This window comes from Dendrobates tinctorius, unplaced genomic scaffold (assembly GCF_039654945.1).
Source record: "Dendrobates tinctorius isolate UK_male_01 unplaced genomic scaffold, ASM3965494v1 ptg000071l, whole genome shotgun sequence".
Taxonomy (NCBI): domain Eukaryota; kingdom Metazoa; phylum Chordata; class Amphibia; order Anura; family Dendrobatidae; genus Dendrobates; species Dendrobates tinctorius.
In genome coordinates, this window is record NW_027361739.1 from 14,414,246 (window position 1) to 14,475,193 (window position 60,948).

General features: G+C 41.9%; 1 protein-coding gene across 1 annotated transcript; it reads left to right on the forward strand.

The window, feature by feature from the left end:
• The first annotated feature begins 20,962 nt into the window (after positions 1–20,962).
• Positions 20,963–58,607, forward strand: R3HDML (R3H domain containing like). Its single transcript, XM_073582421.1, has 5 exons — positions 20,963–21,237; positions 26,407–26,525; positions 27,781–27,913; positions 52,348–52,463; positions 54,546–58,607. The coding sequence occupies exons 1-5, from the start codon at positions 20,977–20,979 to the stop codon at positions 54,676–54,678; spliced, it is 762 nt and encodes a 253-aa protein (XP_073438522.1). The 5' UTR covers positions 20,963–20,976; the 3' UTR covers positions 54,679–58,607.
• The last annotated feature ends 2,341 nt before the right edge of the window (positions 58,608–60,948 follow it).

The following is a 60,948-nucleotide window of genomic DNA, read 5'->3' on the forward strand; positions in this document are numbered from 1 at the left end:
GTCCGATGGGTGTCATGGTCCGGTGCCTCCCATCTGAATACGATGCCGTTCTCTTCTTTCCTTCCTGTCGTGGCTCCGGCGCAGGCGCACTGCTCTGTCCTGTAACTATATTCATTATTAACTCATTTTTTTGTCAGGTGCAGGCCTTTTTTTGCCATTAACATGGATGCCATTGTATAGTAACTATATTTATTACTAACTCTTGCATGTTGCCCTGTGTTCACATTATCATTCTTATACAGGCTTTTCTGTGTGGAGGGGTTTTTGATGTGGGAGAGTCATTACATCATTATTTCATGACATGACTTGTTTGCTTTTCTTGCAATTTTAATTGTTTTTAACTTGGATACTGTGTTTGTTCTATATATGTGTCAGCATTTAGTAATAAAGTTTGTACAATTTGTCTTATCTGATCGTGTGTTCCCAATTTATAGACATGTTGCTTTCCCCTACTTTCTTGCATTTTCATTAACATGTCTCTGGTGAACCCCTTTGTTGTCTAATATAGTGGTGCCCTCCATTTGTTTTTTTCTCTGGTCCCTATTACGAAGGAGGGAGTACAATAAGCACAGTGCTAGGGGATCTATAGGCCGGTGAGTCTGACTTCTATACCAGGAAAGATCTTTGAACAGATTATTAAACAACATGTATGTCAGTACCTGGATAAGAATGAAGTGATTAAACAGAGTCAGCATGGGTTTGTAACTAATAAGTCATGTCAGACTAACTTAATTTCCTTCTATGACGGAATCACTGATTGGGTGGATCAAGGAAATGCTGTAGTTATAGTATATCTTGACTTCAGCAAAGCATTTGACAAAGTATCTCATACAATCCTTATTGAAAAAATTACTAAGTATGGAATGGAAAAGGCAACTGTTAGGTGGATTCATAACTGGCTTAGTGATCGGACCCAAAGAGTGGTCGTAAATGGCTGCACATCCAGTTGGAAGAATGTCTCAAGTGGGGTACCACAGGGCTCTGTCCTGGGCCCTGTATTGTTCAACATCTTTATCAATGATTTAGATGAAGGAATGGAGGGTAAACTGATTAAATTTGCTGATGACACAAAGCTAGGAGGGATAGCTAATACTAGAGAAGAGAGAGAGAGGATTCAAAAAGATATAAATAAACTGGAGAAGTGGGCAGCAACTAACAGAATGGTTTTTAACAGGGAAAAATGCAAAGTACTACATCTGGGCAATAAAAATGAAAAAAGCATATACAGAATGGGAGGAAGAGGGCTAAGCAACAGCACATGTGAAAAAGACTTGGGTATACTAATAGATCACAGACTGAATATGAGTCAACAGTGTGATGCAGCAGCAAAAAAGGCAAATGCAATTCTAGGATGTATTAACAGAAGCATACAGTCTAGATCACGTGAAGTCATTATTTCCCTCTACTCCTCTTTGGTCAGACCTCATCTGGAATATTGTGTCCAGTTTTGGGCACCACATTTTAAAAAAGACATCAACAAACTGGAGCAAGTTCAGAAAAGAGCGACCAGAATGGTGACCGCTCTGCAAACCCTGTCTTATGAGGAAAGGTTGCAGGATTTGGGAATGTTTAGTTTGAAAAAGAGAAGACTGAGAGGAGACTTAATAGCTGTCTACAAATATCTAAAGGGCTGTCACATTGTAGAAGGATCAACTTTACTCTCATTTGCACAAGGAAAGACTAGAAGCAATGGGATGAAACTGAATGGGAGGAGACACAGATTAGATATTAGAAAAAACTTTTTGACAGTTAGAGTGATCAATGAGTGGAACAAGCTGCCACGAGAAGTGGTGAGTTCTCCTTCAATGGAAGTCTTCAAACAGAGGCTGGACAGACATCTGACTGGGATGATTTAGCGAATCCTGCTTTGAGCAGGGGGTTGGACCAGATGGCCCAGGAGGTCCTTTCCAACTCTACGATTCTATGATTCTATCTTTGAGCCGGGCACACACTACAGGCTTCAGTCGGAGGAGGAGGAAGTGCGGGAAGAGGGCCGTGGCAGTGAGTGAGTCGGCGTCCCTCTCGGGGAAGGGGAGAAGCATGCAGGGATGCCGGAGCTTCAGTACCCTCCATTTGAGCCCCCTCTTCTTCAAGTCCACAATAAATCTCTCCAGGAGGAGAGGGGCATGGATATTCTCCCTGGGCTTCCTCGACCTCTCCTCAGGATCAAACCCATTCCAGTCCACAAGGAAAAAGGTTTTTCCTCTTACCCTCCTTGTGGCCAGAATATTCTCTTCCTCGAAAACATCTTCAGAGCTGACTGGAGAATGATTGGTAAGTGGATCTTTGAAGAAGGGAATGAGGACGACAGGCTTGGGGACAGGAGAATGAGCTTGTGGGCTACAGGATTTATCTGTTTGAGAACCTCAAACAAGCCGATGAAGCAAGAATCCAATTTATACAAGGGTCGTTTGAGACGGACAAACTTTCAAGTCAGACAAACCTTGTCTTCAGGACAAAACAGAGGCGGGTCCCGATGTTTCATGTCTGCAGGTCTCTTAATCTGTTCAGAGGATTTCAACAAAGTGGTCTTGGAGTCTTCCCAGATCTTAGAAAAACCCTTGATGAGGGATTCAGAAGCAGGAATGTCTGTGGTAGTAGTCACAAGGAACAGAATATTGGGATGTTGATAGTAGATTGCAAAAAAACGGAGATTTAGCAGAGGATTCACTCACATGGTTGTTTGAGAAATTGACACAAGGTAGGAGATCGGCCCAATCATTGTGGTGAGCATTAACAAAGTGCTGCCGGAAGTTGGTCAGGATCTGGTTGATCCGCTGTACTTGGTCATTGTTTTGTTCATGGTAGGCTGAAGAGAATTTCAAGGTTACATTTAGTAGCTTGCAGATAGCCTTCCAGAAGCTTGATGTAAACTGTATGCCTCTATCTGGGACTATATGGAGAGGTAAACCATGGAGACAGAAAATATGTTGGATAAACGTCTCGGTAAGAGCAGGGGCAGATGGGAGGCTGGACCATGGAGTGAAATGGGCCATCTTAGAGAAGTGATCCACAACTACACAGATAATGGTACATCCGGCCGATACTTGAAAATCAGTAACACAATATGCTGCCAGGGAACAGATGGTATGGGCAAAGGAAGTAGCCGACCAATCGGAAGCTGTTTCAGAGTATTGTTCTAGGCACAGGAGGGACATGCCAAGACGAAATCTGCAATTTCCTTGTGCATGATAGGCCACCAATAATGACGGGAAATGAGAAGAGATGCTTTCTTCTGTCCAGCATGACCAGCCAATTTAGACGAATGACCCCAGTGAAGAACACGCTTCCTGTCTTGTTTAGCAACAAATGTTTTTCTGGATAAGACCCAAATCCAGCAGAGAAAAAAAAAACACCTGGCTTGATGCAAATTTAGCCACTGTGCAGACTGCAGATAGGCTAGATTCTTGTGGTCAGTGTAAATAACCATCAGATGCATCGCTCTTTTGCTCAAAAATCGCCACTCCTCCAGAACCAGTTTTATCACCAACAGTTCACGATCGTCTATCAGGCAGGTAGGTGCTAGCATGCACGGCTGACATACAGGCAGGCTGGTAGGCACGGCTGATGTACAGGCAGGCTGGTGCAGGCAGGCACGGCTGATATACAGGCAGGCAGGTGCTGATGGGCATGGTTAATATACAGGCAGGGTGGTATAGATGGACAAGGCTCATATATAGTACATGCAGGCAGGAACTAGCGGGCACGGTTGGAATACAAGGATACTAGGCAAGTACGGGCAGACAGGTATAGGACAGGTAAAAGCAATGGCGGATACTTGGGACCTGACAACTAGCAAGCAAGCAGACAAATGACTTTACATGTTGCTCATGATGCCATTGAGGTGGAGGTGCCTTAAATGATAAGTGTCTCCCAGCCATAGGCTGAGGAAACTTTAGGACAGCGTGTGCTGTCCATTTAAAAAAGAGTTAGTGCGCCCTAAGCACAGTCCCCTGGAATCTGTGAGTCGTGCTCAGACCCTGGGCAGCAGCCGGAGGAGGAGGAAGTGTGGGACTGGTGTTGCAGCAGTGAGTGACTCGGCGTCCCTGCTGGGGAAGAGGAGAAGGGTGAGCATTAACTGCATCTCAGGAATCCCAGCAACACAATCAATAGCTATTCTGTCTTTTCCCTTTCTCGGCATATACTCTAAGAGGTTAAGTTATATGGATTTTTTTTCTCACTACTCAATTAAAAAAGGTTAATCAATGGAGATTTTTCTCTGATCACCTAGTTACTTGAATTAATAGTATACAAGCAGTTTCATCATCAGTGTCCCTCCTCCCTGTTGCTGCCATATATCTCACTCTCCTTAGTACAAGCTGCAGATGTCAGTCAGGCTCTTTGGATGGAGACTGGATATACTTTGACATATCAGCATTGTGAAATCTTGTGACATATCCATTTTAATTAGTGGACATTTTTTATAATTACTATCATTACAGTATGGCCCCATTTCAGATTGCGCAGGCACAGAGACTGTCACTACCTGCCATTTATGGTAGGTACCTTTGTGATATGTCCTGATTGGGTTAATATTGTACCATTTTTGTATGCCCATGCACGAAAATGTTTCCAGTCTCCAATAATACATCGGCCCCTGTCTGCTATGTGGGGATATCCTGAGCTCAGCTGCATCTGGACTTAACATATTTTTCCCTATCTTGTTATCATCACATTTTAAGTGTGCAGTCACCTGCAATACCATAATACTCATCATTAGGCCCTCCTGCCCAGTGCTGTGCGCCCATCTGGGTCAGGTCTTAGGTGTTTGTTTTCACGGTTTGCCTTTCAACGTATTTTCTCGTATAATCATATTTTATTGCAGTCACTTCTTGGCTGTCGGTGATTCTCGCTTTGTACAGATGCTGTGTGCTTTGGCAGACGTTTCGGTCTGGACTGCTACACTGCAGGATATTACACCTGGCGGAAACACAAAGTCTACCAGTTCTTGGAATTCAGAGTGACTGGGAGAGGGATGATTAGGTGGACTTTCAGTATGCACCAAATGCCGATGTAATGGAATTGTGCACCAGCTTACCTTACAGTCAAAATCCCAGACTCTGTGCAAACCAGAACATTTGGGTTTACTTTAACTCTGTCACTGCCAGAAACACTATAGGTGCATTGAGGTAGCAGTTGTATCCATGCCTAAAGGCTCCTCTACCACATATATTACCCAGTGTTATAAATGCCGCATGGTGGGCAGTGGCTTCACTTAGTGCTACAGCCTCTTCTTTCTGCTGATCATGAGACTTCTAACAAGTAAATTAGTCTTTTTTATTAGCCAAGTGGATGTGTACAGTACTCAACCTTTTTCTATGGATGTCATCCATACCCAGTTGACTAATAGGACTATATCTCAGGAACGGGAAGGAGCAGGAACATGAAAAAACAACCCCAGATTCAGAAAAAAATATTGGCCTTCACACAATGTAAAAAATTGCATATTTTTTGTGACAGCTCCATTATAAAGTAAATTTATCATTACAAACGAAAAGCACAGTTTCTTACTAGGCAGTAAAAGATAAGTTAGACATTGTATATTGCAGCCAGAAATTGTGACAATAACCTGTTTTTGTACTTTTTTCATTCTTCTTCTAGCCTTTAATAAGCATTTTCTGTCTCAATGTCTTGTGGCACAAGCTCTTGCTGGTGCGATGCAAGCAATCAAAATAGTTGTCTTTTCAAATCTGCTCTCTTCTCATCTCACAGAATTTAGAAAGAAAGAAGCTGCAGCTGCATCCCCCTCTTCAAGTCTATTATTTGCTCTGTCACTACAAAGCATATGTAGGCGTGAAGGAGCTGATGGTCTGCTCCCTGGCACTCTAAAAGGTTAAATGTATTTTCATATTATTAAGGGTAACACTCACTGGGACTGCAGTCTAGCCTAGGCAGGGTTAACTGTAATGGCTGGCCCAGTTTAGGGATGGGGAACTGAGAGTCAGTGCTAGGTTCAGGAAGTGACCGTTCAGTGAAGTATGGTAGTGTGAAGTGACAGCAGCAATCTCATGCAATAGGCTGCTAGGGACAACGTGGGTCTAATACTCGTGGCAGTGAATTGTCAAAAATACCCTTCCATGTGATTCCATCTATCCCTCTGGGGGAACCTCAAGATGGATGTTGGGGGGCCTTGGGCGCACTCAGCCTGTGACGCTACAGTGAAAGATGGACGCAAACACTATATTTGTGAGGATGTGAACTGTCTCACCCCATCCCTACCATGAATATAACCGCTGTGAGCATAAGTGTAATGTGAACAGTGTTATTCGTTTTATGCATTTGATGTGTATGTATATAAACCCTATGCAATATGTTATGGTAAAGTGAAGAATAGTGGAGAAAATGCAAAAACCCTATGATCGTGTATAAAGAAAAGTGTTTTATAGACAAACAGAAGCAAGGTTTATTAGTAATACACTGTAGAGATAGGAAATAGATAAGGAATAGTTAATGTTAGGTACAGGCCCACAGGTGGGAGAGGAAGAGTGGTAATAAGAGGAGATGGACTTCCTGGTTATGGGTGCTTAGGAGTAGTGGAAGGTAAGTTCATTGTGGAGCTAAAGTGCGGTGGGCTGCTAGGGCAAACTTGGGGGCAGTGGATTGCCAAACAATCCAACATGCGGATCCATTCATCAGGCCCAGGAACGTGAGATTGGTGGCAAGGTCATTGGGCACATCGCACCTGCAGGCTTGGTCTTCAAAGGCAGAGGATGATGGAATTTCATGTTCACTGACATCGGTGGAGCGAGATCCCTATAGATAGGGTTGCTCTTTCAGGAACGAGTGCTAGGGCTGAAGTTATGTCCAGTACCTGAGGGAAAGACTGTAAACTGTTGTGCCCCATCCCAATGCTCCACTGTAATGACTGTGAACTTTTCAGTAAAAAGTTTGACTGTTGAATAGCACTTGGTGTCCCCTGCATTGTGTGCGGTTGTTCCTGAAGACGGAAGCCTGGAATCAGCGGAGGCCTATGGCCCACAAGTGAGTTTGATGCCCCTCACACCTAACAGTACACAGGGAATGGGCCACTGTAGTGAAACCTCCACCAGGGGGAGCTGGTGAGGGAAGAGAGGATACACACTAAGAGTAGCAACACTGAGCAATAGCACAGGTGTGACAGGTAACGAGAGAGAATGGTCAGAGGAACCGAGTCAGAAACTAGCAGGATCAGGAGTACCAGAAGAGCAGCAATACACGTAGTCAAAATACCAAGCTGAGGGTCATCAGAAAGCCAAAACATGAGCACGGGGTCCAAAAACGTGAGGCGAAATACGTGGTCAGGGTACAAGCCAGGAAGTCAAATGCCAGAGAGGGATACCAAGAGACGGGGTCAGAGATCAGTCCGGGTCATACACGTGGATACTAGTCAAAGGCAGGAGGATCATCAAGGTACAAGGGTCAGAGGCTCTAAACTGGAAGCTTGAGCTATCACCAACACTGGTCAGCAGGCTGTGAGAGACTGAAATAGCCCAGTCAGCTCCAGAACGAGGCTGAGGAGATTAACCCCCGCATGACCAGTCCAGAGTGAAGACAGCAGAAAATAAACTCCGGACTGGACCATGACAGTACCCCCTCTCAATGGGGGGGCCACCGGACCCCCAGGCTTCCCTGGTTGACTAGCGTGAAAGGCCCGGACCAACCGATCCACATGGACCGAACGTGCCGGCACCCATGACCGATCCTCAGGACCGTACCCTTTCCAATGGACTAAGTACTGAAGTGAACGGCGGAGCATACGAGAATCCACCACCTGTTCCACCTCGTACTCGGTCTGGCCATCTACCATAACAGGCGGCGGGTGCGTGGGAGACTCATCAGAGGAATGCACCGACGTCTTCAGAAGAGCCTTATGGAACATATTAGGGATCCGCAACGATGGAGGCAAATGCAGGCGAAAGGCCACAGGATTAATCACCTCTAAAATTTCATTCGGACCAATAAACTTGGGACCCAACTTAGCAGAGGGAATTCTCAGCCTTATATTTTTGGTGGATAACCATACCTTATCCCCCACCTGATAAGCCGGCCCCACAGAGCATCGTTTATCCGCAAAAAAATTTATATTTCCCTTGAGCCTCCCCAAAGTTCCTCCGAACTTCCCTCCAAACCTCCCCCAACCGCAAAAAGGCCGAATCAGCCCCTGGACACTCCGAATCCAGTCGGGAAAATTCACCAAAATGAGGGTGAAACCCGTAGTTGCAGAAGAAAGGAGAAGTACCAGTAGACTGACTGACACGATTATTGAAGGCGAATTCCGCTATAGGTATCACAGAGCACCAATCATCCTGTCGGGATGTGACAAGACACCGTAAAATCTGCTCCAAAGACTGATTGGTCCTTTCAGTCTGACCATTGGTCTCGGGATGGTAGGCCGATGAAAAGGTCAGACTGATGCCCAGCCTTTTACAAAAAGCCCTCCAGAATTTTGCCACGAAATGCACTCCTCTATCAGACACAACACTGACAGGAACACCATGCAACCGGATCACATGCTCAATGAATAGTTTAGATAGAGTTTCAGCATTAGGAAGGCCCGTTAATGGTAGAAAATGTGCTTGTTTACTGAACCTATCCACCACTACCCAAATCACGGTTTTGCCATTAGAGGGGGGGAGAGATCGGTGATACAATCCATGGACAGATGAGTCCACGGTCTATCCGGAATTGGCAGTGGCACCAATTTCACGGCCGGCCGGTTGTGGGAGGCTTTAGCGCGGGCACAAATTTCACAGTAGGACACAAAGCCAGTGATGTCAGAAGTCAACGAGGGCCACCAGAACAGCCTAGTGATGGCTTTACGAGTGGCCGAGATTCCAGTCAGAGCCGAGTCATGGAACTCCCGAAGCACCCTTAATCGATACTGAACAGGCACAAAGAGCTTATTTTCAGGTATGGACGGAGGAGCAAGAGATTGGGCCTCACGAATCTCCTGCTCCAATCTCGGGGACACCACAGCCACCACCACCCCGCGCTGAAGAATGGAGGAAGGAGGCTCAGGAGGCGATACCGGATCTAGGCTGTGAGACAAGGCATCCGCCTTCACATTCTTGGAACCTGGTCTGAAAGTGATGGAAAACTGAAATCGGGAAAAAAAAAGTGACCACCTTGCCTGTCTTGGAGTCAGACGTTTGGCGTACTCGATGTAAGACAGGTTCTTGTGATCTATAATGACAGTGATACGATGGACAGCCCCCTCCAAAAAATGCCTCCATTCTTCAAAAGCTAATTTAATGGCCAACAACTCTCGGTTACCCACACCATAATTCCTCACCGCAGAGGAAAATTTTATAGAAAAGAAGGCACAGGGTCTTAAGTTAGTTAATGTGGTGGGGCCCTGAGACAATACAGCTCCCACTCCCACCTCAGAGGCATCCACTTCTATGATGAATGCTTTAGACAAATCAGGTTGAACCAGTACCGGAGCAGTCATGAAACGTTTTTTTAACAAAGAAAATGCCGACACAGCTGGAGCTGACCAGTTTTTGAGATCAGCCCCCTTTTGGGTGAGATCAGTGAGGGGTTTGACCACTTGAGAGAACCCCTTGATGAATTTTCTATAGTAATTGGCAAAACCCAGAAATCGCTGAAGACCCTTGAGATCTCTGGGTTGCACCCAATCCACAATGGCCTGTACCTTCCTAGGGTCCATACGAAACCCCTCAGCAGACAGGATGACCCCTAGAAAGGACAATTCTTGAGTAAAAAATGAGCATTTCTCCAGTTTGGCAAAGAGTGAGTTCTCCCTGAGCCTCTGGAGAACCGCACAAAGATGACCCATGTGACTTTGTCTATCAGAAGAATATATGAGTATATCATCAAGATAAACTACTACAAAGCATCCAATAAAATCAGAAAAAACATGGTTAATGAAATTCTGGAATACCGCTGGTGCGTTTGTCAAACCGAACGGCATAACTAAATTTTCAAACAGACCCTCAGAGGTGAGAAGCACAGTTTTCCACGCATCCCCCTCCCGCATACGGATGAGATTGTAAGCTCCCCTGAGGTCCAACTTAGAGAACCACCTGGCCTCTGACAATTGATTGTACAAATCAGGTATAAGTGGGAGAGGATAAGTGTTTCTTATGGTTATCTTATTCAGTTCTCAAAAATCGAGGCATTGGCGTAAACCACCATCCTTTTTTTTTTTTTTTTTTTTCACCACGGGAGAGACAGATGGCCTTATATGCCCTTTACGGAGGCTCTCAGAGATATACTCCTTCATAGCAGCCCGCTCAGGGCCGGAGAGATTGTACAGACAGGCTTTGGGCAATTTGGCACCGGGAACAAATTCAACAGCACAATCGAATGGGCGGTGTGGTGCTAGAACCTCAGCCTCCTTTTCGGAGAACACAATCTCAAAATCCTTCAGGTACTCCGGAATACCCTCCACTCTGACGGATGTCATAGACACAGTGGCAAGACAATTTCCAGAACAACCAGGTCCCCATTTAACAATATCCCAGGACCCCCAGTCAAAAACCGGGTTATGCTGTTGCAACCAGGGAAACCCTAACACCAGGCCAGCAGGGAGGTTATCCAAAACAAAGCATGACATGCGCTCCTGGTGTAGGGCTTCCACCCTGAGGGTGAATTCTTTAGAACTGAAATGGAGACCATCCTTAGTGAGAGGTGTAGCGTAAATAGCCACAATTTTTAAGGGAGTCTCCAACCTAACTGTCCCTAATCTACAGCAGGCCACCAGCTTAGAGTCAATCAGGTTCAGGGATGACCCACAGTCTACAAAAGCCGATGTATGGAAAAAGCCGTTCTCAACACCAAGTTCCGCCTTTAACAGTATCTTTGAAAATGAAGAAAAAGGTACCTGAGAGTCTGGGTAACCTCCATGATGATCACCCAGACTCAGCCGCTTGTTAGTCGGTGGACAGGAGGGGCAGTCTTTTTTCCAACGTCCGGGATCTCCGCAGTAAAACATAACTTTCCATCACGTCGCCGTTTCCTCTCTTTCTCCTGGGGGTTGGTGGCTCCCACCTCCATAGGTTCAGATGGAAGCAAAACATCAGGGTTAGCAGGGAACAACGGAATCCCTCGCTGAGTAACACCTCTCTCCCGCAGTCTCCGATCCATACGGATAGCCTGAGTCATAGCCTCCTCCAATGAGCTGGGAGGTGGATGGAGAGCCAGAGCGTCCTTCAAGCAATCCGACAGTCCCTTCCTGAACAGACATCTCAGTGCGGAGTCGTCCCAGGACACCTCAGTGGACCATCAATGGATTTCGGAGCTGTACCATTCGGCTGAGTGCTTCCCCTGCCCAGACCCATAATAGTGTCCTCTGCCACCCTAACACGGTCCGGTTCGTCATAGATCGATCCTAGGGCCTCAAAGAACCTATCTACCAACATATGTTCAGGGGCAGTAGGGGGCAACGAGAAAGCCCAGGATTGGGGACCCTCCCTAAGTAAGGAGATAATAATCCCCGCCCGCTGAGTCTCATCTCCAGACGATCAAGGTCTAAGAGAAAACCATAATTTACAACTCTCCTTGAATATGTGAAATTTATATTTTTCACCAGAAAACGTGTCAGGAAGTTTAACTGAGGGTTCAGGAGAGTGCAAAATAACCTCTACAGAGTCACCTGGTGGACTAACAATATGAGAGGTGTTTCCCTGCATAGTCTTAATAGTCTCAGTCAGTTCTTTCTGTAAGTGGGTATGAGACATGACAAGGGACTGATGATTCACACAAAAGTCCTGCGCCATCTGCGTCAAACTGAACACTTGATCTGCCAAGTTATGCAGCAGATGCATTACCAGAGGAAAAAAAAGTGCAAAATCCCGTTTACATGTATTGGTTAGTGATAATGTAGTGAAACCTCCACCAGGGGGAGCTGGTGAGGGAAGAGAGGTTACACACTAAGAGTAGCAACACTGAGTAATAGCACAGGTGTGACAGGTAACGAGAGAGAATGGTCAGACGAACCGAGTCAGAAACTAACAGGAGCAGACGTACCAGAAGGAGCAGCAATACACGTAGTCAAAATACAAAGCCGAGGGTCAGAAAGCCAAAACATGGGCATGGGGTCCAAAAACATGAGGCGAAATACATGGTCGGGGTACAAGCCAGGAAATCAAATGCCAGAGAGGGAACGTAGCAGCAGAGACGAATACCAAGAGACAGGGCCAGAGATCAAAGGCAGGAGGATCACCAAGGTACAAGGGTCAGCGGCTCTAAACTGGAAGCTTGAGCTATCACTAACACTGATCAGCAGGCTGTGAGAGACTGAAATAGCACAGCTAGTTCCAGAACGAGGCTGAGGAGATTAACCCCCGCATGACCAATCCAGAGTGAAGACAGCAGAAAATAAACTCCGGACTGGACCATGACAGCCACAATTTTCTTGTAATGTGCCAGGGCATGCAGGAGCTACAGCTCGCCTACGACTACCCCGCTTGGGCACCTTACATTTTCACCTGTAAGTATAAAGCTTTATTCAGAATCAGAACCAAATCACCATTTCTTTGACTTTGCATTATACTTACAAAGTCAATGGTGATTTAATGCTGAATAAAGTTTTACATAGTGTATATCCTTACATTGCAGATGCACAGAAATAGCTATGATGTAATCCTGATAACATAGACTGAATCTCAGGTATGTACTGACTTCCACCCATGGAACTGGCAGGAATATCCAATATCAGGGCTACCCCTATGTCAGAGTGCTGAGCATTCATTTTGTTTTTGTACATTTATGATAGCTTACCACTCCCAAGAAATAATAGGTTAAGTTTAACCTGGGCTAGGTTCCATTATTCTATGTGTCACATCTCCAGCTGAACCTGCTCCTGCGATGCAGACCGCCATCACTTCTTCCAGTCAGAACTCGTCTCTGCAGAAAATAACACAGTTATCTGGAGCACATTCCCCAATTTTTCCCCAACTTATGCCAGATGGAGGAAAAAACAGGACCACCTCACTGAAAGCAGTATCCTCCAAAATATAATACCTCACACCAGTAATAATATCCCTTAATTAGCCCCTACAGTAATAATGTGCTACTCCTTGCACCTTCCCGTAATAATGTTCCCCCTCCTGGCCCCAATGTGTCTCATTCCTGGCCCCTATGTCTCTCCATCCTGCTCCCATATGTCTTCCCATCATGGCCCTTGTGTCTTCCCATCCTGACCCCCCAAATGCCATCCCTCCCTGGCCGCATATGTCTCGATCCTGCCCCCCATTTGTCTCCATCCTGCTTTGACGCTGAGTGAGGGAGAAGCAAGGTGCATAACTGGGAGAGGGAGAAGAAACCAAAACACTCAGGGAAGGGGGAGTGGAGACCCCTAGGCTGATCTAACAACACCCTATCTCGCCTGACATCCCTAAATAGGTTCCGCACCTATTACTGAGCAGGGACCTAATCCCAGCCTGACCCAAGCAATAGGCCCTAGGAAGGGGGGGGTGCGGGGTGGAGCTTTAGTCATCCCGCACTGCAACTAAAGACAAATATGGTGGACAAATGAGGGGATACACTTAGCTTGTGAAGACCACCAAGATATCATGCCAGCAGCACTTCCAACCAGACAGAGGGATATTGGTCTAACACCAGTCCCCTGATAAATAGACTGAAGGTATTTAAACCTTCAGTAAGGGTGTGTTAATTAGCAGCAAAAGGTGGAGGTAACTGTTGGTTCCTAGAGGGAGAAAGCTATCACTCCACAATAGAGATGCAAATATCAAGAAGGTGCTTGTAGAGCTAATCACAATGACCTTCTACAGCCGGATCTAGGATAACTGTCTGTCACACCTGATACACCTGTGAAAATACCCCCTCTTCTACGAGTGGCCTCCGGATACTCAAGACCCGGTTTCTCAGGATGAGAGGCTTGGAACGAATGAACCAGTCTAGGGGCATTCACCTATGATTCTGAAACCCACATCCTCTACTCTGGACCATAAGCCTTGGAATGCACCAAATACTCCAGGGAATAACGCTAAAAAAGAGAATCAACAATCCTCGAAATCTGGAACTCGAAATTACCATCAACAATCATTGTGGGTGGCGGCGGTGGAGAGGACTCAAGAGGTTCGACATATTTCTTTAGCAGACCTGTGGAACACATTGTGAATTTTTGGAGCCTGGGGTAACTCTAAACAAAAAGCTGTGGGGTTAATGACGGCTGTTATTTTATACGGGCCAATAAACCTAGGTCCCAGTTTCCAGAAAGGATCTTCAACCTGATATCCCTGGTAGACAACCACACCAAGTCATTCACACTTAGGTCCGGACCTAGGGAGCGTTTCCTGTGAGCCATAGGTTTGTACCTGTCTCCCATGATCTTCAAATTACTCTGGACCTCCTACCACACTGAAGAGAGCGACGAAGCAAAACATTCCTCCTCAGGAACTCCAGAAACCCCTTCCCCACTAAAAGTACCAAACTGTGGATGGAAACTGTATGCACCAAAGAACGGTGACCTGCCGGTAGGTAGATTTTTGGCAATGATTATTAATAGCAAAATCAGGCAAAGGTAAATACGATGCCTAATCCTCCTGGTTTTTGGAGACAAACCTCTGAGGTAAGTCTCCTACCAGACAGAGCTATACGTCTCCACTGATCGATTCCCCTGCTGAAGGTGACGCAGCCTGGATTCAGCCAAGGAAATTCGGTCAGGATCATCATAGATAAGGGCTAAAGCCCTGAAAAAACCCTCAACCGACTGGAGACAAATAGAGCCCTGTGACAAAGCAAAAGCACAGGATTGAGGTGTCACGCGGCTGCAGCCGCTCCCTCCGTCTATCCCTTCTCCCCGACCGCAGCTTACCCACTCACTGGTGGCCTCCTCATCGCGGTCTCGGCTGCCTCGGGCTTCCCCGCGATCTCCTCTGCCCTCTCTCCTTCACCCGGCGACCACGTCTACCCGGCCTCCTGGATCTCGCCTGGTGCGCGCCTCTGCCCAGCCTCCTCCTCCTTGGCGGGCGCGCACACACTATACTCGGGAGCACGCGCGCCTCCTATCCCTCCTGAGGCCGCGTGCCCTCCTCCCTTGCACTGGAGAGGTCACGACCCGGAAGCCTCTGCTATATCAGGCCGCCTCTTCCGGATGGCGGTGCCTGATTATCACTTGTGCATTGATAGTGATTCTGGCCCGTTGCTCTATGTGCGCTCCTGCGTCTTGTCTGTCTGTAGCTCACCCCCCTTCTCCACTGTCCTCTCTCCTAGGATCTAGAGGTCCGGTGCCGTGCTCCGTCCAGTCCTGGTCCCGCAGCTGAGTCCTTCTGATCGTGCCTGCTCCCCTCCGTCTCGCCTGTGCCCCTGACCTGACCGTCATCCGTCTTCCTGTTCCAGAGGAGGTTCCCCGTCAGCATCCCCGGCCTGTCGCCGGGCCTTCTGCACTCTTCCCTGGGTACCAGCTGCCGTGGTGATAGTTACCCGCGGGCCTGCCCCAAACAGTCCCTGTATAGGGGGTGGTCCACCTGGTCAGCTCGCCCCCGGGAGGTTCGTTGCCACGGTCCAGCGGGTCCACCCCAGGAGTTCCTCTAAGTTTTACATCACATGAGGATCCCCTTGCAACAGTGAAATCACAGTTCCCACTCCTTGCTCCTCAACTCCAGTGGAGTAAGGACAAAGTTTAAAATACAATTGACATGCTTCTTTAAATGCAAAAACTTATCAATACCTCCTGAAAACCTGTCCAGAAAACCTGTCCGGGAGGGCAGTTTTGGACCAGGCCCCCCTCCTCACTGGGCCCCATACGCCAGTAAGGGCAGTATTGCCTTGATGACGGGCCTGAACAAAAGAAGAAAGGATTCTGGAGATCCATGCTAAATGTTACATGGACAGTCTATTAATGTTCATGAGAATTTTGTAACGCTTACTCTTTGGCGGAGCTGCAGAGAAATTAAAGTAGCTAGCTCATTACAACAACCTACTGTATCACCTATACACAGGATAGGTGATATGTTGCTGATCTATGGGTGCACTAAGCTAATTGCTGGTGGCTTCAGCAACAGAGCACCCTGTGATTTGTTTGTTTGCAATTAAATAACTTTTTATTGGTGTATACAACTTCTGTAGGCTTCTGCTGTCAAGAGCTGTGTTTAACACCACTCCAGCATGGTGCTTGTTTTTTATTCCAGCGCTGGAGTGGTGCCACTAAAGAAAGTTCCCTGCTCCTTGTATTACACTTACAACCCACTGTCTTCAACAGTTCCTGGTGCTGCTCCGGTCTATATCAGCTATTATTTAACTGCAACTACTGACTAGTCAGAAGTCAGAGGTAACGGTCACAAGTGCTCAGTGTAAGTCTATGAGATCCTCATCCTGGCCTCTTTCTGGCTCTCATAAACTTCCATGGAGTTGTGTCTTTGGGCTCATCCAGCAAACACTGGGGCAATCCAGCAGGTCACAACCTGCAGAAGGCAGTCGGAGCGGCGCTGATAACAAATAACATGACGTCGGCTCATGAGTATAGTAATAGGGGCAAGGAAGTTTCATTAGTGACAGCACTTCAGCATTGCAATAAAAAAAAACCTAAAGAGGTGCTTTAATTGTTATAGTTTTTTATGTGCATGCAGTTCCCCTTTAGTCTGTATTGTATGACTTCTCTAGCTTGTGTGTTCTCTTCCAGTAATCATCTATGTTATGATGATGATTCAGATAACGGACCGTGTATGGCTTAAAGTAAAACAGTTGATTCTCCCCCAATGTCTGACTGCAGATAATTCTGCTGAAAGTTAAAAATCCGCAACACCACTTTGGGAACAAGAATTATGAAAATTGGAAAACACTTCTCTAGTGCAATATAAATATGGTAACATGGAAGGCGAGTCCTGCTCCAATTGATGACCATTTTCAGAACTACAGCTTTCTAAGCCCCAAATGGAATACATTCTAAAGGGAAATTAAATAATTTAGCAGTTAGAAGGAAAGTGAAATATGAGTTTGTGGACTGGCAGAAATATGGGCCAGATGGATGATTTCTTCCAAGAGTCAGAAAAGATGCAGTCATTGCCCAGTCATGAAACTGGCTATTGTTGAATCCAACAAGGACCACATCAGGTTGGATTTTCTGACCAAATACTTGATTTGAAAACCTTCTCTTTATTGTTTTAGTTAGTCCAGAAATCTTCAAGGATTCCAAAACCAATCCATTATTTTCGTAATCTAAATGATCCTTCATATTCCAGGCAACTCACCATTTTGCCAACGTCGGCCAAGACAGCCTGAGGTCTTTAAGCTAGAAAGCCGTAGATCATCTGGCTTGGGGGCCGTTATTTGGCTTGTCGAGACATCGTACATAAGTGAATTTGGATCTCGGAATCTGCATGAGCTACCGTCATATTCTAAGTATCTGCAGATGTGATTTGTCAGCCTGGACACAGGACAAGGCACTTCTCGTGAAATGTTCGATATTGGGATTTGTTGGGTTTTTTAAAGAAAAATCCTAGGATGACCATCCACCCCCCCAAAAAAAAAAATTAATGTCCTTTCCATTAAATAATCTGTAAAATGTCGAGCTTGGGACTGTCTGATCTGCCAAGGCTTCTCTTGCAAATTTACAAATCCTTCTGTTTCCATTTAGGGGATATTTGGATATTTACAATGATGTTAGGGTCATTTAAGGGGAAATATAATCGTCATATAAAAAAAAAGTTGAAAGCTGTACAACAAAGGATTTAACTTCATTCTGGTGGAACATTACTGAATTTCTAATGAATCCCTGTCTGTGCTCTACACTCTGGGGTCTGGACAGTAGCAGAAGCTCAGATGTGTGTGTGTTTATATGTGTCACTGTTTGCTAACACTGAGAAGGCATTAAATCACCCACCCCATCTCCTCTACAAGGCCAAGACATTCCCCAGAGGGAAGGGTTAAGATGCAGATTCAGTTGCAGATACCATCAAAGACTTGTAGGATTTGCCCCAGTTAAAGCTTTCTGCTACAAGTGGATGAGCAGGTTACTTGCTGAGGTCAATCCTCCAGTACTGCTGCTGCTGCTAACACCTCTCAGCTGTTTCTGTCCCACTGATCCAGGTATGTAGAGGTCTCTGCTGTACTGCACCAGTCTGCAGCTATATATATGTGGCTATATCTTACATATACAGTATAAATAAATATATATATATATGTATATACAAATATACATAGTCTATATGTGTACTATGTATGTATATATACATTTATTTATACATGTATATGCTATATATATATGTGTGTGTGTGCATATATATATTATTCTGTATATGTAATGCATGTGTGTGATATATTGATTACACTGATACTGATTATACTCGTATAATATATTATATATTAGTCTGTAATATAATAATTCATTTGCTGTCAATCTAATTCTTTTTAGTAATGAGCATTTTAAAAATGTCTGTGATATTTAATCTATTTATTCATATACTATGTATATATATATATATATATATATATATATATATACCGTACATATAAAAAAAAGTTAACATGGTACTTAATTGTTATTTTGTCACATTAATTGAATCATTTTATTTATATATGTTGTGCTTAAAGCATTGTATTTTTTTATTTTATTTTTTTTCATTCTATGACAGAACCATATGATACAGCCCATTAACAAAAATGGAGATTTTAATTTTCCTTTTCACATTTCTCACATAACCTAAATAATCGTGAGCGTGGATAATGATGGTAATGATAATAAAGTCATCTAATTTATAGTATTGTTACAGGATGCACTTTCATATTGTTATTAATTACATTATTACAATTGCACAAATGAGTCATAAATGATTCAATACAATACAAAATGATGATGCAAATACATTATTTGACTTTATAACACATTTGGTATAACTATTTTTATTAATAAGAATACTTCATCTATGTCATGTATTCATATTAAAGGTGTTCTTCCCAACATGGCAAGCTATCCCTGGGATGGGTGATAACTTGCTGGTCACTGGGAGTCCCACTGCTGATAACCCTTTGGATCTCTATTACCGTTGTTTCTATTGGTGTATTAATAATAAATTATTTTTTATCATAATTATATGCACAATGATTTTGGTTTCAATAGTTTTTTTTACTGTTTTAAAATACAAATTTAAAAACTGGAAACTGACAATGTATAATATAATTTTATACTATATACATAATTACAAATATTACATTATTTACCATGCAAATAACAATGATGTGAGATATAAATATATTACATTCTAAAATCTAATAAATAATACTCAACTCTTTCAATTGTCACATTTTATAGACTTGCAACTTCATGCAAACTCTGCATCTCCAAGCATGCATCAGTTGTGTCCCATTCAAATTTGCACAGTGGTTTTGCGTCTTCTATATTTGGGTTGTATAAAACCGTGCCGCTCAAATTGTACACATTAGTTGATACAAGTCATTGAGTCGTATGTTTCATGACAATTGACAACTTTCCTTCTCAAGGCCTAGATTTGTAAAGTGATGAGAAAACTGGTTGTTGGTCTGCAATGTGGTGTAGTTGAGGCCACATTTAGGACGTGACCACGAGCTGTCGCAAATTAATCTATGCCAATCTGCGGTAGTCCAATGGCAGCACAATTTCGAGCCAAATTTGCGCTGCCATTGGCTCACTGTAGGTGGTCATAATTTTCAACATTTAGTTAACTGCAGCATGTGATGGGCCCTTATAGGACAAACATGGTACAAATTTTGGTTCCATCTTGGTATTGACTTTATTTCTTGACTGGGAGCAAAGTTATTAAAAGACATGAACATTATAATAAACTGATGCAAATCACACCAATTATCTACCTTAGGTCTTATTCAGACATCTGTGAATCATGTACGTGTTCTATCCATGATTTCCTCCAAGATCACATACCTGTTATATCCTATGGAACTGTTCATATGCCTGTCCACAAAAGATACATGGAGAAATGACCGCTTTTGTTCATAGTCACGTCACGAATCAAAATTACCCATACAATTCTATGGGTCTGTGAAAATCACGGACAATTCATGGACAGCGTCAGTAGACAATCCATGGGCTATCCATGATCAACATTGAAATGTATGGGAGAAACTTCAGTGATTTTCACAGATGAAATCCTGACCAAACACGGATGAATCTCATATCCAAAACGCTGATGATACTCAATTTTTTTTTGCGCACCTGAAAAATCACAGACATCTGAGTGAGTTCTTAGTCCTGGCTACATGGCGACATTGGCCTTGATACTGCTCCCGTTGTCAAAGATTTCTGTATGCTGCTGCTACATACAAGTGACTAGTACCCGTAAAAGAAAGTTGCGAAAACTCAGATCCATTTGGATTTTTGCGACTTGCTTGTCACAGTCAAGGTAGTGTCCCTTGCGGGATGAAATGTGACCCGATTCACTTGCATTATATTAGGATGTAGCAGCGGCATACAGCAATCTTTGGACATGCGACTTGTGTCCTAACCTTACTTAGGACTGCAAAAATATACACCAGTATTAAGAAATATGGACTATTGTAGATCATTTATGTGTGATTTTGCCAAAGGCAAACTAGAAACCTGCTATGTAGAGAGTAGTGAATCTGTAGTGGGTGCTAAGGTTGAAGTTGATTTTGGAGGCCCCTTTGTGGCACAAGTAGACACTTGTCTTATAATTGACACATGATAGGTGGGGGCCATGTTACAGTTTTTGCTTTAGGTCAAAGTTGCATCTCTGTAAATCATACTTGCCAACTTTATGGTAAGCCCTTCTGGGAGGATAGTTCATTATTAGGGTCAGATTTGGAGGAATTCTGTGTGTACCTGCGAGATTTGCCAATTCGTCCTGGAGTCTAGGGGGTCTCCCCTTTTTCCAGGAAATTTGGCGAAGGTTGCCTTATGTAGTTTTACAACTTCACTACAAAAAGCAAATGCAGTATAATTGTACAGTCACCAAGATTGACTAAGAGGAGTAACACATTTCTGATTTCCAGGAAAAGGTCTTTGGAAGAGAGAAGTGAAGAGTGATCAGTAGCTACGGCATCCTCCAGAGCACAGACATGACATTGATACACATCCATCCTTTCCTCCCTGGCTTGCTCCTGTGGATTTTACAGCTCTCCAGTTCCTTTGTGCTGGCTAGTGCTACTGAACTTCAGCATCCTTCCAATAGCTCTGACACTGACCTCATGTTTGGCATTGGGATTCCTAGAAACAGGAGGAAACGTTACATATCTCCCAGAGACATGAGCGCCTTGTTGGACTATCATAACAAGGTTCGCTCCAAAGTCTTCCCCCCAGCGGCTAATATGGAATACATGGTAAGTTGTGGATAGGATTCAAAACATGTACAGATGTAGTAGTAGAAGTGAGTTTGATAGATACAGTAGTAGTCTGCTAAATCTGTAATTAATAAAACAGAACCTTTTTTTTAATTTTGGATAACACCTTTAAAGGGAATCTGTCAGCAGGTTTTTGCTACTTCATCTGACAGCAGACTGATGTAGGAAAAGAGAAGCTGAATCCAGCAATGTATCACTTAGATTACTGGGCACAACGGTTTTGATACAATCAAAGGTTTTAGATTTAGAATGAAACAGAGCTGAGAAAGCTAGACACGCCTACACCAGGCGCTGTATATACAATGTCAATAGACAGTGAGGTGCCTATCACAGGAGGGGGCATGTCAGACTAGCATGCTGCGTCCCAGCAATGATAAGCTCCTGGTGCTTAAACAATCATTGAAAGCAAACAAAATCACAGAGCTTGATAAGAGAGGTATTGCAGAAATCTGTGTTTTAACCCCCACAGCATGCTGTCTTCAGATTACATAGAAAAAACCCGCTGAATGATTCCCTTTAAATGTACTTGCTGTCTATACAAAATCTGTAGTTCTACTTCTGACCACTTGGTGGCATCGCACAATTTTAATTATAATAAAGAATGTGTTATCTGAGCAATGTATGCTTGACTGTTGCTTAGGAGTAATAGTATATGCTGTACATAAGCATTTATTGCAGTTTTTTATGAGATGCCCTGAAATGATTGATCCTGATAAAATTCCAGCTAAAACTTGTCTTAGTGCCAAAGGCATACCACCTAATGTGATTTTCCAGGTGTATGAAGAAGCTAATTTACTAATTGGCTTGACTCTTCACCATTTTTAGGATCTCTAATAATTGCTTTCATTGAGTGGAAATATTTATTGTGCAGCATCAGGCCAGTCTCTCAGTGTGAAATGATATGAATATTTCTATTCACTGACAGCATATAAAGATCTTGATTTTTTTGGGAGTATCAATAGCTGTTAAAAAGAGGGAGAAATCAAAAACCTTGAAACTTCCAGTCTCTAGTTGGTGAATGGAGTGACGAGTGATCCATAGACATTCACATAGCCATGTAGGAGAGCACTTGTTCAGGTTATATAATAAAAAAAAAGTCTCAGTTCAGTGCTTGTGGCTTTTACAGCATCTTATCCATGTTCACATAAATGGGCCTTAAAGAGAACCTGTCAGCACGATTTTGGAATTTAAAGTAAAGACATGGCTGTAATGGCGCTGTAACACTGATTACATTTATACCTTTGGTAACGAAATCCACTTTGTGGTTCTTCTTTAATCACCATTTGAAGTTTTATGCTAATGAGATCTTGGTGCACATTGGCCAGACTGTGCACTGGATCTTCTGTGATTCCCCAGCCCCTCTGCCTGCCTCCTGTCTGTGAATCTGTGAATCACCTGCCTCTTAAGTTTGACATCTCAGCAGGGTCTTGTCATTCACAGACCAGGGGCAGGCGAAGGGGCTGGGGAATCACAGAGAGGGAGGAGAAGACCCAGTGCACAGTCCGGCCCCTGTGCACCAAAATCTAAATAGCAGAAAACGTCAAATGGTGATTAAAGAAGAACCACAGAGCGGATTTCTTCCCCAAAGGTATCAATGCAATCAGTATTACTGCACCATTACAGCCATGTCTTTACCTTACATTAGAAAATTGTGCTGACAGTTTCTCTTTAAGTGCAATGCCTGATTCATCCCAAGGATAAGGGTGGCGTGGTTTCTGGTAAAGCACAAACACTTTTTAACACAGTAAGAACTCAAAGCATGTTGGGTATTGCATTCAGTCAAGTCCTAAGGTACAAAAGTCATAAAGCATATGGGGTACACGAGTGCTGACTACAGGGTTTCATTCTTTTGACTTTGCAATAAAAACATACTAATACTTTAATATTTATGGGATAGATTTGAAGTTTGTCCATGAAGATTAACACTTTTTGGAAGTACCAATGACAATGTGACACGTGGCTTCCTGCATGGTATTATGGTGACATCTAGGGGTCAGTGTGAGTGCATAATATCTCACTGTAGCTGTGGGGATCATTATAAGGGTATGTGCACATGTTATGTATTTGGTGCTGAAAATTCTGCATCTCATGGCAGGAAAAACACTTTGTAAAATAGGTGCAGATTTTTCCCCATTTATTAGCATGAGTGAAATCTGCAGCAAAAGCGCTGAAAGAATTGTCATGCTACAGATTAAAATTTGCATCAAATCTGCAAGTCACAAATAAGCAACATGTGCATGAAACGTCAGGATTCGCATTCACATTGCTGGCATCAGGAACCCTTCATGTTTTGTGACAAATCTGCAGAGAAAAAAAGACAAATCTGCAACATGTGCATAGTCCCTTACAATTATCAGTTGTAATCTATGCCCATATTGAATTTGAGGCTTCCATCAGAGATTGTGAGGATGGCTGATGAAAGGCTCTGACATGTGCCGCTCCACTATATAGCCATATAGTTATGTACTGTACATCTCCAATAGGCTCCCACATAACTCCCAACTCTGAAAGTCAGGAAAAAGGGACACACGTCACCACACATCTAAGGCTACTTTCACACTTGCTTTTTTTTGCAGCGCGTTTTTCCCGCAAGAAACGCATGAAAAAACGCATACAAATGCATACAAATGCTGCGTTTTTTTCAAGCATTTTTATGAGCATGCATGAAAAAAACGCAGCGTTTTTATGCGTTTGTATGTGTTTTTAGGTCATTTTTACCGCGTTTGCGTTTTTTTCCAACATTAGTTGGCCCCTCACACTAACCCAAACCATGACTTTACTAACCCTAACCCTAACCCTTAACCAAACCATACCCTAACCCTGACCCTAACCCAACCCTGACCCTAACCCTTAACCAAACCATACTAACCCTAACCCTTAACCAAACCCTACCCAAACCCTAACCCTAACCCTAAACCCTAACTAACCCTAAACCCTATCCCTTAACCAAACCATACTAACCCAAACCCTAACCCTAAACCCCCTTAACTAACCCTAACTCTAACCCAAACCCCTAAATTCCATTGTCTAACTAATGGTCAACAAAAAAATGCATGCGCAAAAAAACGCATACATGAGCATGGCAATGCGCACATATGCGCACCCATAGACTTATAATGGGTGTCTTGCTGTAAAAAAACGCATTGCGTGCGCATGCGTTTTTTTGAGGCAAGTCGGACGCCCAAAAAATGCAACAGAATGCATTTTGTGCGCCCAAGCGCACACCACAAAAAAAGCATGCGCGGAAAAACGCATACAAACGCATGTGTTTGCCCACATAAGCGCATCCCATGCAAAATATAGGGGAAAAACGCATGCGTTTTTTAGCGCTAAAATACAGCGCAAAAAAACGCAAGTGTGAAACCAGCCTAACGCATCCCACAGAAATAATTCCCCTAGTAGTCCCTTAGTGTTCCCACATCTTAGGCACTGTGTGATGCCCTCACAATGCCCCTCTAGACTGATGTCTTCACAGTGACTTCACCACACAGCCTCAACAATGTACCCCCCACACATTGTGATGACCCCAATGTGCCCTGAAAACATGATGCCACCACATCATGATGCCCAAAATTGCCCCCACACATGATCATACTCCCACAGCATGATGCCTCCATGGTGCCTCCATTACACATTAGGAAACCCAACTCTACACAATGATCCCCCACAGACTCTGCCGCACAGTTATGAATGATGCTCTTAGTGCCTTTCCTGCACAGTATGATGCTACCATAGCGCTCTCCTACACAATGATGACCGTCACACAATATGATGCCCCCACAGTCTCCTCACACGATACCCTATAGTACCCCCTTCATTCATCCCCAGTATAGTCCTTCCCCACTCCAACCCAATGACAAATAAAAAAATTCTCCCTAGTCACATTTTCAAGCTTCCCCATTCACCATTATATTCACCTGTATCTGTTTCCTAAAGACACATATACAGTAAAGAGTGGGCCTCCATGATAATAATAATAAGAATAATTTTATTTCTATAGCGCCAACATATTCCGCAGCACTTTACATTTCAGAGGGGACTTGTACAGACAATAGACATTACAGCATAACAATAATCACATAGATCATAACAGATACCAAGAGGAATGAGGGCCCTGCTCGCAAGCTTACAGTCTATGAGGAAAGAGGTAGACACGAAAGGTGGGATATACTGTTTTTGCAAAGTACATTGTGCAGAACTGGTGAATGAGGCCTATGGATATTTGGACTATGTATGTAAGAAACTGGCATGGTCCACAGGTTACACCTCAACTTGGCGTCCTAGAACAATGGCACTAATCTTTGAAGTTCTAGGAAATGTTATATGCTGACACTTGAGACTGTTATACTGTTATACTGGATCCACACATTGCAGCCACAAGCACAATGTTACAAAATAACTGCGAAACTGCAGCATTTCTAGGAAACTATAGTGAAAAAATGTACTGCACCATGTAAACCCTGATGTTTGGGTTTTAGAACAATGAAGGACTGATTCCAGAATAATGACATGCTAAGCCTTAATAAATCTAGGATAGACATGTGTGAGTTGACCCTAATAACTCCTGTCTACTTGACCTATTTAGACACCATAAAGAGGGAACCCCAATTGGGGTCACCACCTACGAGCTGGAGTAGAGAGCCGCTAATTCATGGAATAGAGATCTCCAGTACTTACATAGACAATATGTTAAACAGGGGCAGTGTCGGACTGGGGAACCAAGGACCCATCAGTGACATTGACTTGGGGGGACCCACTTTTCTTTTGCATACAAATATTACATTACCCTTGTTCACAAATCTACCTATATCTCTATATAAAAATAAACTGGGTAGTTTGGTTAATGAATGATGAGAGGCTGCTTTTTTCTGTACAGAGTGAATCAAGTGAATTATGCCAAGTGCTGCCCATACAATGGGGCTGGTGGCCCAGATGTGCACAGGGGCCCACCGGGGGATTCCTCTGCTCCCCTATGGGCCAGTCCGAGCCTGAACAGGGGAATATAGTGGTCCAGAAGGCTGATCAGCGGCTGTCATCTGATCACCACATCGGCTCTCATATAAAAGAGTGTAATGAGACTGTCCGCTATCTCAGTCATATATATTGTCTGTGGTTGAATGTCTTTCCTGATTTCTTTTCTTCCTGAAGGTGTGGGATGAACGACTCGCCAAATCTGCAGAGTCATGGGCCAACCAGTGTAAATGGGACCATGGACCTAACCAGCTTATGCGCTACATAGGTCAGAATCTCTCCATCCATTCTGGAAGGTACGGTAATTCATTTGCCAGAATTCATCCTCAGAGATTTGTATAGCATTTTGGAAATAGATGTAATTTAAGAACTTTGAGGGGTTGTCCACTACCTGGACAAGACCTTCCTAAATGCCTGAGTAGGCCGAGTCCCTTAAGTAAAATAAGAAAGGTTCATACTCAACTTCGATACTGGGTCTCCCAGCACTCATGTGATATTGCTATGTGATGTTAGTGCTGCAGCCAATCAGTGGTCGTTGATTGGCTGCAGCACTCCCGTGATATAACAATGTCATGTGAGCGTTCAGAAACTTGGCACCAACATTGCTGAAAATGGTAGTTAAGTATAAGCTGTTCCTATTTTACTTAAGGGACTTGCAGGACTTGGACGGTTATCCAAGAAGCACTCAACCCCTTTTAAAACTACTGAGGCCCAATGCAAGTTGTATAACAAGGACCCCCATTTATCGTATGCCATTTATAATTTTGGTGTTATGTTATGTGGCAGAGGAGCTTCTATACCCCCCGTAGTTATGTCTCTACGGACAGGCGTCCGTCCGTAAAGTAAGAAGAGAACCCCTTTAAACTAATCCAAATTTAGTAATCTGTTACCTAGTCAAAATATTTTGTAGGAAAGATGAGTGGTAACAATGTCATTAATATTACAGCAGCTGTCACCCATTTTTTCTTGTTTCTTGACAAATTACATGACCTTTCGGGAAAGCTGGGTGACAGTTGCAATAGAGTATTGGGCGTCATCCAGGTTTTGCAGATACAAAAATAAATAACAAAAAATCTATTTAAAGGGGACATGCCCTTTAAATGCACCATGAGGTCGCACCTGTGACGTTATCGGTATTCCAGAATATCCTCCCTGTATAAGTAAATAGAGATAAGCAAACAGCGATCTAGGCATAGTGGCAGATGTAAGACCAGGACTTTGCAGCTATCTATAGAGTAGGAAGCTGGCGGATGATAAGGGTTTTCATCATGTTCCCAGGGACATTACACCACACACTGCTGATCTACTAACATTGCAGTGAGTACCATATCTTTGTTTTACTGCAGAGGTCTTTAATCTGCGGCTGTTGCGAAACTACAACTTTCAGCAGAAGCAGGCTATAGGTAGCTAGAGGTAGGTTGCATCTGGGCCCTGATGCCTAAGGGGGCCCATAGATCCACCAGTATTCTAAATAACACGTTGCAGATTTTGCTTTGGGGCCAAGGAACTTTCATTGATGCCTCTACCATCTTGTATGGCTTTTTCTTGCAGGTATAGATCTGTAGTAGACCTGGTAAAGGCATGGTACGATGAGAGGCAGCATTACTCTTTTCCTTACCCGCGAGAGTGTAATCCCAACTGTCCAAGTAAATGCAGCGGCTCCGTCTGCAGCCACTATACACAGGTATGCAACATATATGTTTCACTGATGCACTGGTCTCAGTAAAGGAGTTATTTGGGACAATTTCATTTTTTACTATGGCTTAAGAACTAACAGGCAGGTAGTTGCTAGCTTGCCCGTTCTGCATGCTGCCGATCCCTGCTGGCTCAGAGTGGCCACAGACCGCTTCTTCCAACGTTTATGCATCTTCTGCTGACGTGACATTGACAGAGCAGCTGCTTGTCTTCTTCTCTACTTTGTTGATGAGGTGTGACTGATATCATGCTGATTGACTGCTGTCTCCCTGCTGCCTAACTGCGGGGAGCCAGTTGTCGATCATCTTGACATCTGCAGTCACGCCCTGCCAACGGAGCAGCCCAGAAAAGGAAGAGGTGCTCTGTTGACATGAAGCAGCAGAAGTGGTCCAGGATTGCTTTGAGCCAACACCTGGCAGAACAAGCAGATAGTTAGCAACTACCTGCCAGATAGTTCCTAGGCCAAGTAAAAAAATAAATAAGTCCTGGATAACCATATGAATAGGTTGTCCATAACTGGACAACCCCTTATTAATTTTCTCAGGGAAGTGGAAAAACAAGCAAAAAAAACCCGATACTAGCCTCCAAGAACTCCTCTATACTCAGCGCTATTCGTCCCTACCATTCTCCTGGGATCAAAATCCAGATGCAGTGTATGGAGAAGTGGTTTCATTTTTTTTCTCCTCCCTGACCAACCCTTTTACTGCATACTAATTTGTGATCTGTATGTCAATTGTTTGTGTGCCTCTACTGATGACTGCAAATGTTGAGGTATAGATGTCCTCTTTTGGGGACAAAATGCGTCAATTGGGCACACACGCTGTCAGTAGGGATCACACCTTCAGGCGTCTCATATTGATGGTAGGAGCAACAGTACAAACCACCACTACTACAATATCGTTCATACAGAATACAAAAGGCTTTCTTTAAAAAAAGAAAAATTCAAAAAACTGCGTCTTCAAGGGGTTGATAAAAATGGATAATTCAACTGATTTTCAAAAAGATTGCTATTCTGCAACTGCAAAAATAGATTCTTCTCCCATTTCACACAAAATCGTGTGAAATTGCTTTTGACGTTGGACTATGGTCCAGGAGTCTGCCATTACCCTCTAGTAAGTTCACTGCTCGCCGGCCTTCCCTCCTCCGTCTCTGGCACCTCACCGTCCATCTGCAGGCAGTTAAATATTTTTCCATAAACGGTTTTCCTGCGTCCGATCTTACAGTCAGATATTTATTTTCTAGGGAAGGACGGCTTCCTCTCACATTTCACTTTCCCTTCGGCAGAGAAGTGTTAAGTGACAGCTGGCAATTCCTGTAGAAATACAGATGGTTTTTAGTGGTCGGCCCGGGGTCTTGTTGCGTACTGTGTTTCTGCTAAAGGAGTTTACAGATGGTGGAGCTGGAGATGTATAAAACACTGCTGTATTGTATATCAGTGCATTCAATGAAGATGCACCCAGAAGCCTCGTTGAGACGTCCATTTTTATGTACATTTTCTATCTGGGTTTCTCAATGATAGACATGTGAATAGTCCCATAGACTATAATGGGTACAAGCTCTTTGTGTTCTTTTTACGAGTCAGGGCTCGCCCTGCAGAAAGTGCCACACGGACATTTATGGCTGATCTCTTCTAGTGCTCCCTCCCCATTCTTTCCATCACTTATACACTGCACCAGATAAAGAAAAATAGTGCCAAATTTCCGTCCTGGTACTCTGCACAATAAGCAGTCCTTCCCTTTTGTTTCACCTATAATAATAGTATTCCCGAAAATGAAATATATTGGTATTGATGACCTCCTTACAGTAGAAATGTGGTCCCCAGACAGTGTTAATATATGTGTCCCTTTATGCCCTAGTACAATAAGAAAATTCCCTTTACTCACCCCTACAGTAGCAATGTTGAATTTTGTGCCCAAATACAGCAGTAATGAGCCCCCTCTCCAATGAGACTCATACAGTATTAGTGTACAACTTTTCTGCCCTCATAGGGTAATAGTGTCCACCTTTACGCACCAATACAGTGGGAACATCCACATTGTGGTCTAGTGCGTTGTGAGTGGAAGCCTGGCAGCTCTTATTAGAGATTCCACGGACACACTTTGCACTTATCACTCTGCTTAGCAAAACCCAGACAAAACCTGGCCTTCACACTTTAACCCCTAAACAGGGATCTACCCTGGATTTACACGGGATCTCCCTGGGTTACATCAATGGATGCTGGCAGGGAAAAGGGTTGAGTTCTTACCAGGACGTCAAAGTCAGCAACAATCATACACACAAAAAGGTAGTCAAAATAAAAGCCAAGGTCAGGAACGAAGCACCAGGAGATTCAGGATAAGGACCACACTGAGCAAAAGACCAGGGAGGTAACAAACTATAACTGGAAATTCCCAGTAGCATGTTCAGAGTTTAAGTAGGCTGTGGTGCTGTCCCATTAGCCATAGCATGGAACTGTTTACTGCCATTAGACTGTTAGATAGCACACACACCCATACTGCCATAGTAAGCAGCACTACAGATCCCAGCCACACCAGTATCTCTGGTTCAACAGAGTCTGAGCTTCTGGTCTTGATGTCTCCCCCATCATCATTGCTGCCGAAAGAATGAATATAGCTTCCACTGGTGACAGAAGCTGACAACTTGTAACAGAAGCAGGTCCTGGTGCAGATTTGACACCCTTACAATGGTATGTAAAAGTTTGGGCACCCCTGGTCAAAATTACTGTTAAGCTGGAGTCACACATAGCAATCTTGCTAGCGAGATCGCTGCTGAGTCACAACTTTTGTGACGTAACAGTGATCTCACCAGCGAGATCGCTGTGTGTGACAGCGATCAGCGAGCGGCCGGTATCCCTGATCGCTGTAAGAAACCTCTGGACATTTTTTTGGTCGCTGGGCTCCCGCTGGCCAGCACGCATCGCTGCCTGTGACAGGCGGGAGACCAGCGATCAGCTGTAAAAAATAGAATTAAAATAAAAAATATTGTTATTCTCACCTTCCGACGTCTCGCGCAGCATTCCTCTCTCCACGCTCCGGTCCCAGTGATCCTTTGCACGAATGACCGCGAGACTTCGCGCTCCCGCGAGACCGTGACTCTCGCGGTCATTCTCGCAAAGGATTACTGGGACCGGAGCGTGGAGAGAGGAATGCTGCGCGGGACGTCGGAAGGTGAGAATAACAATATTTTTTATTTTAATTCTATTTTTTACAGGGATGGCAAGCGATGCCGGGCGCTCGGCATCGCTGTGCTAATCGCTGGTGAAGCTGTCTGTGTGACAGCTCACCAGCGATCACATAGCGACTTACCAGCGATCCTGACACCTTGATATCGCTGGTAAGTCGCTATGTGTGACTCCAGCTTTACTGTGAACAGTTAAGCAAGTTGAAGATAAAATTATCTCTAAAAGGCCTATAGTTAAAAGATTACACGCTTCTATTGCATTTTATGCATTTTAGGCAAAAAAAATACAAATAAATATATATGTATAGTAATTTTTTATCATTTTAAAACTTACAAAAAGAAAAATGGGCCAATTCAAAAGTTTGGACACCCTTGGAGATTTGTCTGCTCTGCTCAGATAACTTTGACCAAGGTTTCAGACCTTAGTTAGCTTGTTAGCTGTTAGGAATGGCGGAACGCACTAAAAAAAATAAATAATAAAGTGTGTTCGCCGCTCGGGGTCCACCATGCAGTAGATGTGAACACTGCTGCTAAGTAGTGACAGACAAGCAATATGGCGGAAATGCGCACGCGGGTTGAACGTCACCCAAGTGCGGTAAGCAACCTCTGTTTGCTCACAGAGATGTCAGCAGAGGTAACCACAAAAGGCTGAGCCTGTTAGTGTCACAGGTCTCATGTAAATGCACACATGGTATCTGGTCACAGGAGCAGGACCCAAGACAGAGGAGCTGCGTCCGTCTAGACTTACCGTGCGTGCGGCGTCGCTACTGCGGATGCCAAAGAGGGCTGCAACTGCAGCGCGGCATAGGACACTGCCGCTAGTCGACAAAGCAAGGAAGCAGGCGCAATGTCGGATGCTAGCAGTGTGGATGATGCTGTAGTGGCTTGAGGCTTGCCACGCGCTGGCGCTGACTCTAATCTAAGTCCCTGTACACATTCGTAATATCAGAGAGAGGGGATCTTAATGAGTCATTCGCAGGTTCATACATCCATCATCATTCACACTATAGCAACTAGAGACTATACTAGCGCATGGCCGAATGGTCATGCACGCTTTTTATAGCCGGGACCTTCCGGAAGTTTCCAGATCCCCGAGATGGACCAATGAGATCTGGAGCAGGACCTGGGCACATGACTCCTGATCTCCAATGGGAGATCGTCTCGTGAGCATGCCCAGTAGGAGAACAGAGGGACTTAGTCTCTGGAGCGATCTGCTGCAAAGTAATCTTCTCTGCGGTAGATAGACAGCAGGAGACCGCAGAATGTGAGGCTCTGGATTCCTGTAGAGCAGATGCAGAAACTTGATGCCTAACAGTTAGCGTTATGACTTGTTCACTATCATTGTTAGGAACGGCAAGGTGATGCAAATTTTTCAGCTTTATAAGAACCCATCCTCTCTAACCTTGTGCCAAAAAACAGCAACCATGGGTTTTTCTAAGCAGCTGCCTAGCATTCTGAAAATGAAAATGGTTCAGGCCCACAAAGAAAGAGAAGGCTATAAGAAGATAGCAAAGCATTTTCAAGTTACCCTTTCCTCAGTTTGAAATGTAATTAGGAAATGGCAGATAACAGCAACAGTGGAGATCAAGATAAAGTCTAGAAGACCACACAACATTTCAGTGAGAGCTGCTTGTAGGGCTACTGGAGAGACAAATCAGAACCCTTGACTGCAAAAGACCTTCAGAAAGATTTAGCAGACTCTGGAGATATGGTACATTGTCCTACTGTTCAGAGACACCTGCACAAATATGGCCTTCAGTGAAGAGTAATCAGAAGAAGACCTCTCCCGCGTGCTCACCATAATATTCAGTATCAGAAGTATGCAAAAGAACATCTAAACAAGCCTGATGCATTTTGGAAACAAGTCCTGTGAACCAATGAGGTTAAAATGAACTCTTTGGCCACAATGATCAAAGGTATGCATGGAGAAAAAAGGGCACAGAATTTCAGGAAAAGAACATCTCGATAAACATTAAGTATGGGGGTCGTTCAGTCATGCTTTGGGGTTGTTTTGCAGCCAATGGCACGGGGAACATTTCACGGGTAGAGGGAATAATGGATTCAATGAAATTTCAACAAATTCTTAATGCAAATATAACACCATCTGTAAAAAAGCTGAAGTTGAAAAGAGGAAGGCTTCTACAAATGAATAATCATAGACTCATAGAATGTTGTAGTTGTAAGGGAACTCAATGGTCATCATGTCCATCCCCCCACTCAATGCAGGATTCATTAAATCATCTCAGACAGATGTCTGTCCAGCCTCTGTTTGAAGACTTCCATTGAAGGAGAACTCACAACCTCTCATGGCAGCCTGTTCCACTCATTGATCACCCTCACTGTCAAAAAGTTGTTTCTAATATCTGATCTGTATCTTCTACCTTTTATTTGCATTCCATTGCTTCTCGTTTTTCCACGTGCAAATGAGAATATTGATGATCCCTCTACACTGTCACATCCCTTCAGATATCAGATATTTGTAGACAGCTATTAAGTATCCTCTTAGCATTCTTTTTTCCTGGCTAAACATTCCCAGATCCTTTAACCGTTCCTCATAGGACTCTTTTTTAAAATGTGGTGCCCAGAACTGGACCCAGTGTTATGATTGAGTCACCGTAGGAGGCAAAAATAGAAATGCTAGCTAAGTCCAGAAAACCAGAGAAGTTGGCAGCTATCGGATTGCAGACCCCTGAACCTATCAACACAACTAGCAGTATCCGTGGGGGGCTCCTACGATGCCCTAGGCCCCTCGATCACAGCCGGAGGACTACATAGCCTAAAGACAGAAAGGGAAATCTAAACTGCCCCAGAGCAGACCCCAAAGCAAAAGGCAGCCCCCCACATATAATGACGGTGAAGTAAGAAGAAAGAACAAAACACAGACAGAAAGATAGACTGAGCAAAGATGGGACCCAAGCTAGGTTAAATAGGAAAGGACAGGAAGGCTGCTGTCTGCAATCCGTGAAAAAACCTATGAAAATAAGAGCCAACAAACTGACAGTAAAAAAGGCCCTGAAGACGCTAGGCTTCAAAAAAGGCTATGTCAGTACTCAGGAATATTCTGAAGACAGAGCAACAGGCAAAAGAAGATTCAGCTCACCCCAGCAGGGAATGGCAGAATCCAGAAAAGCAAGGAAAACAAAACACTAATGCAAAAAGGCAAAGCAGAAATCTTAGCTTTAGATGAGCAGGAATCAGACTGGTTTCCTAGGAGTCCACAGAGAAATCACCCGCAGGCCAGAAGGGCGTCAGCAGCCTTATATCCAGTCATTAACTCCACTCAGCCAGTCATCATCATCAGCCCCAGGTGTCTGACAATCAGGCTCACTGCCTTTCTTCACCAGAAGAGGGAGTTCCTCGGGCCTCAGTAGTGAAGGGGAAAATGAACTCACAACAGTACCTCCCCCTTGAGGAGGGGTCACCGAACCCTCAACCACGCCACCAGGGCGATCAGGGTGAGCCCGATGAAAGGCACGCACCAATCTTTTGGCATGAATATCAGAGGCAGAGACCCAGGAATTATCTTCCTGACCATAACCCTTCCACTTAACCAAATACTGGAGTCTCCGTCTAGCCAGACGGGAATCCAGTACTTTCTCTACCTCATATTCCATGTTACCTTCAACCAATACAGGGTCTGGAGGTGCAACCCCCGGAACAACAGGTTCAACAAACCTCTTCAACAAAGATTTATGGAACACATTATGGATTTTAAATGTGACAGGAAGAGCCAAACGAAAAGAGACCGGATTAATAATCTCCAAAATCTTGTAAGGTCCAATAAATCTAGGCTTAAACTTAGGAGAAGCCACCTTCATAGCAATATTTTTTGATGATAACCACACCATATAACCAACCTTAAACTGGGGACCAATGGTCCTATGTCGGTTGGAAAACCGCTGGGCCTTTTCCTGGGAGAGAGATAACTTATCCACCACTTGGTCCCAGATCTGGTGCATTCTCTCCACCACAGTGTCAACACCTGGGCAGGCAGAGGGTTCCACCTGCCCTGAAGAAAATCGAGGATGAAACCCAAAGTTACAAAAAAAAGGTGACATCAAAGTGGCAGAACTAGCTCTATTATTCTAAGCAAATTCGGCCAAGGGCAAAAATGAAACCCAATCATCCTGATCAGCAGAAATAAAACATCTCAAATATGACTCCAAGGTCTGGTTTGTTCTCTCTGTCTGCCCATTGGTCTGAGGGTGAAAAGCAGAGGAGAAGGACAACTGAATTCCCAGCTTGGAACAGAAAGTTCTCCAAAATCTAGACACAAACTGGACTCCTCTGTCAGATACAATGTTCTCAGGAATCCCGTGCAAGCGAACCACCTGTTGTAAAAACAGGGGCACCAATTCAGAGGAAGACGGCAACTTAGGGAGTGGTACAAGATGAACCATCTTAGAGAACCTATCACAAATCACCCAAATGACAGTCATCCTTTGAGAGACAGGCATATCAGAGATGAAATCCATTGAAATATGGGTCCATGGCCTCTTGGGGACAGGCAAAGGCATCAACAACCCACTAGAGCGAGAACACGATTTAGACCGGGAGCACGTCCCACAGGACTGCACAAAATTCCTGACATCACGAGACAAGGAGGGCCACCAAAAAGACCGACTCACCAGATCTCTAGTACCAAAAATACCTGGATGACCAGCCAAAGCAGAGCAATGAACTTCAGACATCACTCTCTTCTTCCACTGGTCAGGAACATACAACTTTCCACTGGAACAACGCTCAGGTTTGTCCTCCTGGAACTCTTCAAGAGCATGTCTCAAATCAGGCGAGATGGCAGAAAGAACTACCCCTTCGCCTAAGATGGTAGCAGGCTTGGTCACCACAGGAGAATCAGCAAAGAAGCTCCTAGAGAGGGTGTCAGCCTTGACATTCTTAGTTCCAGGAAGAAAAGAAACCACAAAATCAAAACGTGTAAAAAACAAGGCCCACCTAGCCTGTCTAGGGTTCAAGCGCTTAGCCGACTCTAGGTAAATCAAATTCTTGTGGTCAGTGAGGACCACGACTTGATGCTTAGCTCCCTCCAACCAATGTCTCCAATCCTCAAATGCCCATTTCATGGCTAACAGTTCCCGATTCCCCACATCATAGTTACGTTCAGATGGAGAGAACTTTCGGGAAAAGAAAGCACAGGGATTTATTTTAGATGTTACAGGATCCTTTTGGGACAAAACAGCTCCTGCACCAATCTCAGAAGCATCCACCTCTACCTGGAACGGAAGTGAGACATCAGGTTGTCGCAAAACCGGGGCGGAGGTGAATCTTCGCTTCAGCTCCTGAAAGGAAGAAACAGCCTCCGGAGACCAATTTAACACATCAGCACCCTTCTTAGTCAAATCAGTCAATGGCTTGGCAATACTAGAAAATTTTGCTATAAATTTCCGATAAAAATTAGCAAAACCCAAAAACTTCTGGAGGGCCTTCAAAGAAGTGAGCTGAACCCAATCGTAAATGGCCTGTACCTTGGCCGGGTCCATTTCAATAGTTGACGGGGACAAAATAAATCCCAAAAAAGAAATCCTCTGTACTCCAAAAAGGCATTTAGATCCTTTGACATACAGGGAATTCTCCCTCAAGATCCGGAACACAGTCCGAATATGTTCCACATGAGAATCCCAATCCTTGGAGAAGATCAAAATATCATCCAGATAGATAATCAAAAATTTATCGACAAAATCTCGGAAAATATCGTTCATGAAGCACTGGAAGACAGAAGGGGCATAAGTGAGCCCAAAAGGCATCACCAGGTACTCAAAATGTCCCTCCGGAGTATTAAACGCCATCTTCCATTCATCCCCATGCTTAATGCGAATAAGATTATACGCCCCCCCCTGAGGTCAAGCTTGGTAAACCAGCAAGCACCTTTAACTCTGGAGAATAGATCAGAAATCAGGGGTAACGGATACTGATATTTAACAGTAATTTTGTTGAGAGCACGATAATCAATACAAGGTCTTAATGATCCATCCTTTTTGGCTACAAAAAAAAAACCCGGCACCTAAGGGTGACGAGGATGGTCTAATATGACCCTTCTCCAACGCCTCCTTAATATAGGATCGCATAGCCTCGTGCTCGGGTACAGATAATTTGAAGAGCCGACCCTTGGGAAATTTACACCCCGGGCTCAGTTCAATTGCACAGTCATAACTCCTATGAGGAGGCAGAGACGCAGACTCATTCTCACTAAATACATCATAAAAGTCCGCCAAATAATCAGGAACATCATGCGACAGAGGAGAGGTGGAAAACACCGGAGCCTCACTAAAGGCACCCCGACAACCCCAACTCACCACAGACACAGATTTCCAATCCAAAACTGGATTATGAATTTGTAACCAGGGAAACCCCAGAACAATAGTATAATGCAGATTATGTAACACCAAAAACCTGCAATTTTCTTGATGGTCTGGGGCGACCCGCATTACCACCTGGGTCCAAAGCTGAGGTTTATTTTTAGCCAAAGGAGTAGCATCAATCCCCCTCAAAGGGATAGGCGTCTGCAGAGGTGTCATCGGAAATCCACAACGTTTAGCAAAATCCAAGTCCATTAGGTTTAGAGCTGCTCCCGAATCCACAAAAGCCTTGGCGGAAAATGTGGACAGGGAGCAGATCAGAGTAATAGCCAGAAGAAACTTAGGTTGAACACCACCAACAGAAAACGTGTGTGCAAGGCGTTTCTCACGTTTAGGACAGACAGAAATAATATGCGAGGCATCTCCACAGAAAAAACACAACTTATTACGCCTTCTGAACTCCTGACGCTGCTCTCTGGAAAAAACTATCACATTGCATAGGTTCAGACATCTGTTCAACAGGTGGCAACACCTCTCATGCAGCTCTGCGTTCGCGCAAACGCCGATCAACCTGAATGGCTAAAGACATAGAATCGTCAAGACCAGAGGGAACAGGAAATCCCACCATAGTATCTTTTACGGCTTCTGACAACCCCTTCCGAAAGAGAGCAGCCAAGGCATTATCATTCCAGGTAGTAAGTACTGCCCACTTTCGGAATTTTTGACAGTACAATTCTGCAGAATCACGACCCTGGTTCAATGCCAGCAGGGTCTTTTCAGCCTGATTAATGGCATTAGGTTCATCATACAACAACCCCAAGGCCTGAAAAAATGCGTTCACATTAGTCAGAATAGGATCATCTGGTTTCAAAGAAAACGCCCAATCCTGGGGATCGCCACGAAGCAAAGAGATGACAATTTTAACCTGCTGCGCGGAGCTCCCTGACGAGTTAGGCTTCAAGGCAAAAAATAATTTACAATTATTTTTGAAATTCAAAAATTTAGACCGATCCCCAAAAAATACATCAGGTGTAGGAATCTTTGGTTCAGCAGCATGTGAATGAGCAAGGTAGGCGGAAATTCCCTGCACTTCCGCAGCGAGCTGCTCCACATGATCAGACAATTGCTTTATCTCCATTGAGAGAAAAAAAAATTCCCCCTACGGCCTCAGAGATATAGAGGAAAAAATATACACACTTTTTTTTTTTTTTTTACAATTCTTTCCTGCAATTGAGTACCCTAGGATCTGCGGTATGGCGGGTGATTCTGTTATGATTGAGTCACCGTAGGAGGCAAAAATAGAAATGCTTGCTAAGTCCAGAAAACCAGAGAAGTTGGCAGCTATCGGATTGCAGACCCCTGAACCTATCAACACAACTAGCAGTAGCCGTGGGGGGCTCCTACGATGCCCTAGGCCCCTCGATCACAGCCGGAGGACTACATAGCCTAAAGACAGAAAGGGAAATCTAAACTGCCCCAGAGCAGACCCCAAACCAAAAGGCAGCCCCCCACATATAATGACGGTGAAGCAAGAAGAAAGAACAAAACACAGACAGAAAGATAGACTGAGCAAAGATGGGGCCCAAGCTAGCTTAAATAGGAAAGGACAGGAAGGCTGCTGTCTGTAATCCGTGAAAAAACCTATGAAAATAAGAGCCAACAAACTGACAGTAAAAAAGGCCCTAAAGACGCTAGGCTTCAAAAAAGGCTATGTCAGTACTCAGGAATATTCTGAAGACAGAGCAACAGGCAAAAGAAGATTCAGCTCACCCCAGCAGGGAATGGCAGAATCCAGAAAAGCAAGGAAAACAAAACACTAATGCAAAAAGGCAAAGCAGAAATCTTAGCTTTAGATGAGCAGGAATCAGACTGGTTTCCTAGGAGTCCACAGAGAAATCACCCGCAGGCCAGAAGGGCGTCGGCAGCCTTATATCCAGTCATTAACTCCACTCAGCCAGTCATCATCATCAGCCCCAGGTGTCTGACAATCAGGCTCACTAGCTTTCTTCACCAGAAGAGGGAGTTCCTCGGGCCTCAGTAGTGAAGGGGAAAATGAACTCACAACAACCCAGTATTCCAGATGAAGCCTGACCAAGGAGGAGTAGAGGGGTATAATTACTTCACGTGATCGAAACTCTATGCTTCTCTTAATGCATCCTAGAACTGAGTTTGCCTTTTTTGCTGTTGCATCACACTGTTGACTCATGTGCAGTCTGAGATCTATTTGTATACCCAAGTCTTTTTCACACATACCGTTGCTTAGTTCTATTCCTCCCATTCTGTAGATGTAATTTTTGTTTTTCTTGTCCAGTTGTAGACTCTGGCAGTTCTCTCTGTTAAATACCATTCTATTAAGGCCCCGTTACATATAACGATGTCCCAGCGATCCCACCAATGATCCGACATAGATGGTATCGCTGGGACATCGTTAGGCTGATCGCTGGTGAGCTGTCACATAGACAGCCCCTCCAGCGATCAGGACCAGCGAGCAAGCTGGTTTCCAATCTAAACAGCAGGTATCTAAGAGCCACGTGGCTCTTGGATACCCGCTGTTTACCCTGGAAACCAGCGTGCACACTGGTTTCCAAGGTAAACAGCAGGTAACCAAGAGCCACGCAGCTCCTAGATACCCGATGTTTACATTGGAAACCAGCATCCAGCGTCGCTGATCGCTGGTCTCTTGCTGCCACACGCAGCAATGCGCGCTAGCCAGCGGGAGACCAACGATCAAAAAATGGCCCTGGATGATCAAGCACGATCAGCGATACCCAGCAGGGGGGCCGGTAGCTGATCCCCGTCACACACAGCGATATCGCTGGCAAGATTGCTGATGCGTCACAAAATCAGCGATCTCGCTGGCGATATCGCTGTGTGTGACGGGGGCCTTTAGTCGCTGCCCATTATTTAAGCTTATCTAGATCCTTCTGAATCCTTTCTCTGTCTTCCCTAGTGTTAGCTATCCCTCCTAACATTGCATCATCTGCAAATTTGATTAGTTTACATTCAGTTCCCTTATCTAGATCATTTATAAACTGCTGAACAACACTGGGGCCAGGACAGAGCCTTGTGGTGCCCCCACTTGAAACACTATTCCAATTGGATGTGCCACCGTTTATTACCACTCTTTGAGTACGATCACTGAGCCAGTTATGAATCCACTTAACTGCAGCCTTGTGAACCTATATTTGGTCATTTTTTTCAATAAGGATAGTATGAGATACTTTATCAAATGCTTTGCTGAAGTTGAGATAAACTACGTATATCTACCGCATTTCCCTTATGAAGAAGAAAATTAGATTAGTGTGGCATGACTTGTTTGCTACAAACCCATGCTGGCTCTGGTTAAATACTGTATTCTTATCCAAGTACTTACATACATGCTGTTTATTAATTTGTTCAAATATCTATCCTGGTATAGAAGTAAGGCTCACTTGCCTGTAATTTCCTGGCTTCATCTTTCCTTTTTTGAAGATAGATACAACATTAGCCCATCTCCAATCTTCTGGCTAGTGATTCTGCAATTTCCTCTGCTAACTCTTTCAGTATCCTAGGATGTAATTCATCTAGACCAGGAGTTTATCTCTCTGCTTATGGATAGTGAGGATTCTTTTATCCCTTTGATGGCACAGTGAAGATCAGTTCATGTTACAATTGCTTTCTTAGAGAACACAGATGCAAAATAGTAATTTAAAAGTTCGACCATCAGAAACAATTTTATTTATTTATATATATTTGCTTTTTCTCCTGTGATCGGGACTCCCTAGGACTTAAATTCCTGTCTTTCTACCAATGAGCCACAGCTTATCATGATCCTAAGCACACGTAAAAATCCACAATAGACTACCTCAAAAGGCGCAAACTGAAGATTTTACAATGGCCCTCACAGTTCCCTGATTTGAAGATCATTAAAAATCTGTGATAAAAGAAAAAAATAGGATCAACTTGCTGAATATATAAAAAAATACCTTCTTTATTTCACACCATTAAAATAACAATGGAATCTATGTGAATAAAAACAGAGATCACATTCTTACGCGTTTCTGGCTATCAGCCCTCTATGCTGCTTTAGGCAAAAATTGTAATGGTTCACCTCCCTGCAGTATGATGACATTTTTTAAAACTTGTTACACTTTTATTGATCTCTCCATAGAGATGTGTTATAGTTTTTTTTTATTTTTGCATACTGAACCAGAACCACTGTACATGACTTCACCAGAAGCACCATCAGTATATGACTACATCACCAAAACCACCGTTAGTACGTGAGTACATCACCAGAGCCACCATCAGCATATGAATAGATCACCAGAGTCACCATCAGTACATGAATACATCACCAGAACTACCATCAGTATGTGAATAGCCCACAAGAGCCACCATCAGTACATGAATACATCACCAGGATCATCATCAGTACATGAATACGCCACCAGAATCATCATTAATAAATGAATACATCATCAGAACCACCATCAGTGCATGGGTACAGCACCAATATCATTATCAGTACATGAATACAGCACCAAACTAAAAGAGGTTGACATATTTAAAAAAAAAAAATTGGTCACTGAGTGCAGCTTGTTATTAAAAAAAACCAGTGCTTTACTCATCGTCCCTTAAACCACTGATGAGTTTCCGTTGTTGCTCTATTGTGTGAAATCAGCTGCAGCTCTAATATCACATCCACAGCTGCTGAGCTCAGTGATTGGCTATCCCACTGTCAACATGAAAAAAAGAAATAACCCAGTGCAGCTGTGATATCAGCAGCTTGATTCATTTCATGTCACCTCTAGACGATGCAGAAAAGCACTCTTCGACAGCCATTGCAGTGCCAGTGCTGTGCCAGTGCTGCTTGTCTGTTGAATTATGTTCTCGTCTTCAGGACGTGAAAACAATTAAATACAGAGAACAGGAGCCGTCACTCTCTCTGTTCTCCTGAGTTGGCTGTCAATCTAACAGCCGGCTCAGAGAATAAGACGAATGCCACTCCTGGGAAGTTGTGAAATGCCACTACCTGGGAGAACTCATCTCATCACATGGCAGAAGTGCCCCTGGTTGCTACACTACTGTCACCCTATATCATTGAAGCTATGCTACTATCACTTTATGTTCTTCAATTTAAATAGTGTAATAAAACTACTTCAGCATACTTGTGCCTATTGGTGTGCAGTTCTTCTAAATAGCTTTACTACATAGATGAATTTAGGAGCACAGTGGTCTGCTCCAGATGAACCTGCACCAACTGTTTAACCTACAAACGAGCTAACTGAACGCAAGGTTCTTAGTTAACATTATGATCAGAATCTATGACGCCCATTGGCACATCACAGCAAACCTAAAGGTGCGGCGCCCATCGGTGTCCACTGCCAATATATTACCATACCAGCATTGGGAGTTGTAAAATAATGCATATCCTGTAAAATACTCAGGACTAGTTACCAGATAAAAATATAGTGGTTTATTTGGATTCTTCCATCAAAGAAAGGTTATTACAGAAAAACAGGTGAATAAAAATAAGTGAAAGAGATATTGTCCATTGTTCATAGCAAAGCAGCATGTATTCTTCTTCTCTCCGAGATCCTGAATAGCAAATGGCTGCTGTGTCTCAGTTCGGCTTCTCACATCGCCGTCAAGTAATATACCAGCTGTTATGTCATGTCATCTTGCGTCTGTCTCTCATGATGGTGAGGGAAGAAGAGGAGCGACCTCTACAGTTAGCCATGAATTATATACGTCTCCTAAAGCACGTGGTCTCTACATATATGGAGCTGTCTTTCTACCATGAGCCAAGCTTAAAAATAGCCTATGTCATGTAAGCTAAAGCATTCTACAGAACTGGGTCTTATAAGAAATTAACGGATTATTAATATTTAACAATTCCCCCTTTTGAGGGAGACAGACATTAATTGGAACCCTCAAATATAACGATCTTTTTTCTTCTTTTCTTCTTCTTTGACAAAATAATTTAATATTAATAATAATAATAATAATAATAATAATATTAGATTACCGTTATAAGTACTCAATGACATAATTGATGTGAATTCATGTTATGGTAAGCCGTGAACAATATTCATATAAAATATGTATAATTATACTTCCCTAAGTCTAAATTGAAGCATCTCAGGTCCAGTCATCATCATCTGATGTCATCTGGTCTTCATTTTGATGTCTTCTGTCTTCTTCTTGGTTCTTTTAAAAATACAGTTTTCTTATAGCATATAGATGTTGTAGGAATTGTGTGGTGTATCAAATCAAAGTCCATAAATTCAAATGTTGATAAGAAACAAAGTCTATAGATGAAATGCAGCTTTAATATCTGTGCAGTGTCATCTTTAAAAACCTGGGCTTACATTGGCTCGCCTTGGATATTCTGGAATCCTCCATCGGTACTGGTCTTTGAACAGGTGTGACGTCTTTGGTCAGCAAAGCAAGGGTTAAAATGACTCTTCCTTGCTAAACATAGCACCATAACCAGTCCTTGTCCTAATGCACAGGACATATGTCAGGGTTGTAGCTTCCTGACAATTACCTTATTGTTCACCAGCTTTACATCGAAGCTTTACAGGTGATTGAAAACCTCTGGAACTTGATAAGAACGTGATAACACCGTTCATCTCAGCATCATAGGATCATCGTCCTCTGGTTGTCAGGTTAGACACTTTAATTGTGACTGTCGGTGGTGGATACTGCACTTGTGACTGTCAGTGGTGGATACTGCACTTGTGACTGTCAGTGGTGGATACTGCATTTGTAATTAACACAGTCTATTACTCAGTAATCATAGCTTTGTTACCTTCTGGGATTTCTGGATCGCGGCATTCTTCTTCTTGCAACTGATAAAAATCAATGAAGTTTAGAAATGTGAACAGTCTTTATTAACATAATTTCAGTATCTTGCTTGAAGTCTTCATTCCCTATTCTATACCAAATCTGGTAATTTCCCTATCTCATAATATCACAGCGTACCATAGCAATCAGTAATATCCATATAATTATTATCAGAATTTGTATTGTATATGGATTTCAATATTTGAAATAATAAACCAATAATAAGTGATAATACATTATTATCCATTTTTTCCATGTGATAGAACATTTTTATGTCTTAGGTGTAATTACCTTTTTCAACCCATAGGTGTCACTGTGTTTTATGTAACCAGTGTTTTCATCTTTATTAATAAGGAATATATTTATTATACTAATAATATGTAGGAATGTATAGCCATGAACCAAAATAAGAATATATGAGTGAGCGAATGAATGAATAAAAGAATTGTTGCATATAACTCAGAAGTGAAACATTTTCTTAGTAATAGAACCATATAATTGCTATATTTAATGAAGCAATATTCTCAGTAGATATTACTTTACTAAATATTGGTGAAAGAATTAAAAATAATGAAAAATAAGAATAAAAATAAAAATAAGAATAAGGCCTTTATGTTGATGCAGAGTAGTTATGTCCTCAGTAACATATACCCTTAATATTTCCATGATCTGGATTATTTCATAATTGTCATAAACTTGTGTTACCAAAATATTCAAATTATGCAACTTTGCATGTAATTCCTCTTAGTGTAAAGAAATGACTCTTTATAATACTTGTTATTATACCCAATACTTATACCATTGTACCTTATTAATATTTTTTCCTATTAAAATGTGTGAAGAAGAAGTATTAATCAAATGTGATGATGTAGTCAGGATCAAAAACATATTTCCCCCTTAATACCAAAAAATATTGTTTCATGAAATAATTCATTTATCAAAACCAAAATTAAAAATAATTAATGTATAAATTATGTGAATTTATACTTGCTTATACCATTATTTGTCTGAAGATGTGTAACCATCAAAATTAATTTGAATATCATAAAATTATCCTTTGGAAAAATTAATTTAAATGTAGTTTAAGATTAACACACTTGGACAGAGAAGGAAGGTACACTATTCCCAGATGCAGCTGGTGAATACCAGGCTCTGTGCTGGTGCCTGTTTAAAAGAGCTAAAGCTGATAAGGAAAGAATAAATTTTCTTCCTAAACTATTTTCTATTTTGTTGTGCGATTGCACTTATCCACAATTAACTAAATCAAGAAATAATTACTATAGAAATACAGAAATATATGTTGTATAGATAATATTTCATTATATATCCTAATATTCTAATAATTTAACTGATCTGCATATTTCCTCCTAAAGATAAAAGCTTTTGGGGTTTTTTTTTTTTTCTCTCTTATAGAATCCTGAGGTCTCACAAACATATCACATTACTCGCTCAGCAGCTGCTCATACACTCAGTCACTGTCACTCAGACTGTGTCACATATTAACTTTAAACCAAATACCTCACATATGAAGGTGTGATGAATACACGTATTTTAACCCAAATTATCCTAATTATCAATGCATTGTAAACTATTTCAATTTAGTCTCTTAATATTTCTTTGAATATTCCCCAAATACACATGACATAAATATATATGTATAGCTATACTTGACATTTAGGCCTGGAAAAAAAATTCCATTGCTTTGCAAAAGTTGAGACCCCCTTTAAAATTCTTTTCCTAAGGAACAGGGACATAGTATACTGGTCTGGTATACTTGTATTATTAGAACAAGGTTCAAATTCCCCTGCTGTGGTTGTCATTCAAACCATGCAGTAAAAAAGCACACACCCAGAACATTTTAAAAAGCAATTAGTTATTTCCTTTTAAGGGTTAGATATATAAAATCATGCAATATTGCAACTTCCTGTGTAAATAAAGGCATAAATCCTTGGAAGAGAATTTTTCTCGATTAAGTCCTGCTTTGAAATGAAAATTCTAAGGAAACATAAAAAAATAAGGTTAATATCATATTCATATTCTAAATATTATTACTGATGTAGATTTTAATTTTCATTAAAAAATACAGTTCTACTATTTCTACTTCTACAAACACTCTATATATACTGTATGACTATGTATATATCCACAAACCATAAAACTACAGGATTATACTCTATAAAATAATTACATATAACTCACTAATTGTATAACACTGTTACACAATATATATTACTTTTTCTAGCCAATTCCTACACCCATACTTATTTCTCTGCAAAAAATATCCTGAAAGGTTCTTGCCATTTTAAAGCTGATAGATTCTTGGAGCAGAGTATTCAGTTTACAGGCCATGATGTCACTCACCACCTGTTTCTGTCTGTTAAATTCGGCCATCTTTGTTACAGAAAGAAAATCAGAACTCATCATTTTTCTTAATTCAATTTGTGTCTTTTCGGTGTTCTTTTGCATCATTCCATATGGTTTATAACAAACATGTGATTTTCTTTTTCTTTCTTCGTAGATTTGATTTTGGGGAAATCTCATTTTAGAAGGTTTTGCTAATACCGGCTTCTGATAAGATTTTACTCTGCCTGTCTTTACAAAATTAGCACAATTTACTTTCCTCTCACGATTCTCGTGTTTTCTGGCAAAATCAAGGGATTGCGCACATTCAAACAATGAATCTTTTTGTGACGCAATAACACGAGATGCAGGATTTAGAAACCAAAATTTGCTTACAAAACTCCTTATGAGGGACGGTGTTTTGACATTCTCACTCAGCATTTTGTACAAACGTTCATATATGGACATGAACGTAAAAATACATTCCTTCCGACCAATCCTTAATTTTTGAAGAATATCAATATCTGGATGATTTTCATTTGATGAACAAAAAATGAGAATTTTTAATCTGTCTTTATCAGTTAAATTCTCATGTGTTTCACCAGATAACTTTAAAGACAATCTCCTTGCAAAATTTACAGGGATCCACATTTTGAACAACTGATTCTTCTCCTCGTTAGATAAATCAAAGTTATCAGAACAACTTTCAAAGATCTCAGAGTTTCTACAGACATCTATTTTGTTGTCATAAGCAGGAATTATTTGGCATATTTTTATCAAATTCTTCCTCACGCTACTTCGGATTTGGGCCTGTGAGTCTTCTATTTTTAGTGGTACGTCTTTCCCTTGTACGTCCTCTACGTCAGTTCTGAAGTCTCCTCCTACTTCTCCATCTTGTTCCACGTCTGCAAGGTCACCTTCAATGGCTGCTACAGACACTTGATTACAGTCAAACTCACTAACTTTACAGCCAATCTCGAGAACATCACAACAATCATTTTTGGATTTCTCTGACACAGATCTATGAAATATATCTACCATCTGTAGAATATTTTTTAATCTCTCTCTTTCTCTATTGAAAAACTTAGAATCTAACCTTTGATTCTCGAGTTCACACTCGGCATATAAACTTAACCATAAAACTTCTGAATTAGATTTGTCTACAGACTTAAATTTCAATTTACTCTGCTTAGCAAGACAATTAATGACATCCATTTTATCTTACCTTGAAATGTCTCAGCTCCTTTGATGGACAACGCTGGGTTCCTGTCTTCACACGTCTGGCTTAGGTCTGGTACTTTTGGCACTTGTAGTACTTCTCAATCTATCTGGTACTTCTTACTTCTAGGTTCTATGTGATTCTTGTAAGTAGTGGAATTCCCGATAACTTGCACATATGATTTGACGTTAGCAAAGTCCAATCCCCCGTGTGTGCAAGTTGAGGGAAATCCGCAAAAAAGTACAAAAATTCAGATCTGGCTGGCTCTCCAATGTAAAATAATGCATATCCTGTAAAATACTCAGGACTAGTTACCAGATAAAAATATAGTGGTTTATTTGGATTCTTCCATCAAAGAAAGGTTATTACAGAAAAACAGGTGAATAAAAATAAGTGAAAGAGATATTGTCCATTGTTCATAGCAAAGCAGCATGTATTCTTCTTCTCTCCGAGATCCTGAATAGCAAATGGCTGCTGTGTCTCAGTTCGGCTTCTCACATCGCCGTCAAGTAATATACCAGCTGTTATGTCATGTCATCTTGCGTCTGTCTCTCATGATGGTGAGGGAAGAAGAGGAGCGACCTCTACAGTTAGCCATGAATTATATACGTCTCCTAAAGCACGTGGTCTCTACATATATGGAGCTGTCTTTCTACCATGAGCCAAGCTTAAAAATAGCCTATGTCATGTAAGCTAAAGCATTCTACAGAACTGGGTCTTATAAGAAATTAACGGATTATTAATATTTAACAGGAGTTGTTGTGAATTAACTTTCTGGCCTACCTCTGGTTACTAGTGAAGGTAGTGGAGCTGGTTATATTGACAGAGGGGTCGCGAGTTCTTTTTCCAGGCTCCCTCTGGTGGTTACAGGAGGTAATGGAGCTGATCTGATTAACAGAGGCCTGCCACCTGATAATGAGGAGAACGATTGGACATTTGGAGTTTCTGACTGGATTTAAGACAGCCGCTTCCCTCTATCCCTGCTGGTGATTTTTTCCTGCCTCCTGAGGTCTTAGTTTTCAGCTCAGTCCCTCACATTTGATTTGGTTTTGTCTATTTCAGTTTTGTGTGGTCAATCAGCCCCGGCTGGGGTTGTGCTGAATTTCCATCCTTATGTTACTGTTCGTGCCAGTTTGTTTTTGCTCCTTATTAGATTGGCCTCTCTTTGCTCTGCTTTCAGAATATACCAGAGTGCTGATATAGTGGGCGAAGTCTAGTGACTTCAGTATTTTTTCTATCAGACGTGTAGGGCATTTTTTGCAGGTTTTTTTGCGTGATTGCAGACAGTGTCTTTCCTTTCCTGTCCTGTCTAGTTAGTTTGGGCCCCATCATTTGCTCAGCCTATTTTCCTACCTGCGTTTGTATTTTCATCTTGTCTGACCGACAATATATGTTTGTGGGCTATCTATTCCTTTGGGGTCTGCTCTGGGGCAGTTTAGATTTCCCCTTTCTTGCTTTAGGCTTATTTAGTTCTCCTGCTGTTTCGAGGCATCTAGAATCATCGTAGGTACGCTCCACGGCTACTGCTAGTTGTGTGGATAGGATCAGGGGTCTGCAATACGCTTAGTTACCAACCTCTCTGGTTTTCTGTGGCTTAGCTTGGTCTTGCTTTCCTCCTCGGTGACCCAATCATAACAGGGAGTTATCCAAGAGCCTACAGATCTCATACTGCAAGGCAAAGTCTCCACAGATTAAGAATACACCACAGCAACAACGTTCACCACACAGCACCAATACCAAGCGAAAGGATCTAAAAAACTGATTTTCTACAGGATCTCAGTCTATGTTTTTCCTTCAGGGAGTTCTGGCTACCATTTTTTAAAGGTGACACAATGAAGTAGTCTGCTACATGGTATACTACGTTATTGTTTCTGGCTAAGAAAAGGGATACTGCCATATAGAGTACAAATGAAGTCTAACATGGCAAGTTTTAGACTCCGTTTGCCTACTTAAAGTCAATGGTTCCATCATGAACATGTCTGAATTGCCGTTTTTTCGGGATTAGGATAGACGCCCATAACTGAGTCAAGAATAGGGTAACTGATAGTCTTAAACTAGCTTTACTTTGAGGCAAGGCGGCTCATTATCATATCTTGCTTTATCTTCAGCATTCAGTTATCACTACTTATTACTAATTTCAATTTCCCTGTCCAGTGACAGGTTCCTAGCCACACAATTTGAGCTATTTTTGTGTTGAAGTTGGCTTCTCGCCCTTTTGAAGGTCATGGAGACCCACCACTTTTGCAAACAGCTAATTTTTCAGCAATCTTGAACCTAAAAAAGAATAGAAAACATTTGCTTTGGCTTTTGAAAATAAATCGTCTTGTAGGAATTATAAAACTTCTATTATTTTTAAGCTGTTTTTTCTTCCTTCAGATATTATAACATCAAGTGAAAAATAAACCATTACAACAATTTTATTGCCAAAGAGCAGGAATATGAAATCATCAAGTGCAGATCTTGACGCACAAGTCTTAATCCTAGGTTCTGTGGTGGGTTTCATATAAACGTATCTATTGCAGTGTTTTTGTTGGACCTACACCTCCAGCCCGCAGCTGGGTCTTCTGCCTCTTAGCCCTTGATTAACAGCTTCACTTCTCCAGACCTGCTCTTGAAACTGAACTTCTGCTCAAGGATGACAAATCGACAATTAGTCTCTGTGGACTCGTTAACGTCAATGGAGATCAAGTTTTGTTTAATTTGGGTTTTATGTAGGAAACCAACCGCAATGGTTAGAATCTGAGTGATGGATATCTTCTTATTTCACATTATTTAAAGGAAAAATATGACATGGAATTTGGAAAATCAAAATCAGTCCACACCCCCAACCTACAGTGTGCCATTTATAAAACAGGTTTGTTTTTTTGTGGCAGCACCAGTGCAGGATTGTGACTACTTTTTCTACACCTCATAAAGCTAATAGGCTTTAGAGAAAGGAGGTTATAAAACGAAATTAGCAAAGGAAAGGGAAAGAAATCTATGCAGAGGAATAAAAATTAACAAAGGTCAAGTTAGAATTTTCGGGAGAACCTAATGCAATGGACGCTAATAACATAGGGCTAAAGGATGAAACAACACACAACAAATGGCTCCCCTGAGCTCATCAGGCCAACAAGATGGGTCATTTTAGAAGTAATTTCAGCTCCTGCCTAGTGATCTTCACTTTTCACTTAAGAGTTTGTTCACACATTGCTTACCAAAATCTACACAGGTCTACACAGTTCATGCATGTGAATTGGTTTTAAACAAGCTCGTTCACACGTTATGGAAAGTTTGTGCACAAATTTTTGTCCAACTTGCTTAACGAAGGAAGTAGCACCCCACTTATTCCAGTGGATTTTACATGGAAAAGCAGATCAATAATCCTTATTGAATGGGGCTAATTATTACTTGCATGCCAGATCTATAGCAAATCATACTGTCTATCTGTGACGGAAGGAATATCATTCACAGATTGCTGCCACAGATACTGTAGTCAATACAGATGGGAAACATGCCCTAACCTACTTTATGTCTGATTTAGCATTTAAGTGGGCCAGTGATCAACACAGCTATGTTATAGCTAGGGCACAAAGGGCAAGTTCCCACTTTGAAAAAGGAGGGAGTCTGGGAGTCTCCATATCCAGGATGATTGTTGTGATTTAGTCTTACCAAGAAATAGCTAGTTATACATATGGGAAGGCTATACACTGCTCTGCTCTTGGTTCCCTTACTTCTCCCAAAAATGTGAACTCCAAAGTAAGCTCTGTAATCATATTCAGCTAAGAAGAGTCACCACATTGACTTGTCTCCATAGCTCCCATTGATTTAAGTGAAGAGGACATCCTCCCCTATATACATAACTGCAGTAGACTTCCGTGAAGAGGACATCCTCCTCGGTGTATACATATGTGTATGTATGTGCTCTCTGTATACGTGTGTGTTATGTTTATATACATATGTGTGTATAATATGCAGTGTGTGTAACATACAGTGGTTGTGTCACATTCTGCGTGTGTATGTATGTGCTCTGTACATACATGTGTGTGTTAGTGTATATATACATATATGTGTATAACATATAGTGGTTGTGTCACATGCTACGTGTGTATTTAGTATCCATTTTTATAAATACCGGCATCGCAGACGAGAGTTCATTGGTGTAAACATGTAGACAATTGCCCAAAAAATGAGCAAAATGATTCTCATTCAACAGGTGATTGGATTGTTTATTCCAGAACAAAAAGTCTTGTTTTCAGCAGCACATCACCCGGTGCAGACTGCAGATGTGCGGCTGATCACATGATGCAGTATGGGGACAGTGAGTGATTCGCTGCCTGTAAACCCAGCCGCCACTGTCTATGTGTGTGCAGCTTGTCAGACTTGCTTCAAAAACGTTTGATTAATTAAAATAGTCACCTCTTTGATACACAGAGCCTTCTGTTGGATATAGTTTTTCGTCTTTGAGCCCAATATGTGTTTTACCATAATAATATATGGATTTTACAAAGGACTCTTATAAGTTTATTTTCAAAATTATTAACGTGTCCTGTTTTGCAGATGGTGTGGGCATCGTCCAATAAAATAGGCTGCGCCATCAACACTTGCAATAACATCAACGTGTGGGGAAGTACGTGGAGACAAGCTGTCCTTCTGGTTTGCAATTATTCCATAAAGTAAGTGAAAATGTGTCTTTTTTCCATTTCATCTGAAGAAAATAAGAAGCTCACATGAGCTAATCATAACAGAGCAATGTTAACCCTGGTACATGAGGGGTTTGTGAACAAGGCCCCTTTTATTCATTTCTGCTACCTAGACTTTTCGGTGAGGATTCAGAAATGATACAAGCAGGCTTCCAGAGTTTCACACTTAAAGGGGTATTCTCATATTTGGAAGTAAACCCTTATACGTGATGGTTTAACCATTCTGAAGACTCTCATGTGAATGAAGCTGTGGTCAATCACGCGCACTGAAGGTTTTCACACCTCCACACACAGATCCTGAATGAGACACGTATTCTCCTTTTTATCTGCCATACCATGCCATCGGCGTGGGGATATATTAGCAACCAGACCCACCCATCTCTTTGACTGCTTTTTAACCTTGCCCTCATACTCCCTATTAATTCTCTCCACACTACACGTGCTGGAGCCTGCTTTCCCATGCTTACATCACCGAGTCTACCAACCTCAATGATACATATCTCCTCTCGCCATCTTACACCCTTTAATGGGTTATTTCTAACAGTAGGTGTTAATTTGCTTATCGATGGAGGTCCAGCAGCTGGAATCCCACCAATACCAAGAACAGGGGCTCTAAAGTACGTACCCCTTTGGATCAGAGTGGATGATTGTCCATGGGAATACTAGAGATGGCCAAGTACAGCACTCTGCTTTCTATGACAGTTCCTTGAATAATTAATCAATGAATGGCCATAGCTTCATTCTGACAGGGCATTTCAGACAAATTTTTTCGATTAGTGGCGGTCCTAGTGGTCAGACTCCAACTGATCAGCAAGTTATCAGATTGGTTGATAGCTTCCAATTTTGTGAATAACCCTTAGTTATGAAAAGTCTTCAAATTTATATTATTGCACATAAGGCACAATATTGAAGAAGCTGCATTCTTGCACATAAGGACAGTATTATAGTAGTTTTATTATTGTTCATAGACGGCAGTATTATAGTGCTTATATTATTGTTCATAGACGGCAGTATTATAGTGCTTATATTAATGTTCATAGACGGCAGTATTATAGTAGTTATATTATTATTTATAGACTGCAGTATTATAGTAGTTGTATTATTGTTCATAGACGGCAGTATTATAGTAGTTATAGTATTGCTCATAGACGGCAGTATTATAGTAGTTATATTTTTGCACATAAACACAATATTATAGTAGTTTTATTGCTCTACATAGAGAGCAGTATTGTAGTGGTTATATTCTTGTACATAGGGGCAGTATTATAGTAGTAAGATTCTTGTACATAGGGGGCAGTATTATAGTAGTTACATTTTTATACTTAGGGATGCAGTATTACAGTAGTTATATTCTTGTACATAAGAGGCAGTTTTATGGTAGTTATACAATGTGTCCGTAAAGTCATGATGTACTTTTGACCAGTCACTGGAAAGCAACAAAAGACAATAGAAATGTGAAATCTGCTCCAAATAAAAGGAAAACTCTCCCAGTTTCATACCTATTCAGTGCAGTTTGATGTGGGCTCCATTTGTTGCCCTACACACATCCAAATGATAGTGACGTTCTTGCCACACACGGGTAAGGACGTCTGGTGTAACAGAATGAATGACGTCTGTGATTCTGTTTTAAGTGATTAATGTCGATGATCCGTTCAATGTACACATGTTGCTTCATATAACCCCAAAAGTAAAAGTCTAAGGGCGTCAGATCTGGGGATCATGGTATACTTGTATACTTTCGTGTGACTGGTCAAAAGTGCACCATGACTTTACGGACACACTGTATTTTAGATAGGAGGCAGTATTATAGTAGTTATATTCCACATAGGGGGACTGTTGAAGTTGTTATAATCTTGTTCATAGGGGCAGTATTATAGTAGTTATATTGTGCAGTATTATTGTGCATAAGAGCACTATTATAGTAGGTAGCTATATTCTTGTGCATAATGGACAGCATTCTAGTAGTTTTTTTAAAGGGCACCTCTCTTTATCAAAACAAGCTTCTTAATACATCACAACCTTTTTATCAGTAATACCTTTGTTTTATCTTTCTAGGGGTAATTGGATAGGAGAAGCTCCTTACAAATTGGGAAGACCATGCTCGGCCTGTCCCCCAAGCTATGGAGGCATGTGCAGCAACAACATGTGCTTTTCTGGTGTGAAGTCCAATAAGCTTAGCTGGTTTTAGGTTTATGCCGGCAGAAGGTCCATATCTGTTCCTTTATTCAAGATGAATGTCTTATATTTGATTAGCGGAGGAAGAGTTGTTCAGTGTTGCGCTACACACGGCCAGACATGTCTTTACTACAAGCATAGTAACTCGTCTGAGCTATGTCACAATATGTGAAGGGGTCATGTTATACCCATCACCTTCACCTTGCACAGGACCTTATTATTATGATTAATCAAATGATAAGCTTTCCAATGGCTGCTTGCAACATTATGATGTCATTAGTAACCATGTAATTGCACAGAACTGTTCCCATATGGAAAAGCTCAGTGTCTATACACAATATTAACTTATTTAATCGGGCACTAAACTTCATGAAAACTGAAAGTTTCCAAAGAGAGAAAATTCTTGGAAATTGTCCCTTTACGGTTTTTTGTTGCATGTCCTATTAATATGATTGTTTTAGTCTTAAACAGCAGGACTTTTGCCTGTGGCCATTTCTGGTACTGCAAACAATGCAGTTTATGACTTATGTAACATCAACATATTCTCCAGTGTAGAGAAGTATGGACGGATTGTTATTATTCTCATCAGTTACTGTCCCCAATGGGATTCTAAATTCTCTATAAACTCATTCTTAAGAAAGCCAGTAGGCCAGCAGCATACTTTTGGTGTGGGGGAGCAGAGTACCTGGAGCGAACCGGTGCAAATACGTGGAGAGCATCACATGTCATGCACAGAACACAATAGTGGTGCTATTTTAGTAGAAAAAGACAGACCTCTTATTCAGACCCCATATTTAAACCCATCCCTTGTTTACAGGTGTTTTCCTTAAATAACATCATTTTTTAGCTATGGTGCTTAAAGGGGAGTTCTACCTAAATAAATTCACTGATGGTCATATATTATTATGTTTTACAACTTTTTAGAAAGGATAAATTAAGGTGTCATTTGCCTTTAAAAGCTTATATCATGGATTTTCAGTGTGGGGCATGTGTTAGTACTTTCATCTTGTAGGTTGTGGTCTAGGTGGTTCTGAACCTGGGTGGGTCATGGATTGGACAAAAGCGTTGATGTAAACTGCGGTAATTAACAATGATGTCACTAGGGCTTTGCAATTTGATGTCCCTGGTCCATTATAAATGAGTTGGTTATTTTACCCATGCTGTCACAGGAGCTGAGAAGATTGATTGGCTCTACTGTTATTATTATTGGTGTTGCTGCCTTCTTATAAATGTTTTATCAGCAGTGATGTTACCCTGACTTGTAAATAAATAGGTTGTATTTCTAGTGATGTCACTTTATTATAGACATTTTGGTCGCATAGTCAGTGATGTTATGGCCTTATAAGTTGAATGATTATATCATCGGTAGTGTCAGCTCTTCCATGTACATTAACTGGTTGTTTCAGTCCACCGGCTTGTATGGTCAGTGATGTCACTGCCTCTAATAATTCTATTTATTGTATCGGTGATGTCACTTTTTCCTTGCACGGTAACCAGTTGTATGGTCTTGCGATCACTGCCTGTTAAATTGAGTGATTGTAAGGTTAGTCATGTTCATGCATCCATGTAAACCAATTGGTTGTATTGTCAGTGATGTCAGGGACATAGCTATAGAAGGTATTTAAGGGATTGTTCTAGACTTTAAAGGGTATATCCAGGGCTGAAAAAAAACGTGCCTATGCATTAACAGGCAGGTAGTTGCCCGGGGCCTTTCTGCGGTCACAGACGTCCACTGGCATCACATCAACAGAGCGGCAATTTCTCTTTCTGCTGACAAGTCGGGACTACTGGTTTCGTGCTGATTGACAGTCGTCTCCCCACTGCCTAACTTGGGGAATCCGGCTGTCAATCAGCACGACACCAGTAGTCCTGCCCTTTCAACAGGAAAAGAAACTGCAGCTCTGTTGACAAGGAGTAGCTGAATCTCCAGCAGCCTCTTTTAGCAACTACATGCCTGTTAGTGCTTAGGCTCATATTTTTCTTAAATAATTTATATCCTCTTTAATCGATGGCCTATCCTTGTGCAACACTTGGCATAAACATAGGCCATCAATGCGACACTCGGCACCACCGCGATTAGCCGTTCCCGGAGTAGTCAGTGGCAGACGGAACTGCTGAGTTACGGATCTGCACAGCACATCGCCGCCAATTGTATACTGGCCTACTGATTCAGATAGGTGGCGGATGTGCAGTGCCCAGCCGCTGCCACTATACAAACTTGTGCTGTGCAACTTGGCGACTGAGCAGTTTCAGCCGGCACCGAGACTGTCAACACCTGAACGTCGAGGGTGCCAGGAGTCACACTCCCACCAGACCTAGATGGCCTCTCCTAAGGATAGGTCATTAATGTTAAAGTCCTGAACAACCTTTTAAGGTAGCAGTTGTACCTAAGATCTGGACTATGAAAGCTTCTAAAGTAATCATCAGTATTAAAAATGGCCCCTTTATATATTTTCCACCAGGGCCCAGAAGCTACATTTGTGTGATTTAACTTTTTGTATGGAAATCGACTAGATGTAGCGTCAGTGATGTCACTGCTTCCGTGTAAACTGATTGGCTGCTTTTTGGTTCAGCCCAAGTTTAACATTCTGAAGCGTGTGCACATCTGACCATTTTTGGCATTGACTCACCATTCATAAAGCTGTGAATTTCATATTTTTTTTTATACTTTTATTCACATATGATATTAGAGCACTTATATGTTTAACTTATATGTCAGCTACCCTATTCCCAAGCAGTAGACTAGAGTTCAGCCTAGCTGTAGTGAAAATGCTATTAGTTGTAATTACTGAGACGTAACTTCCTTTCTGATATCGCACATACCCATTTATTGTATTGATCATTTACACTATTTTCGATGTTTTATTGCTTTTTTATGTGTTATGACTTGTGTTTCAATGACAACTATTAAACAATGATCAAATCGTAGGTGATATGTAAATAAAGCACATTGCTAAAGGGGGGTCCCTATTCCAAAATCATAGCTGTTGTAGATAACGTCAGGATTTATGTGTTTATATAGCCTAGAAACTGTATGAATATAGCTGAAATTGGGAAATTAAAGTGTAACCACACCTCTATGTAAATAGATGAGTATACTAGTGCAACCATATACTTTATTATCAGAAAGAATATTAGTGGAAATAAGTGGCAGAGAAAGGGAGTAACACATGGCTACAGGATCAAACTTCATGTAGTACTTTCTAATCCATAACCAAGAAGATATAAAGGTCTGCAGAGCAGCTAAATGATAGATTCCTATAAAAAATATATAGGAAGATTGCAAATAGTTTATTTCTTTTAAAGTGATATATATGAAAGGGAGTGTAACTGCAGAATCTGACTACACTGGTAATCTCTACTCCCATTGACTCTAATGACGTTCGTCTGTGTTCGACGAATGCTGCAAAAACAATAATCAATTCCGATCGTATTCGGAACCGAATCCGAACAAATTCACTCATCTCTATAAGTATTTACAGAAAACATGGAAATTTAAACAGATTTCATGAGTTGATGAGAATATGGCTGCTTTCTTCTGATAACAGCACCACTCTTGTGAAGTGGTTTTTGTCTCTTATTGCAGCTAAGTCGCTTTTCACCAAAAACAAACAAACTGCTAAACCAGACACAACCACTGCATTAAAGTGGCGCTGTTTCTAGAAGAAAGTAGTCACGTTCTCCTCCATCTCATGCAACCTTTTAAAATGGGTAAATTCAAGTCAATGCAATATTGTTCTAATCTTGAAGATTTTTAACAAATGTGCCAAGATCCAAGAAGATCCATGCCTGACAACAAAGCGCAAATACCACTCTTGGCTGATGGACAGTTTACAGTTGTTTGTGTATATACCATTTCTTCTGTCGATGAATCTTGTGAAATATAGTATTGTATTGCTTCAATTCTGAGTGTTATATGTCTTAATAAAAAAAATAACAGCATGGACGTATATATTCATTCCCCTTTAAAAAAAAAAAAAAGAAAAAAACAAGTAAAAGACGTATGTTTTATTTATTCTATATTTATTATGGAAAAATACAGTTGACAACTTGTATAATGCAAAAGTGACTCACAATATGCAAACAATACAAATAATACCCATCATTTAAGATAATGCTTCTATGTATACAGTCAAAACAGAAGAACACAAAGATCTACATAAAATTAAATGTCAATGCAACTCCAAAGATACTGGAAATTATATAGGGAATTTAGAGTACGAGCCCCAATGGGCAGTGATGATAAGGTCTGTAAAGTGCTGCAGAATATGAGGACGCTATATAAGAACAGCATAATAAATAATAATAATAATGATAAAAAATAAATGAATATTAGAAAAAGAACCATAGTGTCACGATCCATTTTTCGATCGAAGTCAGATCTGGATCCTCATATATAAACTTTTTTCCTTTCAGGCCATCGAGGTTAACATCAGTTTTACCCCCTGGTGGCCGCTGGTGTAATTACATTGCATTGCTAAATGAGTTTTGCTTATGCACCTGGTGACCACTCCCACCTTCCTTTAAAAGGTCACCGTATGCTTCAGCTAACTGTTGGTGATGCTCTTCTTCTTTGGAGACCAATCAAGCTGGAGTCAGGAGTTGACTGTGTGCAGTGAACTTCAGCTATTACCTTGATCTGGTGCCTAACTCTGCTGTTCGGTGCATTACAGCAGAGAAAGCTAAGCTTTGTTTTTTAGTTGATTTAACCCCAAGGTGTCTGTTGTATCTTTTCTCTTGTTATATTGGTGCAGTTCACCTATTTCCCTGTCTCACCTCCTGGGAAGGGGGTTGGAGGTTTAGCTCAGGGCTAAACAGGAGATAGGGACAGGTCGGGGACTTGGGCCTCACTACCATCAAGTGTACCCCCAAGTTAAGGACAGTCAGGGCACCCCCTTAGCCTGAGGGGCAGTTCAGGGGCCCAGGTTCCTCGTCCCCTGTTTTCCCACACCTGCCCCGTGACACATAGAGTTCTGTCCAGGTTTTGTCATTTGTGTGAACTCAATGATTATCAAACAAAATAACATACAGTAATTACTACTTTGTTCATTAGCTTTACTTTCTTTAAAAGTAATTAATAAATTTAAAAAAATGAAGTCACAAAATAATTATGATAGATGGAAATATAGATTGATTGATAGACATTAGATAGATAGATAAATAGATAGATAGAGTGGACAAAGCCTTTTGAATATAAAAAAATCCCTTTTTAAATTTTAATTGATAAATAAAAATAAAGCCACAATATTCAAAACAGATAGATATAATTTACAAAGGTAGAAATGGTATAAATAGATAACCCTGAAAATTGTTCCAAGAAATAAAGTATTTCTGCCATAAAATTATAGCAATTACACATTTTGTTATACACATGTTTATTTCCATTGGTACAACACAAAACAGAAAAAAAAGGCAAATTGGACATAATTTCACACAAAACCCCCAAAACGGGCCAGAGAAAATTGTTGCCACCTTTACAAAATTGTGGGTAAACATCTTTGTTTCAAGCATTTGATGCTCGTTCAAACTCACCTGTGGCAAGTAACATGTGTGGACAATATTAAAATCACACCTGAAACCAAATGAAAAGGGGAGGAGTTGACTCAATCTTTGCATTGTGTGTCTGTGTGTGCCACACTAAGCATGGAGAACAGAAATAGGAGAAGAGAACTGTATGAGGACTTGAAAACCAAAATTGTTGATAATTATCAGCAATCTCAAGGTTAAAATTCCATCTCCAGAGATCTCGATTTTCATTTGTACACAGTGAGCAACATAATCAAGAAGTTTACAACCAATGACACTATAGCTAATCTCCTTGGACATGGACGGCAGAGAAAAATTGATGAAAGGTTGCAACGCAGGAAAGTCCAGATGGTGGAGAGACCTGGAGCATTTTTAAAAGAGTGGTCTGAAATGCTAGTTGAGATGGTGTGGTTGATGGTTATATGAAGTGATTGATAAAAGTTATTTATTCCAAAGGGTGTGCATACAAATATTAAGTTGAGTGTGCCAACAATTTTGTCCCACCCATTTTGGGGATTTTGTGTGAAATTATGTCCAATTTGCCTTTTTTTCTCAGTTCTTTATGTGTTGTTCCAATACACACAAAGGAAATAAATATATGTATAAGAAAACGTGTAATTGCAATAATTTAATAATTTTCTGGAACAGTTTCAAGGGTGCTAACACTTTTGGCCATGACTGTATGTATGATTTAGAAAAGTAGAAATGAGATGATAGATAGATAGATAGATAGATAGATAAATAGATAGAAATCAAA

Excerpts from the sequence above, each read along its gene's own strand:
- R3HDML (XM_073582421.1), top strand. The coding sequence starts at position 20,977 with ATGACATTGATACACATCCATCCTTTCCTCCCTGGCTTGCTCCTGTGG. Across the intron at positions 21,238-26,406 it reads CGGCTAATATGGAATACATG|GTGTGGGATGAACGACTCGC; the intron begins GTAAGTTGTGGA and ends TTCTTCCTGAAG. Across the intron at positions 27,914-52,347 it reads TCTGCAGCCACTATACACAG|ATGGTGTGGGCATCGTCCAA; the intron begins GTATGCAACATA and ends CCTGTTTTGCAG.